Source organism: Parasteatoda tepidariorum, chromosome 3 (genome assembly GCF_043381705.1).
Source record: "Parasteatoda tepidariorum isolate YZ-2023 chromosome 3, CAS_Ptep_4.0, whole genome shotgun sequence".
Lineage (NCBI taxonomy): Eukaryota > Metazoa > Arthropoda > Arachnida > Araneae > Theridiidae > Parasteatoda > Parasteatoda tepidariorum.
In genome coordinates, this window is record NC_092206.1 from 73,602,302 (window position 1) to 73,674,390 (window position 72,089).

A 72,089-nucleotide genomic window follows, 5' to 3' on the forward strand; every position below is an offset into this window, starting at 1 on the left:
TAGAATAGAGTTTGAAACAAGGTTTAAATATTTTAATTCTTTGGAAAACAAATTTTGTTTGTTTTCTTCGATTTTCTCAATAAATATAGACTCAGTACCCAGTAATATGCAAATGGAAGAGATTGAGATTCAGTGCGATTCAAATTTAAAGGCAAAATTCATTGAAGTGGGTGTGCCTGAATTTTATAAATATTTACCGGCAAGGTTTGAAAAAACTCGAAAATTCGCATATGAAATTTTTTCCATGTTTGGAAGTACTTATCAGTGCGAGCAATTATTTTCTGTTATGAATGGAAATAAATCTCCTGTCCGAAACCGTATTAATAACGCTCACTTTGGATCAATTTTGAAAGTAATCTCGGCCAATAAAATTTCTCCCGAAATAGGAAACATAGTAGCAGAGAAGAGATGTCAAGTATCAAGCAATAATTTAACTTTATTACAATGTACTATTCAAAATAAAAATATTTGTTTCTATGAACAATTTATTATTTTTTTGTGGCCCACCTAAAGTTAAGCATTGTTTATTTGGCCCAAGTTAGCTTTTGAGTTTGACACCCCTGTGCTAATATTTTATGTGGGCGAATATTGGCTAAGTTATCCTCTTTACACAAGTAAAATTCCTCTGATTTTCTCATGTAACCGGTTGCCCACTTCAAACGAATGCATTTTCTGTTGATCAAATACCTATATGTAACTTCTAGGCAGCTTATTACATTGAAATCCACATTAAGTGTTATCATTGAAATTAAAAACTGCTTGCACTTCATTTTAAAATGATAATTATCATTATTCATTAATAATGATAATTAAAAAAAGATAATTATCTTTTTTATTTCTATTTTAACATGAAACATGTTAAAATAGTAATATATGACAAATCCGCTGTAACGAACTCCATCTTGCTTTGATGTCCATTAATTTATGATTTTAAGTTCGCGCCCTTTTCGTTTTTGTCATATTTTGATGTATAAAATACCACTTAATTCGATTTGCTATTTCTTGGGTCATTCAAGAAAATGTGTTAGTTCCTTTATTTTTGGACATGAGTGTATTTTAAGCAAAGTAATAAATTTTATTAATTTCTTAAGGACCTTAAACTTTTGTGGGAAATTCAATCCTGTATTAGTCAGTTTCTTAATAATCTAATTCTTTCCATCACAACAATACTATATTGAATTTTTAGTTTAAATGTAAATAAATGTTAGGCAGTCTAAGTGAAAACATGTTACTAACTGCAATGTAAATCGATTGTTCATATTAAATAATTTGATCTTTTTGTTTTCCTACTTTGAAGTAAATACATGCTACAACATTTTTAAAGTGCAACACATTAATTACTTTGGCTGAACTGTTAAAAGGATATTGATTTCCTTTTACTTAAATTTTCAACATCAGTTTTTGTCTTTTGTGAATTCTTCAAGTGACGTCAAGGTTTGACTGCATTGCATAAAACTTAAAGAGAAAAAAAATAATTAAAACTTAAACTTAGTAAAACCTAATGTCATCTAACATTGGTGTAAATAAGAAAACAATTTATTTTCTTTCCTTTTTGAAAAAAATTGTAAAAAGTGTAATAATCAAGGGCTTGCGTGCAGTAGAAACCCCATATCCGGAATCGACAGGAAATTGATTTTTCTGGATAATAGATACCTAAGGTAAATAAATAATAATAGATTAACATCCTTATTCAATAACAAATACACAATAATTAATGTCAATTTCATTCAATAACATATAAATCCATGTGGTTTGCAATTTGGGCAGCCATTGTTGCAGATTTCGACCCGATTTTAAAAATCTCTATAATTATAACATGCCGCGAATTCTGAATCAGGCATTTAATTTAATCACTTCTCGACTCACTCGATTAGCGACGATTCCACTATGAATCCGCTTGGTTTTCTCGATGATTTTTTCCTTTTTTTTCCGGAATTTTGCATGGTTTTTAAAATCTCAATGTTTTCGTACTAAATTATTTCGTTCGGCAAACTACGAATCGTGCATCTGAAAAAATCGCATTTTTACGTACTCATTTAGTACATTATTGACGATTAACCTGTAAAACTACGTGGTTTCATTGATCGTATTTTCGTTATTGCAACGGATTTTCACTAGGCTTTTAAAATCTTAATTTTTAATACTACATTGTTGGGAACGGAAAGTTTTCAAGCATGCATTTAATATACTGATACTATTACGATTTGCGTATTTCGAATCGTGCTTTTAAATAATCACTTTATGACACGATATAATCGTGACAATTTCGTCTCAAATCCACAATATTTTCAAAACGCCAGAGTAAATGTACCTTTTGAAACTAAGTGCGTGTTTTTTGGCCGTAGTATATTTTTTTATGCAAAAAGAGAGAAAAAAAATATGCGATTCCCCCCCTATGAAATTTTTCTGTAATCACAAAATTCTATTTCCATGTTATGCAAAAAAAATTTTTTTTAGCTGCAATTGCATTAATATCAAATAAAAATTGGAAGTCAAGTAAAAGTTATAGAAAAGCAATGGATTTCCGTCCCTTCGTACTTTTTTTTTTTTTTTTTTTTTTTTTTNATCTACAATAATTTTTAAGATAAATTTTTTTTTTTTTGAAAAAAGAAAGAGTTTTGTTGATCTTTATTGTTAAAAAGTGTCCGGAAAATAGACTTCCAGTAAACGGCCATCCAGATATGGGACTTTATTTTTTTTTAAAAAATCAAAGAAAAACAAGAAATCTTTAATTCATTCAGAAAAAATTCACTTCATCAAAAAAGTAGCACTAATAAGGATTTCACAGTAAAATTTTGTGCAGGATGAATGATTAATAGTATCAGGTTGTTTGAAAAGCAATATCGTTTTTTAAAATTTTTTTATTAATAGGTGATTTTCTAATTGCGAATAAATAATTTATTGAATTGCATATTTTATATTCTGGTCCAATACCTCTAGCCATCTTTTTGGCAATAGCATGATTCTACGTGCATAAAATTTTTGTTAATGTTTTGGATGATGCGCTTTAAAAATGGATAATTTTCTTGAAGTTTGAAAAGCAAATCTCAGAAGTCAATGCGATTATTCAAATTTTTTTTAAGAACATGAGTAATCCATACTCAAGCTTTAAGATTACGCTTTTCAAACTATCACGAGCGGTCGAATTCAACAAATTTAATGTCTCAGAGATCTCACAAGTAGAATTTACCAGTTTGCATCATTTAGCTCCTTAATTGCATCATCAGCTTAAACTGGCGCGGTGCGTCATTGTGTATCTTAATCGAAATTTCGCAAATCAGTTTTGACACTGGCGTGCTGCAAATAGATTTTCTCCACACAACAGATGATTTTTTTTCTTGCTTACACAGTATTTAGATCTTTTTGGTAGCAAAAAAGTAAAATATGCCGACAATTCCACTTTTCCCTTTCATATTTGAAAAGGCACAAACCAAAAACAACAGCATAGAATCAATCAAACTTTTTAACAAGCAAGCCTTGCTAGGTCAGTTGTCAAAATATATAATGTTTGTGTGACCTAAGTATTAAGTTGATTGTGAAAAAATATAATTCAGTTTTTTTTGGGAAAAAACGAAATTACTTTCTAAACAACCCAATAAATTTAGTTGTTCGTAGTAATTTAAATCATTAAAAACATGCGTCAAAAGAATTGAATATTGACTTAGAGATATTTCAAATTTATTTAGAGGCTATGATAGGGACGAGCGAAAAAATTATTTCCTATGCACAATTTTTTGTCTTTTTTTAATATTTTATTAAATTAGGTATTTTATGAATATCGTAAGTTTTTTTTTTCTTTAAAATTGTTCAAAACCAAATGTCATTCTCAACGCATTTAAAGAGCTAACTTATTGTAAAGTTATGTTCAACACTTGTTTACGAAAGACTAAGTAAAAAAAATTGTTTAGTTTTTAAAGATTAATTTTTAAGTGTTCATTATCTAGTTATCAGCTTGAACAATCGCAATGAAATCATTTTTATTGTTTTACTCGTCGAAACTAAATAGGTTAGAAATTTCAAGAAATATACCGTGAAATCTTAACTACCACTTTAATACTTCACTACATTTAACAACGGCATTATAATACCCGAAATGTAGAGGGTAGCCACAATCGGGTAAATATGGTCCCAATAGTTTGGTCAAGAGTTCAAAGTTTGAACCCCTTACTNTGACTAAATAATTCATACCTTTTGAATTTATTTTAATTTGTCATACCTTTATGTTTATTTAATTTAATCATTTTAATTAAATTCCATGATTTTGAAAATTATTTTAGGATTACAACTGGTTAGCAGATCAATGTTTTTTCAAATTATACGTAGTTTAAAAATGTTTTTTTTTTTGAGGTAATCAAAATGTGTTTAATTTGTTAAAATTATTGCATCATATCTTAAAAATGATTTATTTTATATATGTGAAGTTTTTTAGTTCGTTTTTAAACATTATGATATGTTATAGGGATCTAAAATATTTTTGTGCCCGGGGCCCCTGCATGCTATTAAGACGGCTCTGGAGCTTGACCTTCATAGTTGTAAATTTTCATGATGTCGTTAGAAGGCCAGTACCGGTGCTCCCTGTTTTTCTACATACATGAACAAAACAGGATCAGTACATGAACATCATTTCCTTCTTACAATCTTAGTCTTTTATGCCAGTATTTTATGTGGGCGAATATTGGATAAGTTATCCTCTTTACACAAGAAAAATTCCTCTGCTTTTCTCATGAAACCGGTTGCCCATTTCAAACGAATGCCTTTTCTGTTGATCACATACCTACATGTAACTTCTAGGCAGCTTGAATTGAAATCCACATTAGGTGTTATCATTGAAATTAAAAACTTCTTGCACTTCATTTTATATTTTTTTTATTTCTATTTTGACATGAAACATGTTAAAATAGTAATATATGACAAATCCGCTGAATTATCATTTTTACGAACTTTTTCTCCATCTTGCTTTGATGTCCATTAATTTATGATTTTGAGTTCCCGCCCTTTTCGTTTTTGTCATATTTTGATGTATAAAATACTACTTAATTCGATTTGCTATTTCTTGAGTCATCCAAGAAAATGTGTTTGTTCCTTTATTTTTGAACATGAGTGCATTTTAAGCAAGGTAATAAATTTTATAAATTTTTTTAGGACCTTAAAATTTTGTGGGAGATCCAATCCTGTATAAGTCTGTTTCTTATTAATCTAATTCTTTACATTACAACAAGACTAAATTGAATTTTTAGTTTAAATGTAAATAAATGTTACATATTTAGACAGTCTAAGTGAAAACAAGTAGTCAACTGCAGTGTAGATCGATTGTTCATATTAAATAATTTGATCTTATCGTTTTCCTACTTTGAAGTAAATACATGCTACAACATTTTTAAAGTGCAACACATTAATTATTTGACTGAACTGTTAAAAAGGTAATGATTTTCTATCTTTTACTTAAATTTTCAATGTTAGTTTTTTTTCTTTTGTTTATTCTTCAAGCTTGTGACCTCAAGGTTTGACTGCATTGCATAAAACTTAAAGGGTAAAAAAATAATTAAAACTTAAACTTAGTAAAACCTGATGCCATGATGATGTTTTTCTCTTTTTTTAAAAAAAAAATTGTAAAAGGTGTAATAATTAAGAAGATGTGTGCAATAGATAGAAACCCCATATCTGGAATCGACAGGAAAATAGATTTTTCCAGATAATAGGTACCTAAGGTAAACAAAATCGTTATTCAATAAAAAATAACAAATAGACGATAATCATTCAACAACGTATAAATCCGAGTAATTTGCCAATTACAATTTGGGCAGCCATTGTTGCAGATTTTGACCTGATTTTTAAAATCTCGATATTTTATCATCGTTTAATGTCTTGATTGCTGCATCAGCTTAAACTAGAGTGGTGCGTCATCGTGTATCTCAATTGAACTTTCGCAAATTAGTTTTGACACGGGCGTGCTGCCGATAGATTTTCCCCTCACAATAGATAATTTTTTTCCTCGCTTACACAGCATTTTTATCTTTTTTGAAAAGGCACAAACCAAAAACTACAGTTTAGAATCAATCAAATTTTTCAAGAAGCAAGCCTTGCTAGGTCAGTTGTCAAAATATATAATGTTTGTATGACCTAAGTATTAAGTTGATTGTGAAAAAATATAATTCAGTTTTTTTTTGGGAAAAAACGAAATTACTTTTTAAACAACCCAACAAATAGTCTGGACCGCAGGCTACTTTTAGAAAATCATCAGTATCCAATTTAGATTGTGTAGAAAATATTAGAAAAGATGCAATAATATATATATATGTTTAAAGTAAAAAAATATTTATTTTACATTATTTACAACAAAGATTCAACCTTTTTCTTTTTGTCGTTTGTAAAAATAAAAATCAGAAATATTGAAAAAAAAGTCTGTTAAACCAAACAGCAATAAGAAGTTTTAACATCATATGTCAAGATTTTTTTACAGCCAAAACACTTTTTAACGCTTTACGACCAGCAAGCTTTTTCCTTAATTTTTCTCGACTCTCATTTATCTTTTGAAGTTCTCTGAGTCTTAAATTGCGGATCAATTTCTCTTTCAAAAGTCTTTCTTGTTCTAAAAGCATATTTTTCTTTTTCTTCTCAAGATGTGAATCACTTATTGATGGTTTCTTAATCTTTTTCTTCAAATGTAAGTCCTTTTCTTTTTTACACATATCTTCATTTTCAATTTTCTTTTTCCTTTTAGCATTTTCTTGAGAAGGATGAGCAGCTGATGATTTTAAAGGAAGCTCCTTTTCTTTTAATTTCTCGGTTTTCTGAAATAAAAAAAGCCTTTATCAATTAATCCTTTCATATTAACTGAAAGAAAATAATTATAAATAGTTAAACAATTTCGCTAAGTGAATTATAACTTTTCATTACTTTTTTATGGAAGGATACATTGACTGTTTTTATTAATAAAGTTTATATAAAACATGGTCATAATTTTCTAAAATAGTCTAAAACCTAAAGATTTATAACAGACCTTTTGTTAGTACATTATTTACTGTCCTTTAAGCTCGACGAATATATTTTATGCCCTACTCAAACATTTTTCAATTATTAGGTTATAGCATGGTATCAGGAAGTTAAAAAATTATTAAGTTTTCCAGTGATAAATATATTAAAAAAAGTTATTTTTTAACAGTTTAAACTCAGTCTAGATTTTTTTTTTAAATCAGCGTTTATATTTTGTGATTGATTTTTAACCAGTGTTTTTTTTTGTTGCAATACTTATACAGGTTGCGTAGTCAAATTATTTAACAAAAAATAAGCACCTTTTAAGCATTCAAAAAATATTTTTAAGCAGTTAAAAAAATTATTGTAACTAAGCAGGGTTCGAAAGTTTTTGACAATTGACGGTTTCATCTGTTTTCAACGTCATGTCAAAAGAAAAAAAAAAAAACTTTTGGCACTGTTTTTGACAATTGTCAAAAATCATCAAATTTTGAATCATGCAAAACGAATGGCGTTTTCATACGCTACGTTCTGACAATACGCCGAAATAGATTGGGTTGGAGTTAATTGTGAAAACGTTGAATAGAACAATGTGAACTGTGTCTTTTTGCATAATTCAAAGCGAAAATCAACATGGTAAAGGAAAATTCTCATTTTGAAAAAGGGAAAATTAAGCACTTTTTAAAAATACCCAATGAAAAAGCACTTTTAAGGGCTTTTAAAAAACGAAAATCGAAAATAAGCACTTTTTAAAAATGTTATGCACCCTATTATACCATTTTAAGTGTTAAAATGTTATGAATATTGCAAACATTTAAAATAAAATGTAAAATTAAATCTCACAATAAACATAAAATATGATATGAAACATAAAATATTGGGCCAATATGAGACACTAACAGGACTAATCTGGAACATCATTATTTTGAATTTATCTGAATCAAGAAGCATTTCTCAAATAAGCATTATGTTTACTGTTTTAGCTGCAGCATTTTCATACTTTTTTAAATAGTGTTTAAATTCTTCAAAATGAAAATTCACTAAGCATACAAACTTTCTAAGCTTTAGATGGTAATTTATAATGAGAAAAAAAAGAAAAAAGTTATTCATCACAATAAAATTACATTTTTTGCAAGGTTTTAAACTTAAAAAAAGTATTTTATAAAATACACAGTTAATCAAATTAGAATTAATTGTGTTAATCATTTTTTGTTTCATTAAAATAGGAAGAAAACAAAAACTGTTATTATGTGTTCAATACATTTTAATATGAACAGATATAAAAAGTGCATACAGCCAGGGGTCTGTCCAGACCGAATTTACTACCATATAGCGGTACCTTCTCAAATTCAACTTAATCAAAAACGGTAGTTTCACAAAATATTTTTTCTTAAAATTTTATCTTCGTATCCCTTAAGAAACGATAAATCCATATTTTTACCATATTTTTGAGTTGATTTTTAATATAATTTTTAATTTTTCACAAATTATGTCTGAATTTTCACAAAATAGGTACCTCTCAGAAAAACCTAGACAGACCCCTGATACAGCAAATACAGATTATTGGTATAATGGATACATGATTTTTATAGAGTAAAAAAACTTGTAACTTGGAAAACATAACGTTCTTACACATTGCATGTTTTGAAAAGCTAAACCACAAGATGGAAGTTCACACTAAGATTGATTTTTCATTTGTTAATAGCTATAACAACAAACTGATATAAATTCTTATTATAAGTATAGCAGAAGTTATGAAGAATTAATCATAAAAATATATGAACATGGGTACTTTAAATTTACATTACAAAATACATTTAATTATATTGTGTATTTTAATAATCATTAGGACACATGAAATAGAGATGAGACATGCCATCTTGCTCAAATGTGTAGAAATATTACAGACTGAAATTTAAAAAAAAGTTCCGTAATGTACTTTAGATATTTAACCCTTGGCATTCCAATTGTAGTACAGTAAAACTAAAGAAATAGAGTCATCTTTATAAAGCAAGATTCTAAAATTTACAAGTAGAATCTATTTTAATTTTGAAAATATGGAATATTTTAAAAATAATAGTAAATATTTTCAAATCAGAACTACAGATTTGACTGTCGTCGCATGTCAATTCTTTTGTTGATATGTTCAAAAAATGTTTATATATATATACAGTCAAACCCCGCTATAGTGAACTCCCGGATATAGTGAACGAAATGTTCGGTCCCGTGCCTTGCTATACTCGGATAATGTTATTTTTTTGTGGATATAGTGAACCAAAAAAGTGAGGAAGTTGGATATAGTGAACTTTTTTCTGTCTTTGACTGATTTTTTAAAAAAATTTTTTTTAATAATTTTGAAATTTCTACTTCAAATTAAATACATATACCAATTTTCAAAATCATCTATAGAGGGGAATGTAGCGATAAGCATTTTTTCTTGTTTGCTTCTTTTATCTCACTTTCCCATCCCTAAACAAACCAAGCAGATGTTTCCAACCCAGGCAGACAATGCACCTGTAAGGTGTCACCGGGATCAATATGCATATTTTTCAGAAGGAATGAGTAATTATTCATTATTGGTCAAAGAGTTGGACACCAATATGTGTTGATAAGGCCATCATTTCAACTCTTTTTTGCTCTCAGTTCAGTTAAAATAAATCCTGCAAACAAGTGTCTCAAATTTAACTATGTCTAGCAGTAAACGTAAAATGAATTGATGATAAAATGGGCATAATCAGAAAAATTGAAAATGGATGCAATCAAGCTGATATTTGCAGGGAATATAAACTTTCCAAATCTGCAGTTTGTAACATATGGAAAAAAAAAGGCAATTAATATTTTCTGCTCATGAAAAAAATTTGGATGGTGGAAAAAAGTTGAGAAAAGCAGATCACAAGGATAATGAAAAAACATTGCTGAAGTGGTTCACCAATCGAAGAAGCCGCAATCTTCCAGTATCTGGCAAATGTCAATGAATTTGCTAAGCGATTTTATGAAACTACTTTTATGTGCTCGAATGGCAGGTTAGACAGGTTTAAAAAGCGGAATAACAGAAATTCAGGAAAAATTATCTGAGAGTCGGGAAGTGTTTCCATATCTGATGGTGAGGATCGCTCATCAGCTAAAGGTTACAAATTTTTTCGTAGGCAAGACGAAGAGTAATGAAAAATAACACATTTTTTGCTGCTACATAATATTTTACAGTCATTTATTTGAATAATGTGTAATAAAAGGGAGGAGTTAAGGAACCATTAGTTAAATTGACTGTGTAACGGATATAGTGAACTCCCGGTTATAGTGAACCGAAACTTCGGTCCCTTGAAGGTTCACTATAGCGGGGTTTGACTGTATATACACACACACACACATATATATATATATATATTTCTTTGTTAACTAAACTAACTTTTTTACCATGTGCAAATCCATAGCTAAAAATCTTCTACGAATTAATAAAGATTATTTTTCAATAAATGTTAGTAATTTCTCTATAAATCTTCAAAATTAAAATTTGACCTTTTATTAATGAAAAACTTTGGAGGTATAAAGTAACTAACAAATCAAATGCGGCTTTGTACTTCTGTAAGAATGAATTTGCTTCTTGCTCTATATGTGTTTGTGTTTTATTTTCTGTTTTTTCTTGAATTTTTATTGGTATCTATTTTTTGCTTTATCTGTTTTATTTATTTTGTATTTTTTGTTAAAATATGTTTTATTTCCTTCTCAATTTTTTTTGGTGCTGCTCTTTGGTGATACAATTGTATTGATATATTTTGCTTCGGCTACATTAATGCAATATTAGAAAGCACTCTATTTTGTGGATATAATTGTGTGAGCTGAGAAAAAAATAATATCTTTTCCTAATTTTATTTTTAAGCTTTTTTTTTAAAAAAAATTTAAGAACAATTTATTTGTTAATAATTTTTCTTCTTCTCTTTAAAAATAGTTTTCATTGTTTTCTGTGTATTTTTAACATTGTCTAGTATTGCCAAATATGCATAATTGAATTCTGAATTGAAATATGTAAACTTGCTCTTTTAAACTTGGAAATGCTATCAAGTTAACCTTGCTCTGTATACGTATCAGCATCCAGAATACAGCTCTTTTCCTTTATTTATTTCAATAACTTTTGAATTCTAGAATTGGTAGGAAGTTCAGTACCTCAGTTTTATCTCTAATAAATCTGTAAATCTGATACTTGCCTTAATTTGAAAAAGATACTTAATAACATAGAACATCTGTATAAAATAATACAAATAAAATATCTGTATAAAATAATACAATTAAATATTAATCTAAAAATACTTATGTCAGGATTTGCCTGAAACATTAATAAGTGAACTTACCTCTGCACGAAACAACAATTCTTTCAAAAGAGATTTGGCTTCATTTTCATACAGCGCTGGAGAGATTTTCTCATCCTTGATCACATCTGCAATGGAAGTGCCAGGTACTGGATTTGAAACCAAGGTATCACATTTTTGCCTGTACAAAATTAATTATTTAATTAAATATGCATAAATTACATCAAAGTATAAATCTAAGAAAACTTCAAAATTAACATTCAATTAAAAAAAAAAGAATAGAATGATTCGGACACAGTATCATCCTTACTAAAATACAGTAAGTATATTTCCACGCACTTTGCATTTTCTGTACAGGCATCACTATTAGACTTTGATAAAGCAGCCCGTTGTTTGATACATCTTTCACTAAGATAGTTGGTACGGTCAAAATCTACCTAAAATGATCATGGAATATTGTAATGTCTTAAAAACGAAGTGCATGAAATATTACTGAAAACAAGAAAATAAGTCAAAATTAAGGTAAAAGTATACAAATAAAGAAAGCCATTTAAATTTTTGTATAAAAAGATACAATTTAAATAATGTTTGCAACACAATAAACCCTAAGTTTATAATGAAGGCCTACTTAATAATTGTGTAGAATTCAAACATTATGCACAATAAGATTAATTTTGAAAAAATTATTTTTTTTATGAAAATGGATGATATTTATCTCTCTTTTTCTTTTTAAACAAATGCAAGACAAGTTTTTTGCAAGTAAAAAGAGATTGGCCAAACTTCTTCACTAGGAACTTTATACTTAACAATCCTAATATTTTTGTTCTACACAATAGCTTTATACTAACTATTTAAGACATAACTATATATTAGTTCTCTTATTAAAGTCATCGATTTCTTTAAAAAAAAAAATGAAACTATTTTTCAAATGAAACTCAAATGATGCACAATAGATCAATTTCAAATGAACTTTACAGACTAGAAACACTTATGAACGTTCCTAACTGGATGTTCATAGAAAACTTTTTCCCCGTCAGAATTATTTATTTAAAATCATTATAATTGTTTTTATTTTATTTTAAATAACAGAAATGAATAATAGAATAGAAATGAATTAATTTTATAGAAATGAATTTTATTTCAGTATACGTAGTACAAAACCCGTTATCTGGAACGGCCGGGACCATCGTTATTCCGGATAACTGATTTTTCCGGTTTTCTGAATCGCTACAAAAAGCCGTTTTTTTTTTATTGTTAAACCCAACTGAAAAAAAAAAAATTTAAATAATCTTAAAAATAAGAAAAAACGATGAAGTAATACACTAATGATTATTTCCAAGATGATGGTAAGGTAAACATCTTTAAAAAAAGAAAGAAAAATAGTAAAATCTTATGAGGAAAAAAATTATTTTTTTTAAAAATGGCGAGAAAATTTATCAAATTTCGTTCCGGTTTTTTGGTTTTTCGATTTCCGGTACATCAAATTTACATGTATTTCCTACTAACTACATTCCATTATAATTACCAAACTTGTTTTTAAAAACTCATTAATTCTTTCATACATTTCATTAGAGAAAATATATTTTCGTTAACAATACCAAATCACATTAGATATTTTAGTTTTTAAAAAAACTTTGATTTGAATTTAATGTTGCAAATTTAAAGGAAAATATATCAAAATGTTTTCATTACAATAAAAATTTGAATGCTCAGCCATTTTGGATTCTGAGGCCTATAATAAAATCAGCTATCATTGAAGCAGGTGATGCTCAATCAGTTGCGGTAATAGAAACAACTGGTATTCCCACGTATGGGGTTCCTACATTGTCACGGTGGCGTGGTTTGTGTATGTTATTGATCTCAAAAGCTATGCTGGCAGTAGCTTAGCTACAGACAGGGTCACCCCAGCCAGTCAGATTGCAGAGATCATCTGACAAAGAGAAGCAATCTGGTACTTAGTGGGACTGACCTTCATGCTATCTAGAAAAGAAACCGACACACAAGTCTCAACACGGAATGAAGTGGAGTATAATTCAAAGAAGGCTGTCTAACCAAATTCTGGGTCTGGCTCATCCTGGATTGTCAAGCGAAATAAGATAACTTGGTTGGTTACTAATGCCACTCGGTTTCACAAGCCTGCTTGGTGAAACCGAGCAAGTTTAAGGCAGAGTGACCATCTATGGCCAAGTGGATAAGCTACTGCCAGCATAGAGTGTCCATCTATGACCAAGAAATCGATTTCGCCTCAGTTGTTTATAAGGCGGACCCATTTATACATCCACAGATCATAATTTTGACCTGAATCAGAGAACGATCAAACTACAATCCAGTACCCCCCGACGTATTGATTTGTTATGGGAACATGGAGGACTTTGTGAATCGACAGAATTTCAGAGTGTACCAGTCACCAACTTCGGCCGGCGGGGTTCGAACCTACGAACTCTCGGACAAGGGCGCAGCTCCCTACCGACCAGGCACACAAGGGCATAAGGCATTACAGTAATAAGTATCTAATATAATTTGAAGTAACATAGATAAAGTGATAATACAATGTTGAATAAGTATGTCAATAATTTATTTATTATTTTTAAATTTGAGATTTTAGAATAAAAAGTTTGGTTTTACCATTGAGGTTCACTGTATATTTATCATTAAAGTTTTCACCCACGAACACAAATTTATACTATAGATAAATGGTTTACACGTAATCATACTTACTTTAATGTCAGCTGAATAAACTTTACCTTCTGTGTCTTTATAAATTAACTTCTTACCTCGTAACGAGTCTATTGCAATTGAAAATTCTACATATTCTTCATATTGTATATAAACTTCAAACAATAACTCACTGTGAAGCGAACTTTTTTTAGCAAAAGTTGTCTCATTGGAAATATTGTCTGGGGTAGGAATTTCAAGTCTTCGTATTCTACCAAAACCACCGAAGGCTTTTCGCAAAATTTTCTCACTGGGCCTTACAGATTTACTCGAACTGGCAAACCAACGAACGGGCATGTCTTGTAGATGAATAGTATCCGGTCGTTCACCGGGTTTCATTTCATTCACGCCTTTTGCATCACGGTAAAAAGCTTCCCATTCATGACGTGTTGGACCACTGCATGGAGCATGGGCAGCCCTCAGTTGCAGTTTCTCTGTAAAACCAGTTAACTTTAGGCTACTGGTAGTCCGAAGACGAGCCAGTGCTCGCTCGCAGGTGGTTTTATTCTCGAGTTCACCTTCTAATTTAATGACATTTGCAGTAATTTTAAGTGATTTCAATGACATGAATTGATCTGGTCTAATAGCAGCCTTTAATTTTTCCATAACATTCCAGCTTGAAATACTCTGACCTGGAATTTTGAGTTTAGGTAGTTGAACATTGATTTTTATCTTGGAAATGGGTTTTAAATATAAACCTAAACTACTTTCTAAGGCAACAGCCTCAGTAATGTCATTGCAAGTTTGAAGAGACATGATCAGTCAAATAATAAAGAATAAGTTTCACAGGACACAAATATCACATTATTATCCCACTAAAATTATACAGACGGAAATCTTATAATTCAATTGTACCATTTATATGAAAATAATTTCTTTTAATCTCAAAATTAAGTACTATAAAACACAGAACTTATATATACAACACAAATATTATAATTTACTTATTAAAACGGGAATGGCAAAGAACTCCACTTCAAGAAAAATAAACAAAATAGCACTAAGATGTGTTATTATAATACGACGTGTGACACTTTTTAACCATTTTAAATGGAAAATATGGGTTGCACTCTGTATTTAAGCATATAAAATTGAGAAACATTAATATTATTAATTGAAAAAACTGTTTATTCCGTTTTAATAGTACCAGTTGTATTTAAAAATCCCTTTAGGAGCTCCCTGCCTCATCGCTTTAAAATTACGCTTGTAGCTTTCATGAATTTAAGAGATGACAGGGCCCCAGAGCCGAGATGTTTTCGGAGTTCGGAAAATAAATCGTGTAAATCAATTCGGTGAATGCAGATATGATTTTATATAACCTTATATATATGTTACCGTTAAAGTATATAATGCAGTTATTTCATAGAATACCTAGTTATTCCGTGAAATAACTGATCGTGTCCGTTAAAGTGTGTAATATGTAATTAATTTGACACTTTAACTAGTTATTCTATGAAATAGCTAGGTATTCTATAAATTAACTAATGAGAGACAGTTAAAGTGTAAAATAAACAATTGATCTAAAATGAAATAACTAGGTATTCTATAAATAAACTAATGATAGACAATTAAAATGAAAAAATTTATCTAATTTATGCAGCGTATAAATGGTATTTATGGAAACGTACCAGAAAATCATTTGTTACAACAAGGATTACTAAAATGACACTATGGAATTACAAAGAACATTATTTCTACAACAAAAACATTTTTTGTTGAATAGTTCATAAATGCAGTAGGGGTGGAAGGTAAATGTATTTGTCGTGCGAGATATATGATTATGATATAGAATTTTTTACACTTTAACGGGCTGCAGATCGTTATTCTATGAAATAACTAGTTAAACCGTGAAATACAAGAAAGTTTTACACTTTAACGGATACGATCAGTTATTTCATGGAATAACTAGGTATTCCATAAAATAACGGATTTCATACTTTAACGGTAACATATATATATTATAGCCTTATGCGGATATGATTTGAATCAGTAATTTGAATCACTGATCCGAATCACTTGATTCGAATATTGATCAAACTCACATAATTCGAATAGTGATTCAAATTACTGATTCGAATCATGTGATTGAGATCAATGATTCGAATCAAGTGGTTCAGATCAGTGATTCGATACAAGTGATTCAAATAAATGATTCAAATCATGCCATTTGAATCACTGATTCTTATGAAGTGACTCGGATCACTGCTTCTAATCATGCGATTTGGATCACTATTCGAATTAAGTGATTCATATCAGTGATTCAAATCAAGTTTTTCAGATCAACAGTTCGAATCAAGTGATTCAAATCACTTATTTGAATCATATATGATTCGGATCAAGGATTTAAATTAATGAGTCCAATCATGCGATTTGGATCACTAATTCGAATCAAGTAATGCAGATCAGTGACTCGAATCAAGTGACTCAAATCACTGATTCATATCATGTGATTCGGATCAATGATTCAAATCAAGTGATTTAGATCACTGATATGAATCCAGTTTTTCAAATTACTGAGTTGAATCATATGATTCAGATCAATAATTCGAATCAAGTGATTCAGCTCATGGATTCGAATCATGCAATTCGGATCCCTATTCAACTCACCGATTCAGCTCACGGATTCAGGTCACGTGATTCAGCTCACGGATTCAAATCATGCGATTCGGATCCCTATTCAAATGATGTGATTAGGATCAATATTCGAACCAATTGATTCAGATCAAAAGGTACGAGTCAGTGACTTGATTCAAATCACTTTTCGAATCAAGTTATTCGAATCATGACATTTGGATCAATGATTCGGATCAAATGATTCAAATCACTGATTCGAATCATGTGGTTCAGATTAATGACTCGAATCAAGTGATTCAAATCACTGATTCGAATCCTGTGATTCATATCAATGATTCGAACCCTGCGATTCGGGTCACTGATTCGAATTAAGTGATACAGATCAGAGACTCAAATGAAGTACTTCAAATTACTGATTCGAATCATGTTATTCAGATCAATGATTCAAATCAATGATTCGAATAATGTGATTTGGATCACTAATTCGAATTAAGTGATGCAGATCAGGGATACGAATGCAGTGATTGAAATCACTGATTCGAATCATGTGATTCTGATCAATAATTCGAATCAAGTAATTCAAATCACTGATTCGAATCATGCGATTTGGACCACTATTTGAATCATGTGATTTGGATCAATATTCGAATCAAGTGATTCAGATCACTAATTCAAATCTGATTTGAATTGCTTGTTGAATCAAGTGAATCAACTTAATTGCGAGTCGCATGATTTCTTTTATTGGAAAATATTAAATCCTTAATAATGGATGCTTAAGAATCTATTTAAGTTTTACAAGAAACTTTTAACTTTTAACAAAGCATCACTGTGAACCCAAACTAACTGTTTAAGAAACAATTATTGATTATAATTTAAATCTTTTTCGATTAAAAAAAAAACTGATTCTGATCAAATGATTGTGATTGATTCGAATCAACTAATTTGAATATATTCAGTGATTCGAATCAGTACCCAAATCTAATTGATACCTTTCAGATGGAAGTCTTTTTCTCTATTTGAAGAGAAAGAACGTCAACAATTCTCATCCCTATATTCATGTACAACGATGCACCTGCATACTATCTAGTATGCTGTTGCGTTATAGCAGTGTTTCCCAACCCTCGGTTCACCCATTTCATTGAAACTAAATTTAAATTCCTAGGTTTATACCCCAAATTAAAAATGTCTGTATTCCATTCAAGTTTTATTAATTTTTTTAAAAAAAGGGCCCCCCGAATGTAGTGACATAAATTTTTTAATGTTTGTAATGTATCATTGTCCCAGATTACCCCCAAATAAAATCGTCTCATTGCGAAGAAACAAGCTCAGGGCTCTCATTGATTTAACGTTCTAGTATAAGTTAAAATGTTGAATAATTTTATATTTATTTTTTCGTGTAACTGTATTCTATTTTGAAGGCATGTTTAAATACAATTAAATTAAAATTAATAAATCAAAATAATCTGAAATATAAACAATCAACGCCCCCCCCCCAGAGGGCCGAGGTATAAAATTATCAAACGTTGACAGGTCAGCGGCGATTAAAAGGTTGGGGAACACGGCGTTATAGTATGCGTGGAAAAGAATTATGGGTGAAACTAGATTGAGACTAAATTGAGACTCGACAAAAACTGGAGGCAGATGCTCGGCAAAATATCTTTAGAAGAAGAAAAAAAAATAGGTGAATAATAGATAATAATATTAACTTATTAAATTAAGTAATATATATTTTGTCTAAAGTAAGAACTCCCCTAGCCATTCGTCTAGACCCGTGGTGATGACTATGGTAACGAGGTATAACTATTTCAAGTAAGGGTGTGGGGGCATTGTTTGGGGCATGTTTTGGCTCGGGTCGGCGAGCGAAAGGGAATCTCTTTCTTCGGCCTATTGTGTTAGCCCTAGAGAGAAGAAAAGCTACCCTTCCTGGAATGCACCATTCTTGTTTCCATAACAGCAGAACGCCTCAAACTTTGTGACGGGGGGAGTTCTGACAGTAGACAAACTATATAAAATATTTCTTCTCGGGAACTCTGTTCCATTGAAAGATCCAAGCTTCACCTATTGTGGCGTATACCGCCTACACACCACTGTATTATAGGACATCTCTTGGTTATTTTTCGCCGCTGAGCATTAAATGCGACCGAGGGAGGCAGAAAGATCTTCCCAACTTGGAATAAATGCTTTGTTCAACCAACTTCGCCTAATTATTCTGGTTTGCCTTGGACTTTCTAAGGTGGATCTTTTTTAGTTCTCTAAGTTCATTAGTATTACGGAATCGTATGCTCTTTGACGCTTGTGGAATTACATCCATTCTAAAAGGAATCAGTTTTGTTCTGACCCGGCAGCGAGTGAGGTTGTCTGGTCTGAGATTGTTTTTGTCTTTATTTTTCTTTCTTAAATGCTGTGTAAAAATAAATAAATGGATAAAAGTTTCTTCAATAAGTTTTTAGCAATCAAACCACAGTTGCTACAAAATGTTATTAATTTTTCGCCTTTTAATAGTATGAAACGTTACACACACCGTCTTAAATAAATTTTTTTCCCCTCGAATTATTTACAGTTCGTTTTTTTCTTTTCTTTTCAGATAGACATTTATAACAGCAAATAGAAGCATGCTTATTAATATAATTATAATATCATAAATTTAGTCTATTAATGACATTAGCACACGAAACATCATAACGAGCAAAAAGACTCGAAAAAGCGATTAGGCAATGGAAGTTAAAAGATATTGGAATGTGAACAGTATCTTGTTTGTTAAAATTGGGAACAATATGGCTTTCTTATACGATTATCGAGAAATTGTTTTATTAGTATTGGTTTAAAGTTTTATTGCATAAAATTAAGGTTTTTAAATTTTCAGACAAATAAATAAAAACGTGTTCTATCTCACGTCAGTACTGTGGTCGGTGCAAGACGGATGCGGATTCGTATCGAACAGCCATCGCTGAGTTTCGAACCCAGTTCACCTCATTGGAAGGCGAACGATCTATCTTCTGAGCCAACTCGGCTCACCTAAGTTTTATAGTAAAAATTTGCCATATAAAAATATTACACTATATCCCTAAGGATTTTGTCTAAAAATTTGCCATATAAGTATGGCAAAATTTTGTTATGCATATATGGCAAAAAATAAGGTGAAATTTTACCATAGGCAAAACCCCACAGGGATATCCTATGGTATTTTTTCATGGCAATCCTATGGCAATTTTTTCTAGTGGACTAGAAGGAATATTAATCAGAAAACATAAGAAATACTTCCCCAAGGCAAATAGAAAAATTTCGTCTTCGTGAATTCTAAAGACTTACGTACAATTAATTATATAATAATAACAAAAAATAAAATAAAATAGATAGTAATAAAATCAAATAGTACTAATTTTTAAAATTCGGCGTTTTTGAGGTTATGTTTAATTTATTGAATAATTTGTTTGATCAATTATTATATTAATAAATAAATTTTTAACAAATTATATTTTGATTCACAAATTTGAAAATTAAATTTCAGCTAAGACAAAAATTTAATTTTATTGATGTGCAAATGAATATCATGTATCATTCGTAACAGTTCATGAATATTCACTAAAAATCTTGTTGTATTAAGATGTTTATGTATGTACGCGGGAGCGTGTGAAATTTAGATATCCAGCTCTTTTCTTATAATGAATTTCTCACAAATTTTAATGATTTGTTCAATTTTTTTAAGGAAATTTATTTCTGATTCTCCAGTGCAACTCTTAAGCGAATATAAGCCGGAGTTGGAGTTGAACTCTCCTAAAAGTCCAGAGTCGGAGTTGAACATTTCAACTACTGACTGACTGACTCCACAGCTTTAGTTTTGACGGTTTATTAGAGTTCTGTATGAAGCATTACAGTATGAAATATTATGTTTTTATCATTATACGTAAAATCTAGGAGGAGTGGAAAATACCCCCAACGCATAATTGTTACAAGGGATCAAAACCAGGTTTATCCCTTGACCTCCCGTGTGACAAACGTACCCGGGCTGTTCTATCAAGGCTTGCTAGCGGTCACATCAAGTGCCTCACTTTCAACGAGGGCAGGAAAACCTTCGTCACCTGTACCAAGTGCCAAATTCATCAGATTTTTCTTGAGCACCTCTTGGATTGCATGAAACTCTCTAAGGAGGATCTCTTTAGCAATCCTCTCCTAGTCTTCGACTTCATTTCAGTTAACGAACTCGTGGATCTTGTCTGGCTCCTTCAGACAGTGAGGATAAGCAACAACAAAAACTATTATATGTCAGCGATGCCAACTTGCTTCTCTGAATTTTCTAATGGTAGCAAAATTTATGTTTTAATCTATCGTATCTTTCAAATTAGTTTTTAATAATAATAGTATTAAAATTGTAATTAATAATGAAATTGTAATTATTAATGAAATTGTAATTAATAATGAAATTGTAATTAATAATGAAATGATAATTAATAATGAAATTGTAATTAATATAAAAATTTTAATAAATAATTGGATACATATAAATTACGTCATCGTAGGCAAATCGTGGCATTTGTCAATTAAGAAACCATTCATGTTCGACACACACATGTGACGTGGCTTCAGGTATCCGATTAAATCTGATTTAAATCACACGGTTAGACATAATCACTTCATTTCTTCTCGAGTTGCCAGTACCCAGTTAAAAGTTATTTTGCACACCACAACAAATAAATTATCCAAATGTTCATAAATAAAGCCACTTTGGTTCGTAATTTTGAGCTGAATTTCTAAAAGTGTGGTCAACTTTAATCAGTATTTTGAAAGTTCTGGTTTTGATTTTCTGCCATTTTATGTAATATTACTTTATAGAAAACAGAGTAGTTGGCATATCTGCTTCAGAAAAAATTAATTATAAAATAAAATAAAAATTACAAGCATAAATTTTCAAGTATCTGGAAACTAAGAAAATTTTATGAGTGATTTGTCGTTAGTGGTTCCTTTAAAAATGTTGGATGTACTTAATAGTGTCTTCTTGTGTGTCTATAAATGAAATTTTTTGCAAAAATGATTGAATAAAAAATGAAATTTTCGTAAAATAAAATAGAAGCTTTATTTTCTCTACAACCAACTGTATCCATTGAAGTAGAAATTCGCCTGAAAGCTCGGTTTAGCATGAATGAAGGAGCTCTGTCTGGTTGCTATAGTGATCATCATCTCTTTATTCAGGCGTGGGCGTACTTGGTACAAAAATACCTTTTTCGAAGTCCAGGACAGATGCACTTAGTTAAGTCGAGAATTCTGTCTTAAAATCGAATGTAAAAAAATAACAATTATGAGAAAAAAATGAAAGGGAAGAATATGGATCGATATTCTTTGAAAGGAATTGATATAACTCTTTTAAGTCATATAAAAATGAAACTTTGGCATTTCAATACATTATTTTCTGTCAGTAGTATGAAATTTTCTGTTCGATAAATTAAGGGAAAAATTTTGTGTTTTAATAAATAAATAAATAGAATAAAATAATGAAATAATTTCATATCCAAGCGTAGATTTTATTGTATTAAACATTTTGATTAACCTGTGAGTCGATGTTCCCATGAGCTTTTTCTTAAAAGATAAATGTTAAGTTTCTTAGTTCATTATTAAAAATTATCTGAAAGAAGCATAACAATTCGGCTCACAATGGTCCAGTTCACTATAATATAAGATTCTGGAATTGGGATACTACCATATTTTAAAATTAGGGAATTAGTAGAAGTTTAGAAAATATCAGAAAAGCTTACGTATATATACATCACTACAGAATGTTGAGTTTTTGCAACAGTTGTAGTCTAGTGTGAGCTTTATTATGTTGATTTAAAATAATTGCACCTTCACTTTAAAATTTATTTAATTGTTTGTGTTTAAAATAGTCTTTCTAAACGATACTAAAGTCCGACCGATTCTGAATATCCTTTTATAATGGTTCGATAATGGCTATAATGGTTCGATGATGTTTAAACTTAAATAAATTTTAACCAATAGTAATTTTTTTGACAGGGATTTATCCTTAGAAGAGGACATTAAGCACTAACGGGTACATTCTTAACTGAATCTTATCAATGTATTATAATTATGCACAGTCAGCAGGAAAGAAAAAACGGATAACCTTTTTATAACTTTTGAACGGTTTGACGGATTTTCATTCTGTAAAGTGCTTTGGTGTTATCCCCCCAAAACTCTCTTATATGTATAACAGTTACAGGGTTCATATGCACCTGAAAAAAATTAAAAAATGGTAGTAAAATGAATATAATTTTGATTAATATTAATATGATTGTAGCTATCATAATATTTTCTTTTCCTTAAGTAAATATATATAGATCCAAAGGTGGCGGATATGAAATTTTAATTCACCAGTTGAAGCTGTTACGAAATTTTCAGCTTCCTAATTACAAAGTTGATACCTACTATTTGTTTTTTTAAGATGCTTACAAGCCCTGCAGTTAACTCTAACCGTGGCAGAAAAGGCTTATTTTGACCCAAAAAATGAATTTTTTCTTTCGAAACATTCCTTTTCCTCCGCATAATTCGTATTTATCATCCTCTATATAGAGACAATAGACAAAATTTTAAAAGCTGGCTTTTATAGCGCATTAGCTGTAACGGTGAAACTTGTCCTATAATGTTATTTTAATGCGTCACGTTTCTCTTCATACCTTTTGAATGATTGGTTCAACTACAATAATTCTATTTTTTTTTTCACTAAAAGTTATAAGTCCTCAACTTGAAAGAAAAATATGCAAATGTAATGGGGAATTTAGACTAATTAAATAATTTCATTAACTAATTTATTAATGATGGGAAAAAAATTACACAAGTAAGATATGGAAATTTTTTATATGTTTAGAAGTTTCAGATTTTTTGAAACCAAAATCAGAATTTTCACGTATTTTGATTTAAAAAGAAAGGTGTTTAAAATTGATGGAAAGAATTATAGAATGGTATTAGAATGACACCCCGTTTTTCGATTGCATTGCCAAGTTGCAATACTTAATATTATACGTCATACCAGTTAACTTATAGATAAAAGAGTTAATCCTTTCTTTAATCATTTTTACATATATCTTTCTTTTCTTTCTTTATTTATAGAAAATTGGGCACCTGGGCCGCGCAGAAGGCCCATATCCCATACATTATGAAAAAGAATAAAAGGTTAAAATAAAAGACAGTTTGAGTTCAGCAGTTTATGGGGGGGGGGGCTGTTACTGGGAGACAAGAACCTTGCTTGTATAACTGAAAGAAAATGAAAATAATAAGAGCAACTTGGTGTAGTTTTTTTTTCATATAAAATTAAGAAATGCCCATATTTTTAAAAATTTTGTACTTAGAAAACTGGTAGATTGTCATCTTTTTTAATTTAATATTTCCCCTTTTATTTGTGTGTTTTAGAATATACTTCCATTCCAACCCTCTTCATTAGTAATCTAGTAACAGATTCATTAAAGCTTTAATTTCCAATAGTAGTTCTACTGCTTTTTAAATTTTACAAGATTACGTTTTACAAACATAGATTTGGTTGAAAAATTTTACTATAAAATTCTAGATAATTTGTAATCAGCTGTAAAAATATTTTGAATTGAATGCTAACGAAATGAGAATGGTATGTGAAATTACACTCCATTTTTAATTACATCGCCAAATCGCAATACTTCATTTACACATATTGAGCCGTGGTGGCTCAGGGGATAGAGAGTTCGCCTTCCAAGCTGCAGAACCGGGTTCGGATCCCAGCGATGGCTAGTCGATACGAATTCCTCACCCGACTCGCACCGACCACAGTGCTGACATAAAATATCCTCAGTGGTAGACGAATCACGAGTTAGAGTCCCCTTCCTGTCAGGCTAACCGTGGTAGGTTTTCGTGGTTTTCCTCTCCATGTAACGCAAATGCGGGTTAGTTCCATGAATAAGTTCTCCACGAAGGCAAATTTCTCCCAATACTTGATCCATGAGTTCCCTTGTCTTCTGGATTGGATTTAAAATTACAAGGCTACGGAGTTGAACATTAGTAGTCGTAAACCCAAAATCGGGTCGGCTGATCAATGACGGTTATAAAATGAAATACTTCATATTAAACTTTATATGATTTAACCTATAAATGAAAGAGCTAATCCTTTCTTTAATCATTTATGCCTGGCAAATTAAGAAACGCCCATNCTACTTTATCTTGGAAAAGAAGCAGTTTTATATATATGCCAGAATTATAAAAGAAATCTTTATAGTTACAGATATTTCATTTTTTTCGAAAAAAATGCTGGAATGAAATGTTTTACGTACCAGGTTTTTCTCTTTTCCGTCTTGCTATATAAGGGCTTTCACCCATGTTCCAACCGTCTTCATTATCGATCTAGTAACAGATTCATTAAAACGTCCCCCCCCCCCTGCAATATTGTTACTGCGCTTAAATTTAACAAAACTCCGCTTTACGAATGAAGATAAGGTAGTAAATTTTAAGGGCGAAACAATTGAAATTTTTTCTTTAAAATTCTGGGTAATCTGATTTAATATTTTGAATTAACCCCTTGGAGACGGGTGATTCAGAAAAGCATTTGTACAAAATCAGAATCAAGTTGTAATTAAATAAAAAACGATAACTTAAATGTAGTCGCTGCTAATTTGACAGACTTACTTTGCTTTTACTTTAATTATTGTTAGTTTAATCATATATACTAGTGGGCTGCGCCCCCTGCTCGCTAACGCTCGCCAACCCCCGAAAATTGCCACGCAATCTTATATGTTTTAACCCTTTGTCGCAGAATTTCGATAAAACATATTTTCCATACTTTTTTCCTTATTTTGAATGAAATAATGTCAAAATAAGTAAAAAAATATTATATTTAGCATTCTAATAATTTATGGTTATGAAATATAGCATGAAACACAGGTTGTCTTTTTCTGCCTTTAATCAATTATTGATACATTCTTGAATATGAATGGAAAAAAATTCAAACCACTGTTTTTGGATTTTATACTTTAGTACTATATAATTCCGATAATCTGACAGTTTTTTCAGTAATTATTGGACTGTATTTTATAATTAAAAAGTATCGAAATATATTTTTGCTTGTAATCAGAGCGTCAAGAAATCTATAACAGGGGCACCGGTGTCCAACTTGTATCAAAGGGTTAAAGTATAGGTCGATATAACTTATAAACATTCTCCGACTATCAATTAAAAACGCTCAAGTAAAAAACGCTGAATTAAAAACACTCAAAATTAAAAGATATATCATAATACTTTCCCCCCTTGAATTTAGAGTTTTTAAATAATAAAATAATTGTTATAAAACAAGAAAAGTGAGAATAAATTCACTCGATATTCTTTGGGAAAAAAATGTGAAGGCGTTTCAAGCTTTGTTTTCAAATTATAATGAAATATTTATTACCGTAGTTAATTTTTAATACGTCATTAGTGTAATACGTTTTATTAGTATTCTAAATTTAAAAAAAATTTTGTTATCTATAATACATTTTATGTTCTTCCTAAAATCGTTTTACTCATGAATCTAATGGCTGAGTTAATGTATTATTTGAAATATGGCGTGTTACAGTGATAGCCAAAAGTAGGTGACTGTGATATTAAAAAACGAATTTTAAAAGACCATTTCTAGTTTTAAAAAAACAAACAAAAGTGAATTAAAAATTTTGAAAACATGAAATCAATAAAGCGAAGCTATATTTAGCTTTTCATGAATTCCTCCCGATAGTTTCAAAATATTTGAATGAAATAAACCGTCGCGTAGATCAGAAACATGAATGGATTCGGATCAATCACATTCTATAAACGGAGGATGAAGATAAAATGGGTGATGGGGAGTTCTGAGAAAAGGCTCCGGTTGCTATGGCAATCATCTTCTAGGGCATGCGCAGACAGTAGTAAACACACTGCCTCTAAAGGTATTCTCGAACAATTGGATTATGTTCTAAAAATGAGGTAGGGACTAAAATAGACCTCGTTTTATAACGAGAATGAACGTCGTGGACACTCCATCGGACACCAGAGCGATTAAAGAAGATTTCCACCTCGAAAAGTTTAACAGTTTTTACCTCAAAGACCTCCAATATTTAAATCTATGTGGCTTACCATTGACTCGACATGTACTTCTCGATGACGATGTCGAAAGCTCGTTGGCGTACTTGAATCTAAATGGCTTTCTGGCCAAATTGATTCTGTCGCCAAATTTTCGGGCTTATTTTGATGTCTTCATGGAACTGAAATTGGGAGACTGTTTCGATCAGTATCAGGAAGTAGTAAATCGCAGGTATCAAGAATGCCAGGAGCCGAGAATTTTGGAGGTTTACATTGAGACATGTGTGCGGTTTTCCCGTTGTGAGACGAGGTCTCAACGGAAAGTGGTATTCGATCGAGTTTTGGACAATTTGTTCGAAGCTAACAGTGATGATGTTAGTCCTTTGGAGAGTATGATAAATGTGATTAAGAAGAAGGACTGCTCTCTAAGAGAGATATCATTTATAAGCATGAGCCCATTTAAATTAAACTATTTTTTTCAACAATTGAAAAAGTGCTATGCTGATTATCTGACAAAAGATGATTGTCTCAGCTGTCCTTTGCAGGTATTGTTGAGTCATGATCTTTGGGGACCAGTACACAAATGTTTTGCGGAACCATCAGCTTCAAATCTAGCAGTAGCCTTGAATCACGGGTTCGAACTGAAAATCACGAAGCCACAATTACAATGGTATCTTAAAAACATACTAACCAGCAAAAGAAATCCAATATATGATGAGAATTTCTATTTTTGGTGAGTAAAAAAAAATTATCTGTAAAGAAGTAATAGGTAACATTTCTTGATTTTAGAAATTTAATTATATTAATTTATTATGTTAAGGATTTAATATGTTAAAATTTAAAGTTAAATGGATAATATGTTAAGTGAAATTTTGGAAAGATCGTGACAGTGAGTTTTGAAAAGCCTAACTTCAAAATTTGGAGGATGATTGGCTGGAAACACTATTTAACTAAGTTTTTTTTTAAAGGGAAGTTTATTTTCAAAGATATTGTAAACAGCTCATTAAGTTTCTATTTATTCAAAAACTTGTGGTCTTTACTCATTCACATTTATCTATTTTATTTACCTTTTACCTGCCAAACTCTTGTCTAACAGTAATTACTAAATTACCTACATTGAAAAAAGTGGTAACAAGTTTGCATTTATATTAGATGGAAATTTTCTGCAGTAAGTAACCAATTCAGTTAAAAACATAAAAATTTGATTTCAGGACACGATATATATCACAAGATAAGTAATTTTATATTGTTATTATATTCTGGTTGATAGGTATATTTAGCTTCTCCAACTGTAATAAAAGTTTTGAGTATTTAACATTTTAAAAAAGAAACTCATACCTGCCAACTTTTACAAAAACTTTTTTAAAAAAATGAAGCATACATATGAATATGTAATTCTGCAGTGGTAGTTCGCATAAGCTTTTTCAAAATACAGTGTATGTTTCTATCTAAAATTGCAATTCAAATTCCATTTTGCTACCACTTGGGAAAATCATCCTCGGAAAGATTAAAAGTGGGCAGGTATGCATGTTCCAAAAATAGAGAATTGACGTTTAAATGGTTAATGAGAATCAAACCGAAAAAGGGGTAAAACTGGTTCATTTCATTTCTAACTTAATTTCGTGGAGGAATAAATGCCCATGATTACCAAGACGTACTGTCAATTACTACCCATAACCGAAAAAGCATTCCAGTATATACGTTTTAACTTTTAATAAGAATTGGTAGCTAAGTCTCTTTATTTCTCCCGAAAATAAGTTACAGATTGAACAGTTTTACGACCAGTTTTTTCTCTTTTCCGGGTAACAAACAGCCCTGATTAATATAAAGAAATTTCTTCTCAAAAAATAATAGGAATAGATAATTTCTAATTAAAAATAGTAGAAGCCTAATAGTGTGAGCTTTTAATTCAGCATTTAAAAAAAGGGGTAAGTGATAAAATTTAAGCTATAAATATATGTATTTTAAATTATTGATACTCGTGATAAAATATTCATTATTTTACTTCTTTTAAAACTACTTTTTTCCTCTTCTATTAGCTTTCTCGTTTTCCAAATACGTAGCAGCATTGGAAAAAACAAAATATAATGATAATTCTATTATTATTACTCTGATTAGATTTGAACTAGAATTCTTGTTTCCGAACAAAATTTGATTTCGTTACTATTACTATTATTAACCCTTTGCACTCCCAGTACTTTTAACACGCTGAATGCCACCCTAATTTTACATGGCTTGCCCATCTGGCCAAACGGTAAAGAACTACGAACTAAATTTGCAAATATTAGACAGATTTTCCTAGTCCTAGTGTTTCGATTTTATTGGGCACCTGGGCCGTGAAGCGGCCCCTATCCCATTCATCTGGAATTTTAGAACAGTTTTGGTTGAGCAATGAGGTAAGCAGGCAATGATTAGACAGATTTTTTTATTTTTTATTATTAATCCAAAACAGGGTGCCTGGGCCGCGCAGCGGCCCCTAACCCATCCATCATGAAGTATTTACAAGTTGAATTAAAAACATTTTGAATTATGCAGCATTAAGGTAGCAGAACAGAAGATCAAGCAAATTTGCTTGATAAATTAAACATGAATTGATATTTAATATGAGTCATGATTTATAAAATAATCAGAAATTTTCATGAATATAAAAAGCACAATTGATATTGAAGTATTGAATGGGATTAAATTTGATGCAGTTAGACAGATTTTGCTAGTTTTTTTTAAAAGGTTTAGCATGACATATCTGAAAAAAAGTGGTGACTTATATAAGCCTAAGAATTGTTTAGAAATCGAGGTACATAAAAATCTAGTAAATTGAATTTATTTAACCAAGAATCACTATTAATAAACTACCACTTGAAAATATTTATTCGCTGTCCGGAGAAAGTTGGCATCTCTGTGTACATAAATAAAACTATTTTTGTGTGTTCTATATTGCATTAATTTCTTCAAACCATTTTAGTAACGATAATAATATTTAAAAAAATTAAAAATTTACTCGAATTTAATGTTTTGAATAATCTTGGCTTCGCTGGTCACCCCCGTGGCGCGGCGACTAAACGGTCACCGGTGACCTCCATGGCATTCAACGTGCTAAATGCTGTTTGATCTAATATCAGCACTATAGCATTTAAATTTCACAATATACTAATGTTATACAATTTTAAAATTCTTAGTCCTAGTCCAGGTATTTTGATTTTATTGTNAGTTCAACAGTCACTGGAGTTGCTTTTATGAATGTTTCAAGCTCTTTGCTTGAATAACTAAAAAGGAATCAAAAATAAATTGAGCAGCTTGCTCTATACTGTGTTTGTTTGATTTTGGAGTTGTTCAGAATTGTATCAGCATGAGTTAACGTTATTTTCAGAAAGGTTGATGAAATTATTTGTTTTGATAGTTATGATATGAGGCGTCGGAGGTGAAATGTGCAGCTATTGGTCTGTAGTTTTTATCTTTGATATAATTTTCAAATTTAAAGATTTCATTAAAATTTGCTGTTTTACATTCTATGGCTTTATTTAAAATTCTTAAAATAATGCTGTTACTAATTATTTAGGTATAATTAATTTTAAAGTGGTGCCTCCGTGGGGATATAGGAGCACAAAGGGTTAATAAGTGAGAATGCTCGTTTCCTAACTAGATATTTTCTTTTATTAAACAAAACGTCACAGTTTTACAATGGAAATGTTTAAACAGTAAAAACTTTTTTAACTATATCAACTCAAAACGAGCCGAAAAAACTTTCGTAAGATAAAGTTTTTGTCTAGTCGGAAGGAAATTAAAATGTTACAGCGTAATGTCAAAAAATAAAAGTGTTACTAAAAATATGTTGAAGGTTTGTTCAATACTCAAGGTTTAACTTTCAATTTATTTTAAACATATTATGGATTGTTGCCGTATATCTAAATGTATATAATTTAGGTTATAAATGTGTTAGAGTAGCTTCGAAATCCTGTGTTCCTTACAATGATAGACAAATAAATCAACACTCCCCTGGACTCCCAAAGGTCTTAATGTTTAAACTGGTAGTAAAATTTATAATATAAACTACATTCCTTGTTTTCAAGTATCGATCATTAAACTTTTCTGATTGCAGCAAAGGTTTGTAAATTTATTGAACATATACAGACCGGCCAGTCAACTACTATGCTTTTTGCAAAATATTTAATAGAGTGATAGACAATCAAAAACTAAAGCTTCCGGAATTTTGGTTCATCTTGCGAAAAATTTATTAGTCTCACCATAAGTGACCTGGAACAAAATGGTTCTTCATATGTACTTTTAAATCATTCATATGTAGTGTAGCGGAAAATAACTTTAAATCAAATTCACTAAACAATGAATTATAGATTAAAACATAAACTTTGCTACCATAAGATGAAATTTTCCCACAAAGCGCAAAAAGTTGACAGCTCAATATAGAATTCTGATGCGTGCTAGATGAATATTATCTAATTTGAAGTTGTTGCGAAATGAGGAAAACCTTAAAATACTTTGAAGAGTAGTTTGTTACCACTAGAATATTTTTGTCGAACATCAAGAAGCCATGACGCTAAAACTTTCTTCTTTCGGATTCTTTTTCATTATGGGATACTGCGACCCTATGAAACCCGGGCATAGGAGACGTTTAAAGCTTATTCCTAAAGTAAAGCAGCATTTAATTTTCGAATTTGGAAGCATGACTTATATGATAGTTGCCTTGTTAATTTATGAATTGTTCCTTTTCGTTTTTTTTTAGTTTGAAAAGCAGATTCATATGGCTGAATTCTTTAAATTAACTAATAAAATTTAACACTTTATATTAATACTGAAACAATTTTGATTTTGCTGTTACAATAATTGCCCCGATCGACAATTTTGATTTTGCAATAACAATAATTACGCCCGATAATTCGAAACTAAAAATGTTTTATTTATACCTTTTATCCAGAAGAAATTAAGAACTTGTAGCTACTACAATTTGCTATGTGTTATCATCATCATCAAATTTTATCTGGGCGACTGAGGCCGTTAGCGGCCCTTTTCCCATCCGTCTTGAAATGTTGTCTTTAAGGTGGCTCTTTCTGGTAATTGGAATGCAAATTGGAGTGAAAGGGAAATTAAATATTTTGGATAAGATTACGCCACTACAATAGTAAGCTGCCATCGGCCTGAGATTTATGTCTTCTCTTAAGTTTTCAAAATTAAATAATGAAACTTCACGTGTTAATATATATGCTAAACTCAACCAAAAAAGTGGTAGTCAAGAATCGCTTATTTTTTGTGAATAAAATAAAGAATTGAAAAATCTTCATAAATAATTAATTATTTGCTACAATACCAGTAGCCAAATGACGAATTAGTGTCATTTAGCTACTAAGATACATTGCTTTTTAGATTGACGGGAGTATGAATAGAATAAGTTTTAGTAAGTTTTTCTTAAAACTAAATTTTTTTACTCACAGACAAGATAACTTCATAAATTTTTAACAAATTTACCTAGAAGTAAGTGTTACTAATGTTGATTCCGTAGCACGTAAACTTGAATATAACACATGAATAATTTAAGATCTAATAACCGGTACTGCTGTCATGCACACTGCTAGGATGCTGCTATCAACATACTTGCCATCTTATCTTCTTTTTCGAGAAGATTTTCTCAAGAGGTAGTGAGGAGAAAATCAAATTACAATTGTAGAACAGTCAAATTTTGGAACAACTTACCTATACCATCGCATGTTTCTCAGGCATTTTTTATTTGCTGCCTCTGTTTATGATGACCAAATTCATTTAAAATTAAATATATAAATTCAAGATATAAATGAAAAGCCTACATTTTGCTACCGCTTAAAAAATAAATAATATTATGAATTCATGAATGATGGAAACTCTGTGTTACAACCTCATCAAAGCACCACAAAGATCTAGCTGTCTTAGGTGCACAGATGTTTTATACAGTTTAAGTTTAAGGCAACTCTGTGCTTCTTAAAAAACTTTCTCAAGAAGCTTTCACGTTCGAAACCTATGGGTGGTGTCGCTTGCTGGTTCCCAATTAAAGATTAGAAAACTGATAAAACATGATAAGAAACGAAGCCTTATAACTGTAACGTTAACACGACCTCTTGTTTATACACAGGCAACTGATTTTAGCAATTTTCTTCTCGAATTTCAGGTATAGTGCTGCTTTCAGGAGAACTCCTCCAGACAACAGTCTCGTGACGTAGCGAGTACCATGGTTACGAGGAAAAGTCACTTCGAATAGGGGTGTGGGGTGAATAGTTTTGTCTTGATTTTTGCATAAGGTCAGCGTGAATAAACTAATCGACACTTTCATTCCTCCAATGCACCCCCCATTAGAAATGCGCTCTCGCTTGTTACCATAGCAGCAGACAGCCCCAGACTTTTAGTCTGGAGCAATTCTGAAAATAAACTCCGAATCAAATTCACCACATCTCCACGAGGGTTGCTATTTATATTTCTGGCCTTGGCAACAATAAGTGTTGCTAGGCGACCGCAGACGATTTTAATCGAAAGTTTGATATTTTTAAACATAAATTCAGCAGACGATTTACCATTATAGCTTCATTTGTGTTGTTGACAGTAAATTGAAAAGTTCTTCTCTTTCAAAAAATGGAATTGAATCGTGAACATTTTCGTGCCATTATTTTTCATAACTTTCGACGTGGATTGTCAAGACAAGAGTGCTTCGATGAACTTAATTCTTTATTCAGCGATAAAGCGCCATCCTACAGCACTGTAAAAAATTGGTATAACGAATTTAATCGTGGTCGATGTTCGATCCAGGACGAATCCCGTGCAGGTCGTCCAAAATCCGTTGTTGTGCCAGAAAAGATCGATGCTGTGCGTGAACTGATAAAGCAAGATCGTCATGTGACATACCGTGAGATAGAGGCGTCTTTGGACATTAGTATGACTAGCATCAATAAAATATTGCATGAACATTTGAGCGTAAAAAAAATTTGTTCGCGTTGGATCCCGCATAATCTGACAAACGCTCAAAAAAAGGCTCGTGTCGATTGGTGCAAGGAAATGTTGGAAAAATACGTTCAAGGTACATCAAAGGCTGTGTATAACATCTACACAGGTGACGAATCATGGATCTATGCATATGAGCCGGAAACAAAACAGCAATCAACTGTATGGGTCTTCCAAGACGAGGCAAAACCAACAAAAGTTGTTCGAGGAAGAAGCACATCGAAACAAATGATTGCCTGTTTCTTCGGCATTAACGGTCATGTGGCAACAGTGGCGTTAGAGCAACGCAGGACGGTCAATTCTGAATGGTACACGACCATTTGTTTGCCAGAAGTCATCGGAGAAATTCGAAAAAAGCAGAAGAACAGGCGAATCATTCTTCATCATGACAATGCGAGCTCTCACACATCGACTCAAACAAAGGCATTTCTGACGGAGCGAAAGATCGAACTGATGGGTCATCCGCCGTACAGCCCTGATTTGGCACCCAATGACTTCTTCTTATTCCCACACATCAAAAATAAATTACGTGGACAACGATTTTCGACCCCCGAAGAAGCGGTTGATGCATTCAAAACGCATGTTTTGGAGTTACCTCAATCGGACTGGAAAAAGTGCTTTGAAAATTAATTCAAACGCATGCAAAAGTGTATTGATCATCACGGAGAATATTTTGAGAAACAATAAAACCAATTTCGATCCTACATATTTGTTTTTTCATTATTAGGCCAGAAATATAAATAGCAACCCTCGTAGAACAGCGGTTCCCAATTTTTTACTTCTACGGAACTCTCAATTTTCGAGCATCTTTTGGCAGAACCCTAAATATATAAATAAAATTCATCAGCAGTTGGTATCATACTAACCAAAGAAAAACTATTTATTATTTTGATAATGTTTAATGTGAAGATTGAAATTTTTCTCGATGATCCTTTTATCAATAAAACTTTTAAAGTAATAGGTTTTATGTCAAACAGTTGAATTCACAAGCTAGAAATAGTATCTAGTTTAGTTCTGAATTTGTTTTTGGTGTATAAATTAGCTGAAAACTAATAAAATAAGCTGAATTATAGTTTAAGAAAACGAACTTTTATGAAAGTTAAGGATATCTCTTAACTTTAGCTATCAGAGAAAAATAATTCGTTATTCTAGAATTTGGTCATTTTATTTTGAATTGAAAAGTTCGTCGAGAATTTCTGTTGCAATTTTTATAAATTTTGCTATTTCTTTTTTTACTGACATTTTATTGAAATACTATAGTTTTATAAAAATAATCAACATAGCAAATAAAGTATGGTTTGTTCTTTGGATACAAATGTAGTAACAGGTCTCAAAAATCATTACCCAATCAAAAAAATTTAAACTTTCGGAACCCCTGTGACCCTTCCACAGAACCCTAAGGTTCCTCGGAACACCTTTAAGGAGCCGCTGCTCTAGAACTATTCATAGAAACAAAAATTTCTTCCATACAATTATAAAACACGTTTAATTTATCCAGTTATAAATGTACAAGAATGAATTTTTATACTTATTTATTATTTGATATAATGATGACTGAATAATTTTTGAAACTTTGGGTAAGCAAATTCTTACACCATTTTAAATAAGCAATTTTTTATGAAAATGTGCAATGTATGTTTTATAAGTCCCAAACTTGAACGATATTGATTAAATAATTTCTGATATTGATTTATAAAATCATATTTTTCAACGATTTAATTTTTTTACCTAAATTATATAAATGACGTTGTTTTCTTCTTTTTGACATGGAAACTGACCTAAGTTGGTTTTGTGCTTGTTTTGATCTCAGTGTGGTGCTGGTAGAAATGACATGTCTTTTTTTTCCTATTACAAACATCAATTATCTTCGATAGGTATTGAGTACTGGTGTAAAATTTCAAACAGTTTAAAATAACGCTATAAATGCTACTACTTTTAAAATTTTTTTTGATTATCGCGAATCTATTGTTAACCATTTGTGCTAAGCGTTATTTTAAAAGCGCGGTTCATTTTTCTTAAAAAAGTAACAAGTGGTATTACAAGTGTTTAACTTTTAGAATTTATTTTCCTGAAGTAATGTAATTTAGCTTTCCACAATATATTATTACATAGCTGCCAACCCGAAAGTCTATGGTTCTCTGAATATTTAACGGCAGCTAAATAACACTTTTCTAAACTTTAACTTTACTTACTTTGCTTAACTTAACTAAATAACATTTTACTCAGTTTACTTCCAAGAGGTAGTGAGTTCGATTCCCGTCGACTGAAGACTTCCCGTGTAGTAAATGGTGACTGGTACACGCTAAATCTCTCGGGTCACATAGTCCTCCATGTTCTCATAACAAATCGCTACCTCTGGGGATACTGAATTGTAGATTGATTGTTCTCTGATCCAGGTCAAAAATTACAATCTGTGGATGAATGAATGGATGTATGAATGTGCGTGACGTGTGTGTGGCTGAAGACGAATTCTTGGCAATAGATGGCGCCACTGAAAAACAAGAAACACACCCTCTGCCTTAAATTCGCTTGGTGTCACCAAGCAGGCTTGCTGGTATTGGCAAGTGGCATTAGAAACAACAACAACAAAATCGCAATTACATCCCTGCAAGCTTTTAATTTTTACGAAGATGATTTTCTCCAGTGGCAGTAAAATAAATATTGAATTTCATAATTAGAAATATCTATTCAGAAATATTTATGCAAGAAAAAATAATTACTTTCAAGCTATTTCTGGTCTTAAAAGTGTTAAAAATCCTTAAACTATGCCGAAGTGTTGTCGAATGCTGGTGAAATTAGAGAAACTGCTAATTACGCTTTTACTTTGCTTTTTCACTACACTGAAAGAAAAAAAACATAAAAGTTGGCGGCTCTGCTTAGCCAAGACTTCATACGATACCGTTATGTTAAAAACAAAGCATGCACTATCGGGAAAATTTTAAAAAAAAGTTTTGCAGAAGGAATGACGATAAAATTGTTTTTAATTTTTATCAACAGAAATATAATAAATTAAGAGAAATCTATCTAGATGTTAAAACTGATCAACTTAAATTTCCAGAATTAAAACCTTTAAAATTTTCTGAATTTTTAAGAAATTTTTATCACCACTTTTTAAACAGGGTTTGTATGCACCTGGAAAAATTTGTGGTAGTAATATGTAAATTCAAAATTATTTTGTAATTATACTCGTAACTACCGTAATATTCTGAAAGATTTATTTATATATATTGAGTTTCACTATCTGCTGTTTAGTTGTATTTTTATTTAAAAGTGAAAGTTCAAACTTAGAAATTTTTAATTTCTTAACCCGTTTTATCCCGACTTTTTATATTGAAGTGGTGCAAAAAGTGGTTTTTTGAAAAAAGTGGTATAATATGTTATTCAACTAAATGGCTAATGATCAACTATTTGTTACCATTTCAGTTCGAAATGTCCCTGCACCTTATAGTTATACATCTAGTGATAGAATCACTAATAAATTATGGTGGAAGAGAAACTTTCATTTCTCCTAGATAAAAGACAAAATTGAAACAATTGTCCTACCACAATATATGTTTTTGAAAAAGGAAACTGTCCCATAAATATGACGCTGGACACTAACAGGTTAATGCCATCTTTTGAGATTTACAAGTAACGTACGAACCCGTTGACAATTTATAAATATGAGATGGTCACAGCGTAAAAAAATGTAAGAAATGGTGACAAATATTTAATGAGGTTATCGTAATTTTAAAAGGCATTATTTTGCGTTAAATTTAGAATTTGATGTGGTCAGTTGTATAACAAATGTTTAATTAACATATATTTTTGGTCAGTAGTTGTTAAGAAATTTTGTTTCCTCTTTTTATTACTAGTTTTTACATTTTTCTGGAATGTGGTTACACTGAAACTCAACTAGGGTGCTATACCTTAGATCTTTTCAGATTGCTTTTAGATTCCGCTCCATTATACTCTTTAAACTTCTTTCTTTTAAGTCTTTCATATCTTTTAAACATTACATTAATTATATTAGAGTTTACAATGAACAAAGAGCAAAATACAATGGAATGAATTGATATTGGTTCATTAAAAAAAGAAAAAAAACGCGGCTTTTCAGATCAATTGCTACGAAATTAACTGAAGATATAAAATATGAGAGACTAAGAAAAACCACCATGTTTACATAAACCCTTTGCACTCGAATTTACCTCTCCGGCTCTATAAATTACCTACCACTCTGAATGTTTAAGTTTTTCCCTTTAATGTTCAGTAATCCATTTATTAATGGCTTCTATGTGATGCTGATTGTGCAAACTGTGAGTTTTGTCTTAGTGGTTGCGTTTTATTTTTAAGTTCATGAAGAAATTCGAGCGCAAAGGGTTAATTTAACTTAATTTTATAACCAGCGTTGAACAACCGACATAGTTATGAGTCAATGAACATCATTGTTCAACTCCATAATCTTGTAATTTTGAACTCGATCCAGAAGACAAGGGATGTCCTGAATCGAATACTGGGACACACTAGTCTTCGTGGAAGACTTTTTGATAGAACTAATCCGTATTTTCGTTACTTGGAGAGGAAAACCACGAAAATCTCTCATTTTTAGCCCGATGAGTAGGGGATTATAGCTCATAATTCATCTACCATTGACGATATTTTACGTCAGCACTCTGGTCGGTGCGATTCGAACCCGGCCACAGCTGAGATTCGAACCCGGTCACCTCATCGGAAGGCGAAAATGCTCGAATCCCTAAGCCACCACGGCTCGTGAAAGGCTAATTTTATTTTATTTTATTACCGACGTTGAACAGGAGACGCAATTTTTGGGTTGACGACTACTAATGTTCAATTCCGTATCCTTGTAACTTTGAAACCAATCCAGAAGACAAGGAAACTCCTGGATCAAGTGTTGGGAGACATTTGCCTTCATTGGGGACTCTTTGATGGAACTAACCAGCATTTGCGTTACATGGAGAGGAAAACCTCCCATGGTTAGCCGGACGGCAAGGGAACTCCGTCTACCACTGAGGATATTTCACGTCAGTACTGTGGAAGGTGAAAGCCGGATGCGAAATTCGTATCGACCAGCCATCGCTGGTATTCTTACCCGGTTTACCTCATTGGAAAGCGGATGTTCTATCCCCTGAGTCCTCACGGCTCTTAAAAAGATAATTAACATAATCCTGATGTTTATGTTAATTTATGTTTACCTTCAGCACGTGGCGAAAAAATATTATTCATTGATTCATATAAAAATATTCATTGCTTATAGTTTCTTCTAAACTAAATTACGTCGCCCAGTAAGAAAGAAAAAAACTTCAATTTTGATTTAAACTGAGTCAATTCTGAGTCTAATGTTCTCTTATTTAAACTGTATTAAAGTGTGCTATTTAGTGCTATCAGCATCACTTTATTAAATATTTTTTCTCGACAAAATGTGTTTGGTTATTTTAATGAAGAGGAATATGCTCCCTGGTGTTAGGGAACATAATATATCATAACGATATAAGATACCGAATATCATACACTTTCACTGGCTCGTCTATTGTTTGTTAATTTATTTTATCTTGTCTGCGAATTTGCTACTTATTATTCTTATGGATTATGATTATATTATTTTTCTTCCAGGTTTAATTATTCAAAAGCCTATCATCTCCATGGCGAGACCAAATCATACAGAAGGCTACTTCTCACATTTCAACTCTTATATGTGATCATGCACAACATGGACACGATGCACAGGCGGTGCCTTAGACTCATATGGAGGACACTCCCGGACCACTATATAACTGCAGACGAGCTCGAGCTAGTGACCAAAGAGTTGCCACTCAGGAAGAAGATGATCCAAGCTTACGAAGCCTTTGTGAACACGGAAAAGTACTTTGAAGTGAAGAGCTACATCAACAGACCAAGATACTTGAAGCATTATTGTCGATGCGTCATCAGGAAATGCTTGATACAAAACAGGAAGCTTCCAGAAGGTATTTCTTCCCTAGAGTTGCCGACAGTTCTGCAGTCATACTTACTGTTAGAATGCACTGGAATCAGCACACCATTTGCATTTGCGTGATATTATTAAATGTAATGAATAAATGTTTATTTTGTAAATGGTCAGATATCATTCTTGTTTGTGACACTGCTTAGAGTTGAGACCAAATTTGAAAATTTTGGAATACATTTGTTAAAAAAGAACTAGAACTTAATATTTTTATATTACAATTGGAAAAAATATTCTGCTTGTAACTGTCATTTAAATATTCTTTTACTACCACTAGCAAAAGCATTCATCGACTAGTACAAATGTTGGTATATATGCAAATCTGGGTACGCAAATTCCTTAACTAATATTACTAATTTTTGTGGATAATTGTTTTAGTTACTTTAATTTATTTCAATGAAATAATTATTTTAACTATTCGAGTTCCTAGTACTTTAAAAGGCGGTTTTTAACTAATGTATCCACAAAATCGTTTAAAATCATACCCTCCAACTACTACGGAATTTCCCTACTTCCAGAAAATATTTTTTTAAGTGGTAGTAAAGGTAATGTAATATCATTTTAACAATATAGTATGAGAGGAAGGTTGTATACCATTACATATAAATTAATGATACATACATACATAATATAATACAAAAAAGATCAGAATTCATAGTCATCTCCGATTACTTCATCGTCTGCATATTCATTGCATAATCTATATTCATGAACTTCAGTCATTTCATTACATAGTCTATATTCATGAACTTTATTCACTTCATCTCATAATCTATAGTCATGATATACAGTATAATTCTCAACAAAATTTGGTCCCCATCAGATTCGTCAAAGTCATGCTCATGATCTTAGGCTCTGAAAAAATTATTATTAAATTTCTATTTGCTTTGGAAGATTTCTACTTTAGTAAATTGTCACAAAAAGGAAATTAATTAAAAATCTTAAATGTTGCAGGATGTGTTTAAAAACATAATACAGTATATATGTATATTTTAATTACTAGCAATTACAGGGCAGACAACTTTCTTCTCGAAATTTCTTTTAGCGGTAGCTAAGTTTACGTTTTAATGTATAAATCCTTACTTTGTAAATATGATTTAAAGTTATTTTCCACATCACCACATGAAAATTATTTAAAACTTCATTTGAAACGCCAATTTGGTTCAGCACTCTCGTGAAGAGGCTTTTAAAATTTTGGCAGAATTACCAAACAATTCTGAAAGCTTTAGTTTTTAGCCCTGGCAATCTTAAAATTATGTGATTATTAAATATCAACCCTTTTCAGGGCAGTGTTGACATTTCGGCAACACTTAATCCAAAAATTTTACAAACCATTGTAAATGAGCCGTGGTGGTTTAGGAGATTGAGCATTCACCCTCCAATGAGGTAGCCCGGGTTCGAATCTCAGCAATGGTTGGTCGATACGAATTCCGCACCCGGCTTGCACCGACCATAGTGCTGACGTAAAATATCCTCAGTGGTAGACAGATCATGGGTTAGAGTTCCTTTGCCATCAGGCTAACCGTGAGATGTTTTTGTCTCCATGTAACTCAAATGCTGGTTAGTACCACAAAAAAGCCCCCCCCCCACGATGTAAAATTCCTCCCAATTCTTGATTCCGGAGTTTTCTTGTCTTCTTGATTGGGTTAAAAATTACAAGGCTACGGAGCTGTACATTAGTGGTCGTAAATCCACTTTCTTATTTTTGCTAGATTTTCTATTAAATGGCTATTTCGTAAACAGATTTAACTTCATAGTGGTCAGATCGGACTACTTGTAATAAACCTAGTGGAGGAGTTGACTAATCACATTCAACATGTTAGAAATAAGGCAAATGCCGCAGTAATTAAATTGCAGAATCTACTCGATCAAGGACACTTACAACTGAGTGAAAGTGATTTCATTTAAACCTAGAGTAAACCATGCTAAGAGAGCGTTTCCAAAATATCAAAATGCAAACAAATTACTGGAGTGGATATTTTTCACAGCGTAATCCTAAGTAATCATCTCATAATTCGTCAGTATTTTGATATTTTGGAGAGAAAAAAAATTTGTCTTCAGTATTTGAAACTTCATGGCTTACTGTAGGTTTACTTGAACTCGCTTTTTCCATATTTGAAATTTTAAATTATTTATGAAGATGACGGAAAATTTGCAATTTAATGTTTCTCCCGTGGCGTCCTCTTAACTTGAGAAGTTTCCCTTACCATCTTATAAAATACCTATCACTCTAAATGTTAAAATTTTTGTAAATTAATCTTTAGTAACCACTTTATTAAACGTCTCCAGGGTGTTTTATGCTCTCGAGTATTAGGAGTATAAAGAGTATTAAATTTGAGTAATGTTATGTAAGCCTAAAATGGTTGCATCTGTTTTTTTAAAACCATTGGGAGAAGTGCAAAGGGTTAATATTAGTGCTCCTTGCTGACGTTTTAGCTCCTCAAAAAACTTATTGATGTAGTTAAAGAACCAAATAAATGTAGTAAATAAACCAATAAGTGCTAGTAAATATATTTTAATATCTGAAATTCTGCCAGCATCAGGGATGACAAGTATTTCGCTTTGCATAATAGACAATTAGATACTAAATTTGGTAGAATTTCAGCTAATTCTGAAAATAACTTGTACCAACTTATACTAAAATACCTTATACCTTACCACAAAAAGAGTGGCGCATTTCATAAACGTGTTTTAATTATGTATGCGCAGTGGTGGGTAATATCTCCCCATTTATTTAGGTGGTTTACTTGTTTACGATTTCCTTAACAACAGACATGTCTGTTATTATTTTAATGATCAATTTGTTATTTTACCAACTAATATTGGTGTTCCACAGGGATCATCGCTGGGACNTATTTAAATAATTATTATTGTATCTTGTGGTTTTGCTCTAAACAAACATTTCACCCCTGGACTGATCCATCACCTTCTACATCAGAAAGCCTTCACACGGTTTTTTATAAGTAGTTTGCACAGGCTATTTAAAAAGTGAACCAGCTGTGCGCATGAACCCAAATTCTATTTTAAAATTCGTTCGTTCGTCCGTTGTAGTGGAACTGGGCATCTGAGGCCTTACGGCCCTTTTCCCATTTATCCTGAAATTAAACTAAGGAGCATACATGACAAAAATAAAGTTTGGGGAGCGAAATGGAGTTCATGATAGGGGGGAAAAATAGCACTTTTGCCATTATTAGGTAATAACAAAATTACAAGTAATAAAAAAGTACATGAAAAAAGGTAAAATTAAAGTACAATGAGAAAATAATCACTAATGAATATTTATAATATTTACAGTTTGGGAATACATACAAAAGGGGGGCGAGTTAAGGGAATGTGAGGATGTGTGTATATGTGTAAGTAAGTGTGGCCCTGCTAAAGTAGAGACCCGGCGGCCCTGGTAATTACCACTCGTGCCAGGTTGCTCTCTACACTTAAATTACAGGGATTAGCTTACCCCTGATCAGATCCCGAGGGGTCTATTTTAGAATTACTTAAGAGAAATTTATCGTATATATTTGAGAATTGAATCTGTAGTAGTTGACAAATAAATAAGACAAACCAATCATATTCCCAAATCAAACAAATTTTTGGACATATCGCTGGTTCAAAACTAAAACGACACTTCTGCACCCACTTCTCATTCAAATGACATGAGAAGTGAGTGCAGGAGTGTCGCTTTAGTTTTGAACCAACGATATATTTGAAACCACTTTCTTATTTTTGCTAGATTTTCTATTAAATGACTCTTTCGTAAATTGATTTAACTTCATAGTGGTCAGATCGGACTACTTATAATAAACCGCGTGAAGGCTTTCAGTTATAGGTGGCGTTGACTGATCACATCCAAAGAAAGAGGCAAATGCTGCAGTAATTGAATTACAGACTCTACTCGATCAAGAACACTTACAACTGAAACACAAAATGTTATTATACACACAACTCCATGAAAATACCAATAATGACACACTCATCGGCTCCCTGGTGTAATGCCACAGACAACCAACTCAGGAAACTTGCTACACAACAAAACATTATTGTGAAGAGAAATTACCAAGGTCAGGTGGTTTCAAAAGAAAACTGGCATACGCACAGACCTAAAAATCGATTCATTTGATTGACATTTCAAGAAGCTCAACAAAAACTTCTTTGATAAAGCTTTTGACTGCAATACTGCAAATTTTAACAATATATTTAAATTTGAAAATCTTTAAGGAGATGCCAGTCTTAGACCTGTTTCACACTTCACGAGTGATGCGATTTCAATTCACCAACATCATACGTAAATAGTTGTCTTCATTTGTATATAGACAACATTTACATGCATTCATTGTTTGTTTCTCTTCATCAATTGTTAATCTTCATGCATTATTTTGTGTCTGCAAACTTATAAATTTCATCTCGATCAACTAAAGGCTAATAACCGTTTATTCCCTAGGCTTCATCCTATTTGTGTACCTGTTACCTCATTGATCCACCACAAAGTCCTGTATTTCAAGATGAATAGGAAAAGGGTTGAGTTCGAACTTTAACACTTAGCTGACCGGCAACTTTTCTGAAAATTACCCCATGAGCCCGGCTATTGTTTTGAAAGCGGATGTGGAAGTAAAACAATATAAATAAACTTTAAAAATTTTAATTTTTAATGCCGTATGATAAAAAGTTTGCAATCACCTACGTGTAAGGGTACATCACAAGTTTTGCAAATATATGAGGTTTCGTAAAGTTATAATAAATTGGCATAGAATTAAATAGTAAAACTTGAAAAGTAAGGAAAATTACGCCCACTTTTTAAAATAGTCACCACGAGATCAGTGCTAACGAAAACACGAGTTAACTCGTGATCAGTCACCAACGTTTGGCCACGAAAACACGAGTTAACTCGTGACCGGTCAGCAATGTGTAAAGAATACTATTAATATTGAAAGTTCATAGGAAAGTGAGTTCATTTAAACCTAGAGTAAACCATGCTAAAAGAACGTTTTCAAAGTATCAAAATGCAAGCAAATTACAGGAGAAGATATTTTTCACAACGTAATCATAAGTAATCATCTCATAATTCGTCAGCATTTTGATATTTTGGAGGGAAAAATTTTCCTCTTCAGTATTTGAAACCTCATGGCTTACTATAGGTTTACTTGAACTCGCTTTATCTATATTTGAAATTACTTATGAAGGTGACGGAAAATTTGCAAACAGAAAGGTTACCCATACCATCTCATAAAATACCTATTACTCAAAATGTTAAAATTTTTGTAAATTAATCTTTAGTAACCACTTTATTAAGCGTCTCCTGGGTGTTTAATGCTAAGAGAGTATTAAATTTGAGTAATGGCGAACTCCATTTTGCGCCCCAAACTTTATTTTTGTCATGTATGTTTCTTAGTCTAATTTCAGGATGAATGGGAAAAGGGCCGTAATGGCCTCAGACACCCAGTTCCACTACAACAAACGAACGAACAAATTTGAGTGATGTTATGTAAGCCTAAAATGGTTGCATCTGTTTTTTTAAACTCTTGAGATAAGTGTAAAGGGTTAATTTCAATGTTTCTTGTTGGCGTTTAAGTTCCTCAAAAAACTTATAGATGTAGGAAGCGTATTCCATACGTCATGCACACGTACATATATCATTGCGCACCTTCCTCACGCATATCATGGCGTACCTCCCCACACATCGTATGTGATGGTAGTCGACGAGGCAGACGGCCTCTTCTAATAAGTTAAGTGTCTTGTATTTTGTGTATTGTCCAGCGTTATGTCCTTTATGTAAATAAATGTTACTTAACGTAGTTCTGATGCTCCTTGCCTTTCCCCATATAGATGCAGTTAAAGAACCAAATAGATGTAGTGAAAAAAAAGACAAAAAAAACCAATAGGTGCTAGTAAATGTATTTTAATTTCTTAAATTCTGCCAGCATCAGAGATGACAAGTGTTCCGCTTTGGATAAAAAAATTTTTAAAGCAATAGACAATTAGATACTAAATTTGGTAGAATTTCAGCTAATTCTAAAAATACCTTGTATCTATCTATAGCCTTACCACGAAAAGAGTGGCACATTTTGTAAACATGTTTTAATTATGTATTCGCAGTGGTGGGTAATATCTCCCCATTTATTAAGGTGGTCACTGACGTTAAAAATTTAAAATAATTGAGAACCGAGATTGAAGAAAAAATTGTTTTTGCTGATTTTTATCAACCAAGGGATTTTATAATTTTATAACCGTCATTGAACAGCCGACCCAATTACCAAAAGGGATTTGTAAATATAGAGAAATATATCTAAGTGCTAATTAGAATATCCCCTATTAATTAGAATATCCCTAAAGTGGAATTAAAACCTTTTAAGTTTTCAATAGCCTCATGAAACATTTGCCACCACATTTAAAATCTTTCCAGTTGCGGCAGCCCTGTAACTATTGAAACATAAAAATGCCTTCTTTAAATTTTTTTTTTCCAAAGTGGCTTCGCTGCATCCCCCAAACAAAGGAGCAAGGAGGATCCACTTCTCTGGTGCGTAGGAAGTGGTAAGGCGATAATATACTTCAGTTAATTAAAGAGGATACGTTAAAGTCATAGGTTGTTTTTTCAAGTGTTATTTACAAAGGACAAGACAAATGTATATGTATGTATCTTTACGTTTTTTTTTTTTTTAAATCTTTAACTTTTGGAACGACACTAATTTCAAATCTCCACAGCCAAATTAGGTAAGATTACGTGCTTGCATAAATACAGGGTTGTTTACTTTCTACGTTCTATGGGAAAATTTCTTCAAATTGTAGCAAAGTTTATGTTTTAATAGTGATTTCTTGTTTAATAAATTTGATTAAAAGTTGTATTCAAAAGTTTATATAAGAAGACATATTATGCCAGTGTCTAGCTGGGAAGTTTTTAAAAGCATTTTAAAATGTTAGCGAAATTAATAAAAATTATCAAAACTTAAGTTTTGATTGTCTACCTCTCTATAAAATAGTTTGAAAAAAGCGTAATAAATAACAGCCCTGTAATTACACGAAAAAAGTTGTTCCTCAGTGCAATTAGTTCATTAGTTTAAATAAGAAGTTACCACTTTTATAAAAAATTAAAATATTTTGCTATTTATGAACAAACTAAAAACTGTTATTTAATTATTCAAATCTAATAAGCTAGCCAATATCTCAGTTTTGAAGATAGAAGACAAATAGAATTTCAAAATTTTAAGTGCAAAAGACAAGGCTTCAGTGCTTGGTAGTGCCATCTAGTGAACTTCTTTCGAATCTATACTCAAAAAATTAGCAACTGAAATTAAAATTAAAAAAAAAAAACTATTTTTATATTTCTTTTAAATTATACTGCTGTAATAATTCAACCTGGATCTAAATAAATTTTTTTGAAATAAAAAAAAATCAAGAAAAATGCAATTTTATTTTTTTAGTGTTAATTTTGTGTCACAGCATCGCTGTGAGTCATATTTTTTTTTCAAATAAATTGACTTTTTAGAGAAAACTATTTTTTAACATTGCATTGAAGACATTGAATTTTTTAAAAAAAAATCACATTTTCAAGCTAAGTTTCTATTTTTTTAATGGGATACCTGCAAGTAACGTAGTGTGGGTATCTCGATCCTAATTGGTTTTTTAAACGTGACATTTGTTTACGTTAGCAACTTTTCTTTCCATTCTATTTCAAGTAAGCCAAGCTCGTCAAGTATCAATTCTCTTAAGTGACACATTCTATATTCTACCACAAATATTTCAATTCCTTCACAATATATTTCTTAACACAAAGACAGACACGGAGCCAAGAAGAGCATAAACAAGCTAATTATGCATCGAAGTTTCCACGTACAAAAAAAAATATATCATGGTTACAATAAAATGCGTAAACAAATATTAAATATAAGTTAAGTAAAAGAAGTAGATGAGAAATAATTAATTATATTTTAACAAATTCGATGTGCGATATGGTGTTGTATTTAATTAACTCCATATAAATTAACCTCCTAACTCATAAGGAGAAATTTCAGTTCGACTTTAACTCGCCATCTTGTTTAAAAGTGATTAGCTGGAGCTGACGTCATAGGTCATGTGTCTGTGTATCTGTGATCGTCTTCTTCACTAGTTGCAAGTACTCAATTACAAGGAGCCACCACCTCTGTTGACTCCGCTCACCAGTACCCGTCCTTGATTCCTCTTTTTTTTTAAAGTAAATATTTTCAACAAAAAAAAGAGAGATAATTTTGTTTAGAAATATGCGATTAATATAATTCTACATGATAGAAAATTTTAATATATGTTAATCATAAAGAAAAGAAGATAACCTGGATTCGAAAAATAATCAATTGTACTTGGAAAAAAATATTGAAATTTAGGAATACAAAATGTTATCTACAATAAGAAGTAATAAATAAAAAGTAGTTTTATTTGTTAAGAATCAACATCTCTCACTTTCTTATTTTTTTAGTAATATTTATTCAGTTTTATGTTACTTTTGTCATGAAGTCAAGTTTGAGCTTATAAAATAAAGATCTCGAGAGAATTAAATTTGTCTACAACAATGGATAAATAATCATTGGTCAAAAAAGTGAAAAAGAAAAATCCGAAAAGAGCACTTAGAATTGCAATAACTTTCGAAAAACCTTGCATTTAGAGCAGTGGTTCCTAAACTTTTTTGTCTCATAGACCCCTTGCCATGATTTTTGGTTTCGGGTAGACCACCTACTTACCTGATATTGATTTTTTGTAATTTCATCAACTTAAAAAGTATCTTTGACAGCTGGTATAGTGCTACTCACTGTGAAAGATTTAAATTTCTAACTGAACACATGCTAATTTTATACATTTATTAATTAAATTCAAATTAAAACGAACCAAATTAAAATTTAGTATTGATTATATAAAATAACTAAGCAATAAATAAATGCTTTTAATGGGAGGGATGAACTTGATGCTTTAACAATAAATTATCAACATTTGGCATGAATTTAGTTGGGTTTAATCTCATATCTCCTTGGTTAATGATGTCGAGTCTGTTTCTTTTTTCTTTTTTCTTTTTTTGTTAGGAGATTGGCTACTGCGCTGAAACCCCTTTCCACTAGGTATGAAGAGGGAAAAGCAATTAAAAACTTTCTCGGGAAATACCGTATAATACGGGATAACTAATCAATCTCCGTGATCTTGTGCGCAGATAAAGTTGGAGGTCTAGCTAGCTAAAGAGTTGACACAGGCAAGGTACAATTTACAGCGGAAAAATACTTTTTTGTTACAAAATAAAACCTTACACTCAAAGAAAATAAAAACGCACGCGGGCGGAGCTCCAGGCAACTGCTAGTTTATAATAATTCAGTTTTTCATATATCAGAAAGTAATCCTAATAACTTAAATTTTAATAACATTTTTACTTCATAGCTACTTTATAAATTATGTAGAATGTAGATAGATATATGTCTTCATATTATAAGGAAGTTTAATGTAAGTAAAGAGGTACTATCAGTCAGTTGATTATTCCATTCATGAAATGCCAATATTAAAGTAACGACCTGCTTATATGAGATCCATTATTGTTGACACCCATTTTTATTTCATGGACCCCCAATTTTCTTTTCACTTGACATGGACCCCTTGCAAGTTGTCATCGACCACTGGGGGGTCGATATAGACCCCTGTGGGAATCACTGGTTTCGAGCATAAATGAAAATTGCTGTTTGATCACATCAAATTTCAATTCAATAGTTGCATTCCAGCGGATAGCAGATCGACAGACATGTTATTTTTTAAAAAAATTAATGATTGATAATTCTCGATCGAATAAATTATTAAATTTTAAATTTTTTTATTCCCTCGAACATTTTGTAATGTTTTCTAATCAGCTTCGCACTTTCAAGTTTCTAAGTCTTATATATTTTGCGTAAAACGAAATGCTAAAAATGATGCGAAACAATTTTCAAAAAAGGTGCTTAAAATTTTAATAACTTTCGAACGAATTGGAATTTAAAAAAATAAATATTTTTAAACACGTGTTTGGAGCTATATTAACTTTCTAAAACACGTGTTTTGAGCTATGTCTTTTTTCTTAAACACGCGTTTTGAGCTATATCCATTTACTTAAAAGCGCGTTTTTAGCTGTCTCCATTTTCTCAAATCGACATTTCGAGCTATGTCCATTTTCTTCAATCATTTTGAGCTATGTCCATTTTCTTAAACACACATTTCGAATTGTGTCCAGAATTAAAAGCTCATCAACGATCTGTAAAAAACTTCACCTTACTAAGGAAAATATATATAAATACATCATAGTAAAAGAAATCACAACTTAGGCACAAGTTTTTGATTGCTTATATCCAGCCAGTTCGAAGTCTTTATTTACAATCAGTGTGCCGTGTCAGCAAAACTTCGTGTTAATATACCCTTCACTTTTCTTAATTGCATTTAAATATAAGAATCCTCAGTAAAAATGTAAATATTGGGTTGCATTTTATATAAATTTTAAAGTTACTCAAGTTACTAAGAATAATACACTAACTTAGTTCATGTGCAAATGTGTTAAACATTTTTTTTAATTAACACGTTACCGCTTTTAATGTGCCGATCATGCTCAGAAACACAACTTTTTTTATTGCTTATAATTGTCGTATGAAATTCGGCGTCAGTCGTAAGTTTGGAAGTGTAAATTATCATATTTTATAACATTTTGACCTTTAAAATTCTCGACGGCTGTAACTGTTCTTTGTTCAAAGCGACATTTTTTTTCTTCTTTCCTACCAAACAATTGATATGTTATCTGGAATGTTACATCTTTTATTCGATGTTTTTCTTCTTTCAATTATTAGCAAATAAATAAATGCATTAATGCACTTTTTACTTATGATATTACTTTTTGCAACCTTTATCCCAAGATTTTCAAGTATTTTAGAGGTAAGTAAGGATACCGCAGGTGACTAAAAATGTTAAAAGTGGTAGAAATTTAATTCATTTTAATTCTTTTATTATCTCTGCAATTATTCAATTGTAACTGCCACTATGACTTATATTTCAAAAAATTCATATTTAAAAGAAAACATTATTCAAGCTAACGCTAAAAAAATTCATATTTCTCGAAAGCTACAGATTTTTTAACACAGATATCGAGTTAATTTTTTGTCTGAGTGTATGCACAAGTTTAAAAAAAAGAACGTGTTGGTTTGCATGCATGTATACATATACATTTATCTGCTCCTTTGAAAATAACTCTTTAGACAAAAAAAAATTACCTTAACATATCGTTTCAAAATCCGAAGCGCTTATTCCTACCACTCCCTACGTATCTGAGAAGTGAGGAGCAATGTGTCTGCTTGATATTTTGAAAATAATACCTAAGACAAAAATCATATGACTTTAACTTATCATGTCATGAATTAAAATGTAGTATCGTCACCTACTTCCCTTCCTACTACTACGTCCTACGTACCAAAGAAGAAGTCACACTTATTAATCACTCGACTGAATTCCAAAAAAAATTAAGATGAATAAAAAATGTAGCTTGTAGAGAAGACCGATTGCAGATTTTAAATCAGTGAGGCGGAAGTATCTAAGACCTGTTAAAAAATTTCATGAAACAGAAAAAGATTTGTTCTCCTTTGCAATGGATTCATCAATTTTCAGATATGAAAGGATTAGGTAAAACTGATTCACTGAAATTTTACTTCAGTGAAACAGTTTCAATGAAAATCGATTCTCCACAGCGATAGAAAACATTTTCCAATACAACTGAAAGTTTGTTATTAGAGCGCATTATTTAACACAAAATCTCTTGTTTAGAAATGCAAGAGTAAGAAAGATTTCTCACTCCTGTCTAAAATTAAAACTGATTGAACTTTTACAACTCATTAACTACGTCAACGGTTTGAACCGCTCTAACAAATATCGAGCCTGCTCCAATGACTCCTTTTTACGGAACTAGCCCAAATGTCACGGAATTTAATGTTTAATAACCAGACTAAATATATTGCACAGTCAAAGCTCAGGCATTTTTCAGATAAAATTATTCGGAGAATTTTTGATTTGTTTCAGAGATTATGGATTCGCTAAACATACTTATTGATTTCCGGAAATGATTTAGAACGTTTTCAAGGGTGCAATTTTCGTGATGTTTAAATATTCGATCTTTTCTCGCAGATGGAATTGATGAGAGTTAAAACAGATTTGTCGATTCGAGAGAATGATTTATGATCTGGTAAATGAGAAATTCTTTTTTCATTGTTTATATTTTTCTTATTGTAGATATTTTTCAAAAAAACTAGAATAGTCTTTTGTTCGTTTGGCTCTCCCCCCTCCATAATTGTTTCGCATTCATCATTGTTTTTCTTCTCAAAAAGTAGATATTTTCCACGAAAACAAAGAGCATTTTGGTTATAAAATACATAATTATTCTCCAATTAAGAAAATTTTGTTAGCATGTCAATTGTAACGAAATGAATGATTAAGTTGATTTGAAAAATAATCAATTGTACTTTAAATAAAAAAAAGTAATGAATATAGATTGTGTAACTCAGTGTTTTCCAAACTTATGACTTTTGTGTACCCTTTCTAAATTTTTCGTAACTCCGTGTACCACTAATAAAAAATGAATGTATTTTTTACTATAAGCAGTTTCACAAAAGTTAAAAATCACTACTGGCTGTTGATACCACTAATTATTAACTGTTATAACTCTGCAAAAAATAGCCAATAGAAAAGTACATAATCGTAAATTTTCATGGCTAGCTTTGATTTTAAATAAGAAATTTTGAAATTTTCGCTTGTTACAAGATAGTTTGCATAAGAACGCGTACCCCAGCTAAAGTGTTCTCGTACCCGTAGGGGTACGCGTACCACACTTTAGGAAACACTGGTGTAACTCAATAAATAGAAAAAAATTATTTTACGGTTTTTATCTTTCTTTTATTATTATTTTTTAAAAACTTTCCTCTAATGAATGCTAAAGTTATATAGTATATTATGAAAAAATCATATTATTTTGTATTTTCTAAAGTAAGATTAACGAAGGCTTAAGTTTACAATCTTTGATAATTGGATTGTGTTCTTGAATTAATTTTTTATGGTTGATCATCCCTTCTATTCATGACCACTAACCTGCATCAAGTGCTAAAAAGCTAGTCTATATAGCAATAACATGATAAGCTATATACGAGCATCTTATGCTTATTTGCTGGTTAAGCTTTTTCCAAATAGAGAAGTAGACACATTAACGAATTATTATATGCTTTTTAAATAGGCTATGAAGTCATTTTTGGTATGAACAGTCAGCATGATGCACAATAATTTAATTACTACTAATATCTTATACTATAATACGAGGAATGGTTGCCAAGTCGAAAATCGCCCCAGAATTAATAAACTCCGGTAAACTTGGGGGTCTGGGGTTTTTGGCCACGAGGAATCGATTGGCGCCGGTTTTGAAGCGCTACGGTCGAGCAGTTCGGAGTTACAGATAGGATATTTTCAAACTTTATTAGTTCGCCATAATGGCTATAGATACTTTTCTCCACTCTTATAAATGTATGCTAATGCGAACTTTACAATAAGGAAAAGCGACGGTGACAACTTAAACCAATAANAAATTCCAACACCCCAATTTGGTAAGCCTTGTATGGATGCAACGAAAAATTATTTCCCAGTGTTATCAAATTCTTTACTCTATAATTGAACCATAATTTTCCTGGCTTGGGAAAATATTGAAACAAGTACTGAAAAGTATATATTTTAGTAACTTCCATTTTATAACTCTTGAATGCAATATCGTATACAAGTAACCTGGTCTTTCTCTTTTCTTTCTTTCTTTTCACTTATGTATTTCCCTTTTGAAATAAGTCAACAGCTTTAAAATGAAAATTCCGAAAGAATGGAGATGTTTCATATAAAATGAATATCTTTGTCGTTATGTATGCTGCGTGACCATCGAAACGAGTAAGCATTCATCTTAGTAACAAATCCAACCTTGAGGAAGTTTGACATCTGGTTTAGAAGAGGCTCTTTTTTTCTGTTTCCCAAATAGGATTCTTTCACATTCTTGAAATTTCAGTAAAGTGGAAAAAATGATAGGGAGATCAAAAAGACATGGGTTTAGGTTTGAATAACGTTCTTGCTGATTTTATTTGATCGAATTTCAGTTTGCGGAAAGGGAAAAAATGAAACCTTTTTTTCAATGTCTTTATACCGTTATATTTTTTCTTCCGTTCAACAGTTTCTATAGTTTCAAATAACGATATTTTACAATTTTTGATTGAAAAAATAGTTGAGTATAACTCATCACATTTTTAAGGAGTTCTAAATTTTTGATACGTGAATAAATAATAATCCTTTGTACCGGAAAATTCCGATGCGATTCCATTTATAATATCAGCCCTGACAATTTTATTACTTTAACGTCTTCATATTTAGCAATCACTACACTTTAGGATCACTAATTATTACATCAAAGAGAAAGATATCCATATCTCGCGTTTGTATAGTTGGCTATAAAATGTTCAAAGTGTTCACCCTTTAATTGTGGACATAGTCAATCTGTGCACAATACTCTCAATACCAATAGTGATAGTGTCACTATGTCTACGTCCTATTAACCTGTTAGTGCCCAGCGTCATATTCATAGGACAGTTTCCTTTTTCAAAAACATATATTGTGGTAGGACAACCAATTGTTTCAATTTTGTCTCTTATCTAGGAAAATTAAAAGTTTCCCTTCCACCACAATTTATTAGTGATTCTATCACTAGATGTATAACTATAAAGTGCAGGGACATTTCGAACTGAAATGGTAACAAATAGTTGATATTAGCCATTTAGTTGAATAATATATTATACCACTTTTTCATAAAACCACTTTTTGCAAAGTCCGGATAAAACGGGTTAATACCTGTCCTAAAACTGAGAATTTAATGCCGCTTGTGGCCATGAACTTCTAGTGTTGCAGTGGTAGACAATATAGTGGTGGTGAGGGCATGCAAATAGAGTAGAAAAGAGGCATTTTGCCACTATATACATAAGTGAAGTTTTTAGTCTTTCTGAATCTTGGAGAGAAATGTGTCTCTACTGAAACAGGCTGCAGTTTGTCGCATTCCAATGGTTTCTGGTATCATGTCGAATTGGAAAATATCATTCAACTAGGCTCCGCTGCTCTGTTGGGCCTTGTAAAAAAAGAATTCAATTTAGCTATATGTTGGTGACGATAATCAATTTTTGGATCGCGGTGTTGCGCATGAGCCATCTGATTTAGGTCAATTTTCGTCGAGTCTTATTTTGGCATCTTGTCAATTTTCTTTTAGCGAGGCAGGGGATGTATTGCATGAACCCCTTAACTTGTGCGTTCGAGTTAATTCGAACGCGCTAAACAGGCCGAACTGTACACACTCCAGATAATTCGAGCGACTTTGTATTTTATGCTGCTATAATTTTTCATACTCAAATATAATCGAGAAATAAAAATAACAATGTGAAAGTTAAGAAAAAAAATCGTTTTATTGATATTTACATAGGATTGTAAGCTATAACACTTATTTATTTAAGAATAAAATATGCAGAGATGTCAATTTGCACCAAGACAGCAAATATATATTTTAAAGTGGTAGTTTATCAATTGTGATTCTTGATTTAATAAATTCAATTTAGTAGATTTTTCCCCACCACTATTTCTAAATAATTCGTAGACTTATGTAATTCACCACTTCACTGTACTTATGGCAAGCTATGCCTTTTAAAAAGCAAGCAAAAATAGTCACATAATGGCAAAATTTGCTTTGAAGTTATTTACCGTTTTTAAATTATTTAGGCGCGTGTCCGGAGCAGTGCTTCTCTGAATAAAGCCTTTTTCCATGGAACAAAAGCGCAAAATATTCAAATTGTCCACCAAAAGAAAAGACAATGTTCTGGAGTATGTTATTTTACATTAAAAAAGTTTATTTCTTTCAAAATATCTGGAGGTTAAGCATCCGAAGCTTATGTTGAGATTGGTCTTAAAATGGATTAATAAAAAAGCCTTTTCAGTCTTAACGCAAAGTTGAATCAGAGCAAGATATTTTGTAGCTTTAATTTCGAAGACTCGATCATCTTACGTAAATTTGGTAATAATCTTCTTCTTCGTGGCACGGCAGCCTTGGGTGATCCATTAAATTATTGTGATTTGGTTCCTTAGGGGTATTAATCCTCTTTTTCTTGTATATAAGAAGCAAAATAATAACTTGCAAATTTAGTACTACATTTTTTTGTCATAGGGCGTTCAAAAGCATTTTTTCCGTTTGTTATTCATTCTCTCAAAGCTTTAAATTTCATTGATATGTATAAGAAATCGCAAGATCTAAATTTATTATTTGATTCTCTAAGTATTTTCTGAGAAATATCGAAAAATGTGTTAGTATCGAAGTCTTTCGATTATTTTGTGCAACTCCTGTAGTATTCTTTTAATCAAAATTCAAACATTTATCTTCATTTTGAATGAAAAAATCGAACATTATGATGTTAATAATATGGAAGTACACTTTTTCAATAATCGTTTTGCTTAAAAAAATTAACCACTACTGTAGACACGTGAGACGTACTGTAGACACGGGGGCTATTGTGGAAAAGTTACAAAAATAATTATTTAATCTATTGTTAATTATAAAAAGTAAGTAAAATAAAAATACCATTCAATTTTCAACTTAGTTATTCGATTTGTTAATATTCTGCACCACCGCTATATTTTTAATAAGATACAGCGACCGCTGTGTCTATAAATGATAGCAAAATGATAAATTATAGCATTTTTTCACTTAATTTGAAAATAAACAAAAGAACCAATAACAATTTAGCAAGTTTTTTGTGTTTAAAATAGTAGTTTGAAACAGAGCAGGTGTGGAAATGAAAAAAATTTCTCTACAAATTCTGTTGTTGTTGTTGTTATTGTTGTTGTTGTTAATTTACGTCGCACTAGANTAAATGATAGCAAAATGATAAATTATAGCATTTTGTCACTTAATTTGAAAATAAACAAAAGAACCAATAACAATTTAGCAAGTGTTTTGTGTTTAAAATAGTAGTTTGAAACAGAGCAGGTGTGGAAATCAAAAAAATTTCTCTACAAATTCTGTAAAAGCTCCATTTGAATGGGGGGGGGGAGGAATTAAACATTATTGGCAATTAATAACATATTTTTCTGGAAATTTATATAAAAAGAAAAAGCATTTGGATAAGGAAGGAACTTAAATAATTTAGATAAATACATAAAACGTGGTCATCATGTTTATATATGATAAAAATATCGCGTAATCATACTTTATCTTTATTGTTAAGACTTTGATATATCAATTTAAATATCTCTTAACTAAAAATATAATGAGAAATAGTTAATAGGGCTTCGTAATTTTTTTATAATTGTTTTAATTTCGCTTCATGTTAAACGTCATATTTTTAGAACCNGATTTTAAAATGATTTAATATATCAATTTAAATATCTCTTAACTAAAAATATAATGAAAACTAGTTAATAGTCACTTCATGCTTGACGAAAATACATTTAAGAATATTTTTATCAGCAGCTGGCGCGTCACCCCTACGAACGCCAACCCGAAGGGGTGTCCCTTTCGTACTCCAAAACGAAGGGGTGTGCTACCCTAAGTTCATCAGATATCTTTAACTCCCTATATCATTATCTCCTAGCTGCAGATTCTTAGAGGGGTGGGGCGGGGCTGAAATCCAAGTGCATCTAAAAGTGGATTAATACCCCCAAGACACCGTTTTTTTCCCTGCAAACAAGCATGATTTTCTGCTTTCGATCCGGCACTCCTTAAAAGTGATTCACTACATTTTGACTGAATTTAAGCTTTTCAACATGCTTAAATATTAGGCAGCCTTCAACTTACTCACTTTTTTTTCTGTCTCTTTTTTTTACAAGTATTCTAAAAGTGGTGGACTTTGTGGAACACATTTTTCAAGGCTACAAATGTCTTATTTTCTTGAAAAACTTTTCACATTGAAATAATTTGTTTTAACTTCTAAGTTCTCGAAAAAACGAAAGTGATACTTCAATATAGAAAAAGGGTTTTTCTCAAAAGATGGGCTTTAACAGCAGCTAATCTTGAATTTTATTGATATTTATATCGCAGGCACTAAATATTCACTACTTATGCAATATACTTGTATATTTTACTAACTATTCATACCCTTTTCTTTGAATTTTAGTACAAATTAAACAATATTACATATTAAATATATTTAACATGTAATGTTGTTTAATTTGTAATAAAGTTTTCGAGAGTTCAATACTATTATTGCAGGCTGACCACAACAAGAAAAATAATAATACTGCTGGAGGTTTTAAGAATTTTAATTTTCTTTTTAATTTTAGGAGTGAATTTGGGCAGTTAAATCAATATGTATTTCCTTTATTGGCAAATATACTTTGGTAGATTGGAATTAGTAAAAGCAATTTGTTTCCTAAGACTTTCTCTACTAATTTATAAAATTTTCCCGGTTGTGGCCAGAATTAAATTTTCTAAGATTAGCGAAAATTCATTTCATTTCAACTGCATTAGTTCTAATTGAGATTTGAACCCATTAATAGGCAAAAGTTGCGTTCTCTTTCCTCATTATGTTCTTTCATGCTGAAATTCATTTTATTCAGTTTGAAAATTTGTTTCACTGAAATGAAAACATTCGTGTTCACTAACATTTATTATGCAAGTAATTATATTTTGCTCAGAAATTACGGGCTTACAATATTATTAAAACAAAAGTAGTAGTCATAACAGAAATTATTAATTTAGTTTAAACCGCTTTATTCTGAAATTTCATAGGTATAGTATATGATATTAAATTGACCATTTTCAACTGTTAGCTAGCATTTCATTTGAAAAAGTACCAGCTCCTCTTAGTTCCAGATACCAAATGGTGACACTTATTTACTTGTCGTTGTTAAAATAATTCCTGTTGACAATTGTAATTTAAGTTGTTACATCACTAATACTATACATAATTTTAGTCAGAGTGTGCATTAAATGGCTGCTATGCATATCTAACAATAAATAAATACTTGAATTATGTTTTCAAAATTAAGGTGGCAGGCAAGACTATTAATTATCAAACTTTTATAGTGCATGTTCTCTATTGCTTTTATCGCTGAAATATTTTTACTCCATTACAAAATGTTGTGTTTACTCAATGTTAGGAAGAAATGGTTGCACATATTCACTTTTTTTGTTAACGCTTATTTCACAGTGGTAACAAAAGAAAAGTAAAAAGCTTAAAGTAATTAGCAGTTTTATCCGTGGTATTATTTGAAAGAGAGTTTCGTAAAAACTTTAGACTACCACTCTTTAAAATCTTTCTCAACAAGCTTACAAATAAAAGTTCATCACGAAGGCAAATTTCTCCCAATACTTGATCCAGGAGTTCCCTTGTCTTCTGTATTGGGTTCAAAATTACAAGGCTACGGAGTTGAACATTAGTAGTCTTGAGCCCAAACAATTGGGTCTGCTGTTCAACAGCGGCTTACAAGTTGGCCACTATGCATATGGTTAACTTTTAACGGAATTAATGATTCCTTTTTGGTTCAAATTTGATGCCACATTATGCATAATATTTTTTCTTTAAACTTCAGTTTAGTTTGTAAAATATCATTACTTCTTGGAAGAAAATTTTCCTAAAAATCATGTATAACAACCTAGCATCATAACAACCATATGATATGAAAAGTCAACCATATCTGGTTAAATAATCATGGTTAAATAGCTCTTCTATATATAGCTAAATTATATTCATAGCTTTTTAGCATATATAGCTAAATTATTATATTCATATTAGATATTATATTCATAGCATATATAACTAAATTAATATTTCCTTTATGGCCCAATTTTGATGTCATATTATGAACATTTTACTTTCTATAAATTTCAATTTAGCCATGAAAAATATCACTACTTATTGGGAGAGAATATTTCTAAATGTTTTATATGATTTATTTTTATTTAAACTAATGATTCTTTTTTGGTTCGATTTTGATATCATATTCTGAACCTCAATTTCTGATTAATATACGAATATCTTAACAAGAACGATGCGAAAAGTTTGCGGCTATTAGCTTGAATGAGGATTTTTCCAAAATTCCTAAAACATCAAAAAATTATTCTTCAAAACAATTGCTTAGTTGTTGAAATGTTGCTTTTTTATTATCAATAAGGCATTTAAAATAATTACGCTTTAAACAGTCACTCCATCTTTTTGAAAGCAATTAAAACTAGTTAAGAGTCTTTCATAAAGTTGTAACAAAAGTTTAGTCGCAAATAGTGAATAGTTAAGAGCACCTGATTTTATTAATTTTATTGGCAATTAAAATAGTTATTTTCCAGTTCGTTTGAGAACTGAATTCATTTAGCGTAAAGAGATGATCTGTCGAGAATAAAATTTTATTAAGTTTTAGTGATTATGCTCCAAAAGTTTTAAAATGCTTTGAAATTATTAAATGCTTTTAATTCAGCCTCTATTCAATAATAACTAAATCAAAAAAGTTTCTATTCTGTTACTTTTATATATCCGGAAAGAATATGTTTTCAAGACTTTGAAATATGTTGGGGGAAAAATTACTAATCGATAAAATAGCCTTTTGATGAGTTTTGAAATTATGGAAATTGATAAATATTTAGTTAGGCTGTTTTAACACCTAGATATATTTTAAATTACTATTACGCTTTGGCAAACTGCAATTGGTAAAAACAAATTGTTTCATTAATTTTTTATTTTTTTTGCGAATTTTTAAAGTTTTTTAGCCTGAGGCTATCCTGTGTTTTGGAATTATGTTTCTTAAATACTGGTGAGTCAATTATTCAAATCTTAGTATTTATCTTGAATATATCAGGTATGTTCACTGCTTCGAGTTTGACAAAATATTCTGTAAAGTGGTAAAATCTTAAACACTAAAGTTGCGGAAATTGAGTTTTGTTTCGAAATAAAATTCTAACGAATAAAGACGTTCGTGTGTTCAGCAGAAAAGCTAAAGTTGTTAACAAAGTTCTAACTCTGAACACTAATAAAATTCTAATGCTAATCGCTAATAAAATTCTAACGTGTAAAGAAAATCGTGTGTTAATCGTGTGACATTAAATTTTTTGAAAATGTGCCTTCTTCCAATTGTAAACTGATTCCTGTTCATAGTAGTGAAACAAGAGTTATATCGCTACCAAAACAAAGAAAGTAGAGTAAAAAGAATACTCGTTGATATTTAAAGTCTTAACCAGAGTGAGAGGGTATACCCTCTCATTCTGGTTATGTATTGTGTGTATTATTGGGTAATGTATGTATTATTTGGTGTTCAAAATAACAATAATAAGGCCTCAAGATGAGTTAAAGTGATACGAAAATTTTTACTAGCAACTTTTCATTAGATGTAGGTGAAAATAATGTTATTTAATACACATATTTCCACTATACCAATTTGGTTATATGTTTATTTAAATAAAGTTTAACTTAAAATATATTAAGTATTTGAATAAAATTTATCATAAGTTTGTGCTTACAATTAATGAAGAAAGACTTGTTCTGTAAGTTCAGTAATTTAGAATAATTAATTTTGTTTCATGTTTCCTGATCTAAATTAATTTGTTCTTCATTCGTTATCTAACCGGCACATTTGATCTTTGTCTTTATAAATTCATGGAAGTATTGAATTTAAATCAAAACAACTATAATTTTATTTTCTGGATGATTAGTTTGTAATAATTATTTAATAATTTCACCCTTATTAAGTACTTAAGTTATAATATTGTGTTTAAATAATATTAAGCATCGTTAAAATATTTTATCAGAGCTTAAATTGTTATACGTGAGAAAGTTCTGAAAGAAATCTGATTTAAATAAAAATAAACGCTAATTGTCTTGATCTTTTTTAAAAAATTATGATTTTTGTCAACCCTGCATGTCTTGTTTTTTAAGAGATAAACTTCAAGAAATGCACAATTGATTTAACAATCTGTATAATTTAAAAAGAAAACAGATTTCGAAGAAGTTAATCCTGAACACTTTAACGCAGAATTTTTATAAATTATATATTTCATGCTTTTTTTTTTTTTCATTTTGTATTAACTTTGGTCAAAATAAGTGAAAAATATTATATTTAGTATTTTAATAACTTATGATTATGAATTATAACATGAAACACCATGGTGACTTTTTCTGCATTAAAACTAAAATCTTTAAAACTCGGCTTAATTTCAAACAATAATTTATTAAATTTGCACTTACTTGCAGTTATTTAGATCTAAGAGAAACAGTAATTCACCATTGAAATTTCTTTAATTTTTGTAATCAATTATTGATAAATTATTGAATATGAATGAAGAAAAAATTTTTTTTTCAAACTATATTTTTTTCGGATTTTATATTATCATACAAATATTCCGATAATCTAACAAATTTTTTTACTGACTATTAGTCTGCTCAAAAATTAAAAAATAACAAAACCTATTTTGACTTGTAATCAGAATGTCAGAAAAATATTATATAACAGGAGAACAAATGTTATATGACAAAAATATTATATGACAAATATACTATGTGACAGGAAAAATATTATGTGACAAATATACTATGTGACAGGAAAAATATTATATGACAAAAATATTTTCTGAAGTAGTGTGTCTCGTGTGAAACAATCTATTTCAAAAATATTGTAAACCACTAGAAAATTAAAAATATGGAGAAATAACAATTTGAGTTTTATTCTGTATTTTCAGGAATTTTTATTTTCTATTTTAACTTGATAGTTTTATTTTGCATTTTTTTTTATTTTACATTTTTTGCTCAATAAGTTCTATTTTCGTTTCAATATTTTTTGGTGCTCCTCACACTATCGTATTGCTTTGACTATATTAATACAATATTAGAAAGCACAATGTTTTCGGATATAATCGTGTGAGCTGAGGACGAGTTTATATGTTTTCCTTATTTTATTTTCCAATTTATTTTTTTGAATTTAAAAAAAAAAATTAAATTTGTAAATATTTTTAAAAAATATTTTATAATAATTTTTTTTTTCTCCTTTAAAAGCTTTATATCTTTTTCCTCGTTTTATCTATATTTTTAACTTATTTTATGAGTTCTATGCTCTTACAGCTTATGCACAGTAAATAAAATGTATTATTATTTTTCTTAATTTTCTTCGCTAATCTCTCTCTTTTCTTCTATCCTTTTTGTATTTATTATATATACATGCGAGTTTATTAATAAAAATTTCACAGCGTTATTCCTCCTTAAATATTTTTTATAATTATATCATGTTTGTCATGTAAAATAAATTTACGAAAAGTAGAAGGCAGAAACTTAGATGTGAAAAATGAAAGTTTCCTTGACTATAGATAAATATTTCGTAAGAGGAAAGAAAAACAAAGCAAGATTTTCTTCTATGCTTTAATCCGTTGCCACAAAATTTCCGTCATAAATGATAAATGATATCTTTGATAAATGTATTTCTCTTACGGCTCAGCACCTTTGTTTCAGATTTGCGTCCTTTTCCATCCCCTATTAACTGGTAGATGTAGTATTTTAGTTACATATCTACAATAATTTTGTTAGGCGAGTTTTATAGGTATAGCAGTAAAAAATGCGAATTTAATTAATTTAAATTTTATATTATGTCACTTTGAAAATGAAATGAGGACAAAATGCATGAATTTTTTTGTCTTGTAATTTGATGGTTAACTATCTAACAAATCTTGATAAAAAAAAAAAAAGAGCGTTGTATCACAAAGGCACAAAAAAGCAACCATCTCTCTGTATTAAGAAAACGCAAGGTTTTTTAAGCGTCTAAATTTGCGTTACACTTTGTTTATAGTTTAGTTGCGCAAAAAAAGAAGAAAAAAACTATAAGACTAAGGAACTAGAACCAACGAGGTGTACAGAAAAATTTACACTGAATACGATGGATCAGTGATGACTCAGGGGATAAAGCGTTCGCCTTCCAATGAGGTGGACCGGGTTCGAATCCCAGCGATGGCTTGTCGATACGAATTCCGCATCCGGCTTGCTCCGACCACAGTGCTAATGGATAATATCCTCAGTGGTAGATTTATAATGGGTTAGAGTCCCCTTGCAGTCAAGCTAACCGTAGGAGGTTTTCGTGTCAGTAATACTCCCCACCTCTGTAACAACATCTTAATTGGAGTCCCAAATAATCTCTTCTAAAAGAATTAAACATCCATTTTCCACCCCAAAGTTAATTAATTCCAGTATGTAATCCAACAAGGCATCGCTGGTGAGTCTTTTCCGGCCTCTGGGAGGCCTATTTTTCCTTATTTGAGTGTTTGAAATCCGATGTTCCATTGATCTAGGCTTAGAGTACCAGATCGCCATTTTAACATGTCATCCACTGCAAGTGGAATCTATCGCAACCTTGACTTCTCAAATTTATACTTTTTCCTTTTCAATTCTAATTTAATACATCTCTTTGCAATTGCCCATGCGATTACCTTTCTAAATTCATATAATTTTTATTTCCCGGCGGTCTGGTACTTTTTCTAAAGTAATCTTTCTAAAATACGTCTTAACTTGGATATAGGCTTTCGCTATGTTAAACACAGTCACTTTGTAAACGCTGACTTTGTACACTAAAATTAATATTTTTTTCGTTAATATTTTTATCCAATTTTTTAATATGTATTTCTCCCAAAAGTTCGCGAATGAGCGATATCTTTCTTTTAATTTTATTCCCACCATGTGATTTTATATAAATTTTTAAAGTAACATCACTTTCCCATTGTGGATGATGTTCTATTCTCCATAACAAAATCAAAACAAACCATATGAAGAAAAATACAGTTAAGTTCTTCTCATCGCGCCTGATCAATCTTTTCTTAAATATTATTTTTTCCAATCGTTACTTTTCTTCATAGTTCAATGTTGACGTATATCAATATCGAAGTTGGTGTTTACAATCTCATTTAAAATTGTTTTTGGTTCTACATAGGTTTATCCAATGCTTTTTCTACTTATTTTACACATATTAGGGCTTTATTATTTCTTATATATAATTTCAATGTTTGTTATTAAAATTTTATTTACAGTGTCTCCGCTTATTATCTTTTCTACTTAGCTTAGTACAATGTTATCTTTAATTAATTCACATATCTTAGGGTTTTTTTATATTTATTTTGCTTAGCGTTACTTGCTTGATCTTTATTATTTGTTCATATGTAAGCTCTCCCTGTTCCAGTTTCCACATACGTTTGTAAAATATTAAGGTGTTTATATCNTTCAGAAGCTTTTTTTCCAAATTGTACGTCTGACCATCTCTCTGTATTAAGAAAACGCAAGGTTTTTTAAGCGTCTAAATTTGCGTTACACTTTGTTTATAGTTTAGTTGCGCAAAAAAAAAAGAAAAAAAACTATAAGACTAAGGAACTAGAACCAACGAGGTGTAAAGAAAAATTTACACTGAATACGATGGATCAGTGATGACTCAGGGGATAAAGCGTTCGCCTTCCAATGAAGTGGACCGGTTTCGAATCCCAGCGATGGCTGGTCGATACGAATTCCGCATCCGGCTTGCTCCGACCACAGTGCTGACGGATAATATCCAAAGTGGTAGTCGGATCATGGGTTAGAGCCCCCTTGCCGTCAGGTTAACCGTGGAAGGTTTTCGTGGGTTTTCCCTTCATGTAACGCAACTGCGAGTTAGTTCCATCCAAAAGTCCTCCCCGAAGGCAAATTTCTCCCAATACTTTTTTCAAGAGTTCTTCCGTCTTCTGGATTGGGTTCAAAATTACAAGGCTACTGAGTAGAACTATAGTATTCGTAAACCCAAAAAACTGGGTCGGCTGTTCAAAAACGGTTATAAAATGAGTACGTTGGAATAAAAAAAAATAACAGTCGATAATTAGTTCAAGAAATGATAACTGTTAAGCTTATAGTTAAAAATATTATGTAGGATGTTCTGCTGGGCAATATTCATTAACAGACTGTGAACGTCATTCAGTACAAAGCGTCGTGTAGCATCATCTATTAAGTAAATTTAAAACAAATCTCATCCCAAATTTACAATAAATCTAAGAAATTTTGTATAAAAAGTAGGGTTTCAATTTTAAGCAATCCCATTTTTAATACATTTGCCAGCAATGCGTTAACTTTGCCATTAAATTTTAATAAAATTTTTAAAGTTTTTTTTATGACATTTCATTTATAATTATTTTATTTACTGAACTTCCAATTTTTATCCATTTTTAAGACACGTGATTAATCTCGATTGGAATAACTATGGATTTTCAAAAAGACAAATATGTCAATAACCAATTCAATTTAAAAAATTAGTGTATTTTCAAATTTTCTGAACAGAAAGTGCTTACTCTAAATGAATTAATTATATTTTATGGATTTTTTAGAACCCTTAAAAATAGCAGAAAAATAAAATTTGTGAAAAATATACGTCACAGTGATAATTAGAAAGATTTATTGAAATATTTATTAAAAATATTTATTTTGCATTTACGCATTTTCAGCTGATAATAGGTAAACAAAGTGTTTTAACATAAAAGTGAAAAAAATTACATAAATTATTAACAAAATATTGGCACTTTTTTTAAAAAAAAACATTGAATTTAACTGGGGGTAAGAACAATGTTGAATGAGAAGTAATTACAGGGGTTGGGGAGTGGAGCGAGCAGTTAGCCTTGTCTCTATAATAAAAATGTATGACTTTTATCATTACCTTAAATTGTTAAAAATGAGACAATATACGATTCTACATCCTATAAAGTCAGAAAACTAAAATTTTGACTATGTATTCTTTACGAGGAAAACTAATAAATGTACCGTTTCGGTCTTTTATGATTATCGAGGTAATTAACGTAATTGGCAGTAATACTGAATAACACGTTCTACTCCAGTGGAAGTCTAAGACTTGGACCATGTGTTCTTTATCAGATGTGAGGAAAAATGTAAAAAAAAGTTTCACTTCCATATTTTGTAATTATTAGAATATTTTGTAATTATTGGGATAATTAGGAATAAATTGGACTAATTGATAGAGATAAATAATCAGTTTTTACCGAGATACATGTCTCAAATTTGGAACACGTGTTTTTTATCAGATATAAGTAAAAACCCTGCTTGAAAAAGGATCTAAATGAAAGTTTGCCACTAATATAAAAGTTTCAGATCTTGAGCATGTGTTGTTCCTTACGAGATAAAAGGGAATTTTGTGTCGTTTATCAGGAATAGTTGAGAAAATGCGATCCCTCAACTATCTCCATCACAAAGTACATTTAAACACATATCATCTATCAGCCGAAGAATATGTAGAAAATATAAATACATGCATATGGAAATAATAACTGAAATATAGATACATTTATTGAAATTTAGATAGCATGTCTTACATAGTTAACAAAAAAAATTTCTGTTGTTAACAAGTTAAACTCTACTAGAAAGCTTTTTATGTTATTTTTCAATATATTATGTATACTTATATAACTATAAATAATATGGAAAAAAATATAGATACATTTATTGAAATTTAGATAGAATGTATTACACAGTTATATATAAATTATTTTTGTTGCTAACGAGTGAAGGTCTATTGCTAAACTGTTATTTTTCAATATTCGCCAGTTTCTGCTCCAGTAAATATCATTCTGTTTGGGTAGTCCAGTGACTATGTGTTGTTTACCACTATTGATCACTGCAGATAGAGTTCTGTTGGATATCTATATTTTTCTTCTCTTTGCCTTATATTTTACTGATGACACTAGGGAACAAATTTCTTTCTTCTACATGAGAGTTTTGAACGGATCTTAAATATTTCCCATCTCTAATTTCTCACTACAGCATACATCGAAAACTTTTTCAGATAATCGAAATATTTTGCACGCAATTCTAAAATTCGTTTATTCAAAGATAAGAACGTGTAAAAAATAATTTATAATAACTATTTATTATATTTTTAATTTGATTTAATTATAGTAAAAAAAATTGTATCGTAAAGATATACAAAATTTAAATATATGTAATTATGAACAAAATACAAAATTTGAATGAAAAAAATCCTGCAATGTTTTTATAATTTAATAGCCCAAGAACTATTCGATCAATTTCATTAAAATTTGGTATTTTGATTCTTAAAGCCACATAAGTTAAAATAATGCAAAATTTTACATATATGAAATTCTAATTAATACCCTCCTGTCTAAACTATTAAGACCATATTAAGATTGCGGTTACCCCCTTATTTTCATGGTTAAATAATGCTCGAAAAATAAATGTACTACATTTGAATAAATTTGCAACTAAATTTTAAAGTTTTAAATCGATTCGCCTAAAGGCTTCATTTACTAATACAGCAGAGCGCATTATTTCAAATTCCTCATTAACATAGAGATTTAGCACTTCTGCTTATTTATTTCATAAGAACCGTTGAATCTCTTAATAGTATATAAATAAGAAAGTAAATATTTTTTCAAGTCACTGTGTGCCAGTGTCAGCTGAATTGATGATGTCTTTCACAAAGTCTAAGCGTACATTTGGTATTGACAAGTGATTGAATGAATGGTTTAACTACAAAACATAAACTAAGCCAGGGCATCTGTACAGCTCTTATTTCATTAATACTCAGCCTTGAGAAGTGGTCTAAATATAATACATCACAAATAAAAAATATCATAAAAGTCATAATAGACATAACTGACAACAACTACGGTTTCTCTGTAATCTTTCATTTTTAGATTTGAAGTGATAATGAATCTTATAAATGTATTTTTAACTCTTGGATTTTAAAATTTAATTCAAAATGATTTCTTCCACCATTAAATGCAAACAAATCAATGTTATAGTAAGAGCAAGTTTAAGAAATGCAAATGAGTGGAAGCCAAAAATATTCAAGTGGTAGCAAACTACTCATCAATTAGAAGCTTTTCTAATTTCGCTACCACTTATCATTTTAGATAATATGCATCTAGCATGTATTAAATTTTAAAATTAATGTATGACTCCTCGGGGTCTGATCAGGGGTGAGCTAATCCCTGCAACTTAAGTGTAGAGAGCTACCCGGCACGAGTGGTAATTACCAGGACGGCCGGGTTTCTACTTTAACCCGTTTTGTCCCGAATTTATAAATTGAAATGATACAAAAAGTGGTTTTATAGAAAAAGTGGTATGATATATTACCGAAATTAATTTGTTTTTCTACTGTTAAGGCATTCAAAAAGTCATTGATAGATCAAAAAGTACTTACTTACTTACTTTATTTTTAAAAATTTGGGCACCTGGGCCGCGCAGCGGCCCCTATCCCATACATCTAGAAATTTACATAAGTTTAAAGTGATAACATTTTGAATTTAGCAGTCGATGTGGTTGCTAATACAAAATTACAAGCACTTTGCTTGGGTAAATAAACATTTGAATATCGAAACTAAATTTACACATATAAATATAAGCATATAAATATAAACATAATTTGAAATATATATACATAGGTTGACATAGATAAACATAGTAGATATAACATTTGACTATCGAATCTAAATTGACACATATTGACATATATAAATATAAACATAATTTGAAATATATATACATAGGTTGGCATAAATTAATATAGTAAATATAACATTTGAATATCGAATCTAAATTGACATCTGTTGACATATATAAATATAAGCGAAATATTGTTCATTAAATACAATAGAATTTGCAAAAGAATTTAACGTGCATAAGTTGAAAAATATATATGCATAAATTGGCTATATTATCAGAAAATAAAATTTGATGCAATTTAATGTAACATAAGTAAAAGTCTACTGTGAAAAGTTCAGTGAATTTAACATGAGAGTCATGAAAATAAGAATAGAACTCACTGGGTTTGAGATGATTCCCCGATGATCTCCCTGAGAAGACGGAGCGCTTCTTCATTTTTGAGCAATTCCTGTAATTCTTTGATTAATGACACTAATCGGTGAGCAAGTTTAGGCGTCGAATTTGATGTTGCTCGAGGGCTCCTTCTGCTGGGGCGGGTCTCGCACCCAGTATAGTTGGCTGTGTGGTTTTTGTAGCAATTACAACATTTTGGAGGTGTTGTTCTGTCTTTGTTGCATTCATGAGACCTGTGGTTTTCAGCGCATTTTACACACCTTGCAGGTGCATTGCAGTGGCTTTGCGTATGTCCATAATTTTGACAGTTGTAACATTGTGTAGGTCTTCGACCTCCTCGAAATCGTTCGATTTTGATCGGGATCTGCTGTATGTTGTTGACTTTGAATACTCTATGGTGATTCACCGTTGATGTTAGGATTATGAGAAAAAGTGGAAGGAGCCGATAGGCCTCTCCCATTCTCTTCTTAAACTGCACTATTTTAAAGGTTTCAATATTGTTTTTCTGTAATTCTGTATTGATGGCATCTTTATCAAAGTCCACAGGCAGGCCCCGGACCAAAACCTTAATAAATCTGGCTTGCGGTGTTATTTCTGGTTTGCTGGGCGGATCCTGTACTTTGTCGGTAACCTCCTTAGGTTTTGTTGTCGGCAAGATAGTGACGTCATCTGTTGAGTTATGTTGGCTAGAAGAAGGACAGCTGTTTGTAGACATGAGTGTAGAATTATCTTCAATTGTTTTGACTGCATTTTGCTTCTTCTTCTTTTTTCTTTTCTTTGCTGGTGGTTCTGTATTATTGTTAATATTGATGTCCGTGTCAGTTTCTGTATTCGGTGTTGTATTCAGGTTTTCATCTTTATTTTCCATGGTTATGTCTCCAGTGCTTGGATTAGTTTCAGTCATTATTGATTCGACTTGAATGGAGTTTTCATTCATCACCTTGTTTTCTTCTGCTTGAAATTTTTTCCGCTTCCATCTGACGTGATAAGCTGCATTTGTCAGTTTTAGGAAGTATGAGTATTCATAGTCTCCAGGGTAACTTGATCTTATCTGAATGAGCAGTTTGCTAAGTAATTTATCTAAGCGAATCAGCTCCTCTGTATCAAACTGAGAGTAAAACTCTACAAGATCATCAATATGTTCAAGTTTAACTGATGGAAAATATCTTTTTGAAATCCCACAGGTAGCAATGATTTTTTCTAATGACGTGGACTCTACGCAATGCGACGGTGAATTACGACCAGAGAATGAGACCTTTCCACCACGAGCTGTTTTATGATACGGCATGATTTGAAAAAACAAAATGGCGGGATCAAAATCCAGACATCAAAATGGTCAGTTATCAGTATTGTCTCTCTCGTCTCAGAAACCTGACGAGATCAAAATCAGCATCACTCACCTTGAAACTTTCAGGATAATCAGCATCAATTCTTCATGACCGACATCGCAAGGAAGAAGAAGACATCAGTAGAGCAAGACCAGCATCAGTTGTCGGCATCCTAGACCAGCATAGGTCACTTTCTCGCAATTCTCCCACGTATCAAGTTGACTTGGACTGGAATGACCAAACCCAAAAACCGGAAATTTGTATCCCATCAAAAAGTACTTGTTCCTTAGAATTCTAGGTCTAATCAGAAATAACTAAAACATTGTGGTAACTGAGAATCCTTTAATTCACCCAGATAAATGAAAATACTGAAAATAGTTTCCCACCACAATGAATGTTTTTGAAAAAAGGAACTGTCCTAAATATATGACGCTGGGCGTTAACCGGTTAACAGAGCCACACTTACTTACAAAATATACACACATTCTCACATTCCTTTAACTCGCCCCCCTTTTGTATGTATTTCCACACTGTAAATACTGTAAATATTCATTAGTGTTTATTTTCCCATTGTACTTCAATTTTACCTCTTTTCATGTACATTTTTATTACTTGTAATTTTGTTATTGCCTAAATGGCAAAGTGCCATTTTTCTTCTCTCAAGAACTCCATTTTCTCCCCAAACTTTAATTTTGTCATGCATGCTTCTCAGTTTAATTTCAGGATGAATGGCAAAAGGACCGTAAGGCCTCAGACGCCCAGTTCCACCACAACGAGCGAATGAACGAAATTAATGTATGGAATATAATGACCGTTTTTAAAAACAATAAATATATTTTATGGAAGAAATTTGCTACCACTTGAATAAATTTTTTTTTTCGGACCGCACACATTTTTAAGTTTTGCCAATCAAGTTTTCGGGACAACCGAATATTATTAATATTCAAAGTTTTTGCGATTTGTGGAAAACGTTTTACAAGTGGTAGTAAAATTTATGCATCAATGTAAGATTCCTGGTTTGACAAATTTGATTTAAATTAACTTTCATTAAATTTAAATAGTTTAAAAGTTGCTTTAAAAGTTATAAAGATTCAACTATCTCGTCTAGAGCTTTAGTAGTAAAATTTAGTAGTCTTAGTAAAGTTGTGCAAAATCATGCAAGTTTTAATTTTAGTTTTTTATAAAATAGCCTAGGATTAAGTAAGTTTAAATCTGTATTAAATCTTTCGCCAAAAGCCTAGCAGTTGGCATTCTTAAACCAACCGTTACAGGTCTCTCGTACAATTTCATTTTTGAAGTTAAAGTGGGAATAACATTTGATAATTTCAGTCTAAGTATTATAATAAACATTTATGTATGGACGTCTATACGCTTA

General features: G+C 31.0%; 2 protein-coding genes across 2 annotated transcripts; one reads left to right on the forward strand and one right to left on the reverse strand.

Moving 5' to 3' along the window:
* Positions 1-6,298: 6,298 nt before the first annotated feature.
* LOC107447472 (A-kinase anchor protein 17A) lies at positions 6,299-15,144 on the reverse strand. Its single transcript, XM_043042084.2, has 4 exons — positions 13,995-15,144; positions 11,616-11,713; positions 11,319-11,457; positions 6,299-6,791 (listed from the first exon to the last, which is right to left on the reverse strand). Exons 1-4 carry the CDS (start codon positions 14,745-14,747, stop codon positions 6,444-6,446), a joined length of 1,338 nt encoding a protein of 445 aa, XP_042898018.1. The 5' UTR covers positions 14,748-15,144; the 3' UTR covers positions 6,299-6,443.
* Positions 15,145-26,429: 11,285 nt separating this feature from the next.
* LOC107445878 (uncharacterized) lies at positions 26,430-39,665 on the forward strand. The gene is made up of 2 exons (XM_043042096.2): positions 26,430-27,333; positions 39,186-39,665. Exons 1-2 carry the CDS (start codon positions 26,540-26,542, stop codon positions 39,625-39,627), a joined length of 1,236 nt encoding a protein of 411 aa, XP_042898030.1. The 5' UTR covers positions 26,430-26,539; the 3' UTR covers positions 39,628-39,665.
* The last annotated feature ends 32,424 nt before the right edge of the window (positions 39,666-72,089 follow it).

Coding starts and splice junctions, on each gene's coding strand:
- LOC107447472 (XM_043042084.2), bottom strand. CDS start 14,747: ATGTCTCTTCAAACTTGCAATGACATTACTGAGGCTGTTGCCTTAGAA. Junction 11,714..13,994: donor TTTATTCAGCTGACATTAAA/GTAAGTATGATT, acceptor TGATCATTTTAG/GTAGATTTTGACCGTACCAA. Junction 11,458..11,615: donor GCCTGTACAGAAAATGCAAA/GTGCGTGGAAAT, acceptor AATTTTGTACAG/GCAAAAATGTGATACCTTGG.
- LOC107445878 (XM_043042096.2), top strand. CDS start 26,540: ATGAACGTCGTGGACACTCCATCGGACACCAGAGCGATTAAAGAAGAT. Junction 27,334..39,185: donor GATGAGAATTTCTATTTTTG/GTGAGTAAAAAA, acceptor TTTTTCTTCCAG/GTTTAATTATTCAAAAGCCT.